Source organism: Ursus americanus, chromosome 5 (assembly GCF_024610735.1).
Source record: "Ursus americanus isolate L20-20 chromosome 5, mUrsAme1.1.p, whole genome shotgun sequence".
NCBI classification, from domain to species: Eukaryota; Metazoa; Chordata; class Mammalia; order Carnivora; family Ursidae; genus Ursus; species Ursus americanus.
This window is the reverse complement of record NC_142131.1, coordinates 82,293,894-82,365,982: the sequence shown is the minus strand read 5'-3', so window position 1 is coordinate 82,365,982 and position 72,089 is coordinate 82,293,894. Positions and strand designations below refer to the sequence as shown.

At 37.2% G+C, this 72,089-nt stretch overlaps 2 protein-coding genes and 1 pseudogene across 2 annotated transcripts; 2 read left to right on the top strand and 1 right to left on the bottom strand.

Moving 5' to 3' along the window:
• Nucleotides 1-12,821: 12,821 nt before the first annotated feature.
• On the top strand, nucleotides 12,822-13,760 carry LOC123780148 (olfactory receptor 2M5-like). The gene has a single exon (XM_045778933.2). It carries the CDS (start codon nucleotides 12,822-12,824, stop codon nucleotides 13,758-13,760), a length of 939 nt encoding a protein of 312 aa, XP_045634889.2.
• Nucleotides 13,761-46,790: 33,030 nt separating this feature from the next.
• Nucleotides 46,791-47,729, top strand: LOC123780167 (olfactory receptor 2M5-like). Its single transcript, XM_045778954.2, has one exon. The coding sequence runs from the start codon at nucleotides 46,791-46,793 to the stop codon at nucleotides 47,727-47,729; it is 939 nt and encodes a 312-aa protein (XP_045634910.2).
• Nucleotides 47,730-54,471: 6,742 nt separating this feature from the next.
• On the bottom strand, nucleotides 54,472-54,712 carry LOC148110170 (cytochrome c oxidase subunit 6C pseudogene; annotated as a pseudogene).
• Nucleotides 54,713-72,089: the final 17,377 nt, after the last annotated feature.

Here is a 72,089-nt window from a genome sequence, read left to right as displayed (position 1 = left end):
GAATGATTTTATAATTAACCAGTTTTGTGCAAAGGATGAGACAAGCCCAGTGTCCTCCTATTTTACCACCACCTTAACTTCCTTAAGCCCACTGATTTTTTTTTTTTTTAATTTCTGGAGTTGAGACCCACTAAATTTTAAAGCTCCTGGAGTTTGTTGATTTTCAAAACCAGACATTATGGGAACTTATCTTCTCTGCACAAGTCCCCATTCCCAGGGGTTTTAGGTGTGGGGTCTTAATCTCGCACATCTCTGTGCTCGTGATGTCTCTTCTATTAGTGGCTAGTTGGGCTTGGGTTTAGGTCACAACCACATCTCTTCTTCTTTTACCCTCTTCAATCTGGCATTCTCTCTATGATTAACTGTGGATGATCTATTCTTCTAGTCTTTAGATTGTGTTCAGAGTTAGTTGCATAGGTGCAGTTGTTGCCTCATTGTGTCCATTGTACTCTGCTAATCTGTCATCTTCCATCCAATCTCTCCTAGGAATTATTAAATTTGAAATAGAAACAGACTTAAAAACATACACTAATGTATAGAAGTTTTAGGCTTACTGGTTAAGGTAAATCTGTAGAAAAATACATACAACAGTATTACTGATAGTGGTGTGTGATTCATTTTTAAATTTAGCACAAAGATGAGTAACAAATATATTAATAACAACAATAATTGAAACCATGTTATAGGATATACAATAAAATATGTAATTTGTGACATCAATAACATAAATTGTGGAAGGGAGAATTAGAGTTTTTGTTTGCAATTAAAGTAAGTTGCTATCAACTTAAAACAGATTGTTATAACTGTTTGAAGTGGAACTTAATTTTCATTGTAACCATAAAGAAAGTATCTTTAGAAGATACACAAAAGAATTAGAAAAAAATTAAAGTGTATCATTACACAAAAACAACAAATTATAAAAGAAGACAATGAGAGAGGAAAAGAAAGACAATATAAAAGGCACATGGAAAATACTTAACAAAATGAAAATAGCAATTTCATAACTATTAATAATTTTATTTGAATTATTTTCAACCAAATTGATTACACTCTCCACTTAAAAGACACTACAATGGCTGAATGTATTTAAAAAATGATATAACTCTATGCTGTCTGCAAGGCACACATAGGCTACATAGGCAAAAGATAATTTGTACAAATGATAACCAAAGTAGAGCAAGAATGTCTATATTTATATTAAACACGATAGACTATTTGAAAAGCTGACACATGAAACAAAGAAGGTCATTATTTAATGATGATTAGTTCATGAGGAAGATATAGAATTATAAATATGTTTGAATCTAAAATAGGAGCATCTAATTGTATACAGTAAATACTGACAGACTTGAAGGAAGAAATAAATAGCAAAAGAAATAATAGGAAAATTAAGTTTCTCATTTTAATAATGTATAGAAAAGGCAACTGAAAAATCAATAAAGAAGTAGCAGATTTTAACACACTACAGAAAAAATAAACCTAGCAGATGTACACAAGGGAGTCTTCCCAACAACAATAAAATACATATTTTTCACAAGTTCTCATGGAACATTCTCAAGGATAGATTACATTTTAAGTCAAAAAACAGTCTTTAAAAATGTGAGAGGATTGAAATCATACCAACTATATTTTCCAGTCACAGTGAAATTGAACTAGATATTAATAACAGATAGGAAACAAGAAAATATATGAATTAAATAACACATTTCTGGGGCACCTGGGTGGCTCAGTCATTAAGTGTCTGACTTCAGCTCAGGGCACGATCCCAGAGTCCTGGGATCGAGGCCCACATCAGGCTCCTCTGCTGGGAGCCTGCATCTTCCTCTTCCACTCCCCCTGCCTGTGTTTCCTCTCTTGTTGGCTGTCTCTCTCTCTGTGTCAAATAAATAAATAAAATCTTAAAAATAAATAAATAAATAAATAAATAAATAAATAAATAAATAACAAATTTCTAATAAGAAGTCAAAAAAGAAATCAAGGGGTGCCTGGGTGGTGCAGTCATTAAGCATCTGCCTTTGGCTCAGGGCGTGATCCCGGCGTTATGGGATCGAGCCCCACATCAGGCTCCTCTGCTATGAGCCTGCTTATTCCTCTCCCACTTCCCCTGCTTGTGTTCCCTCTCGCTGGCTGTCTCTATCTCTGTTAAATAAATAAAATCTTAAAAAAATATAAATCAAAATTGAAGTTAGTAAATATCTGGAGACCAAACAAACAAACAAATGAAAACACAACACACTGAAAATTACATGTTACAATAGCAGTATTAAGATTGAGATTTATAAGTATAAATCCTTGTATTAAAAATAATTTAAATAACCTAACCCTATACCTCAAATGTTTAGAAAAGTAAAACAAAATTAATGCCAAATTTGTAGCAGGAAGGAAATTACAATAAAGATTAAAACAGAAATGAACAAAAATGGAAACTGAAATACAATAGAAAAAATAATGAAACTAAAATTAGGCTTTTTGAATAGATAAACAAAACTGGAAGCCATTAGTTAAACTAGCTACAAAAATAAGACTCAAATTATTAAAATTTTAAGTAAAAGAGGAGACACTAGAACTGATACCACAGTGATACAAAGAATTTTAAGAGACCACTATGAACAATTTCATGCCAACATTTTGGATAATCTAAAAGAAATGGATAAATATCTAGAAACATGAAATCTACCAAGACTGGATCATGAAGAAATAGAAAATCTGCACAGACCAATAGTGAGTAAGAAGATTGACTCAATACTTTAAAATCTCCAAACAATATAAAGCCCAAAACTAGATGGCTTCACTGGTCAATGTTACCACATACTTAACAAGAATTAACGTGAATCCTTCTCAAACTTTTCCAAGAAATAGAAAAAAAAAAGGAACACTTCCAATTTTTTATTAAAATTCCAACCTTACTCACATAACAAAGCCAAACAAAGACACCAGAACAAAATAAAACTACAGACCAATATCCTTGACTAACATAGATACAAAATCCTCAAAAAAATACTAGTAAACTAAATTTAACAGTACATTAAAAGGATTATACACCATGAACAACTCGCTTAGGATATTTACTTCTGGTGTGCAAGAATGGTTCAACATACCCAAATCAATTAATCAGTTCAATCAATTAGTGATCCAAATCAACCAAACACCATATTAACAGAATAAAGAATAAAAAACATGTGATAATCTCAATAGATACAGAAAAAAAATCTGACAAAATTCAACACCCTTTCATGATAAAAACTCTCAACAATCTAGGAATAGAAAGAATTTACCTCACCATAATAAAGGTCATATGTAAAAAGTCCACAGCGAGCTTCATACTCAATAGTGAAAAGCATTCCCTTTAAGATCAGAAACTAGGCAGGGGTACATGGGTGGCTCAGTTGTTTAAGTAGCCAGCTCTTTGTATCAGCTCAGGTCACGGTCTCAGGGTCCTGGGATTGAGCCCCATGTTGGGCTCTGTGCTCAGCAGTGAGTCTGCTTGAGATTCTCTCTGTCCCTCTCCCTCTGTCCCATGCCCCTGCTCATGTTCTTCCTCTAAAACAGATCAATAAATCTTAAGAAAAAAACAAAAACCAAAAAAAGATCAGGAACTGGGCAAAGATGCTCACTTTCACTACTTTTATTCAATGCAAGTTTTAGACCAAACAATTTGGAAAGAAAAGAAATAATAGTCATTCAAATCAGAAAAAAATTCTGTTTGCAGCTGACATGATATTATATGTAGGAAACTTCAAATACAACTAAAATAATGAAAGGTAATAAATTCAGCAAATTTTCAGGATGAAAAATTATAATTTAAAAATCAATTGCATTTCTGTAACTAACAACAAGCTATAGAAAAAGGAAGTTAAGAAACAGTCCCATTTAAAATAACTAGGGTTGGGGGCGCCTGGGTGGCGCAGTCGTTAAGCGTCTGCCTTCAGCTCAGGGCGTGATCCCGGCGTTCTAGGATCGAGCCCCACATCAGGCTCCTTTGCTATGAGCCTGCTTCTTCCTCTCCCACTCCCCCTGCTTGTGTTCCCTCTCTTGCTGGCTGTCTCTGTCAAATAAATAAATAAAATATTTAAAAAAATAAAAATAAAAAAACTAAAATAACTAGGGTTGTACTGTATGGTGACTAACATAATATAATAAAAAATAATTATTATAAAAATAGTATCAAAAATAAAATACATGGAAATAAACTTAACCAAGAAGATGAAAGGCTTATGCACTGAAAACTACACATTAATGAAAAAATTTAGAAGCAGAAACAGATAAATGGGAAATTGTTTGTATTTATGAATTTGAAGAAAAATATTACAGAAATGCTCATACTACCCAAAGCAATACATATATTGAATGCAATCTCTTATCAGAATTTTAACGAATTTTTTTACAAAAGTAGAAAAAATGCTAAAATTCATATGGAATCACCAAAGACCCTGAATAGACAAAGCAATCTTGAGAAGGAAGAATAAGACTAGACTTACACTTTCTGATTTTGCAATATATTACAAAACTAGAGTGAATTAAAATTACAGTATGGTGCTGGGAAAAAAACAAAAAAAAAATAAAACCTAAAAAAACAAACAAAACAATACAAAACAAACAAACAAAAAACTCAAACAGACATATAGACCAATGAAACACAATACAGCCCATAAATACACTCACACATATACAATCATCTCAGCTTTGACTAGAGTACCAAGAGTACACAATGTAGAAATAGAGTGTTTTCAATAAATGGTGTTGGAAAAGCTGGAAAAGAGTGAAATTAGACCTTTATCTCACATCATACACAAAAATCAACTCTAAATGGATTAAAGATTTAATTATAAGACTGAAATCTATCAAATCCTTAGAAGAAAACATAAGGACAATCTTCATAACATTTGTCTTGGAAATTATTTCTTGTGTATGAATAAGCAATAATAATAACAGTAGCAATAATAATAATAATAATAATAATAATAATAATAATAAATAGACAAGTAAGAGCACATCAAATAAGAGCTTCTGTACCAAAAGGAAACAATCAACAGAGTAAAGAGCAAAACAGACTGGGAGAAAATATGTTCAAATGATGTTACTCGGGAGACATTAATACTCAAATATATAAAACAGTCCACATTCAATACAAAAACTTCACAAATAACCCAATTAAAAAATGGCCAAGGGATTGAATAAATATTTCTCCAAGAAGACATAGTAACTATTATATAAAGAGATGTTCAACATCCCTAATCATTAGGCAAATGCAAACCAAAACCACAAGATACCACTCCATCTCTGTTAAGGTGGCCAGTATCCAAAATAACAACAGAAATCAATGTCTTGGTGAGGATTTGAATAAGTTGAAACCCTGTAAACTGTTGGTTGAAATGCAAAACGTTGCATTGTCATGTAATACACTATGGAAATTCCTCAAAAAATTTAAAAAAATAACTCCCATATGATTAACCATCCCATTTCTGGGTATTTATCCAAAAAACTTAACATTAGGGTCTTGTAGAAATATATACACTCTTGTGATCATGAAAGGTGGCATTATTCACAGTAGCTAAGAAGTGGAAAGAACCTAAATGTCTCTCAACTGATGAACAGAAAAAGAAAATGTGGCATATACATACATTAGAATATTATTCAGTTTTAAATACTAAGGAAATTCTTTGATATGTGACCACATGTATGAACCTGGAGGACATATGCTAAGTGAAATAATCCACTAACAGAAGAACAAATATTTTATAATTCCAATTATATGCAGTATCTAAAATTGTCGAATTCATAGAAACAGATAGCAGAGTTGTGGTTGACAACCACAGGGGATAGGGTTGCTTTTCAACAGGTATAAAGTTTCAGTTATGCAAGATGAATTAGATATCTGTTATACAACAGTATGTCTATAGTTAACAACACTGAATTCTGCAGGTAGAAATTTGTTGATAGTGTAGATCTTATGTTATGTGTTCTTACCACAATAAAAAAGACCTTTTTAAGAGGGTGAAAAGGTAAGTTACAGCCTGGGAGGAAATATGTGCAAACTACCTATCTAACCAAGGACTGTACCAAAATATAACAGATGTTTAATTCAATAGTAATAATCTAATTAGAAAATAAACAGAAGACATGAACAGAAATTTTACTGAAGAAGATACATATATGGCAAACACACACATGAAAAGGTGTTCACCATCATTAGCCATTACAGAAATGCAAATTAAAATCACAAGGTATTCCTGCACACCTATCAGAAGAACTAAAAGAAACAATAGTTACAACAAAAGCTGGAGAGGGTGCAGAGAATTCAGATATCTCCTACATGTGTTTTAGGAATATAAAATGATATAGCCATTCTGGAAATATTATCTCACAATTGCATTATTCTGGAAATACCATCCTACAATTTTACTTCTGAGCACATATCTAGAGAATACTTATGTTTACACACACACACATAAACACACACACACACGCACACACGCATGTGCACAAACTATACATACTTATAGTGAATTTAGTCATATGGCCAAAACTAGAGATAAACTAAGTATCCTTCCAGAGATGAATCGTTAAAGTGTGATACAACCATAGCATGAAATACTACTTAGCAATAAAAATAAATGAGTGATTGATATATTGCACAACTTATATACATGTCTTGTATATATTCAGGAGTTATACTGCAAGAAACAAAACAAATATCAAAAGGTCAACATACTATATTATCCGATGTATACAACATTATCAAAATAACAAAACTACAGAGATGGAGAGCAGATTAGTGGGTCAAGGGCTAAGGAAGGGGCATAAAAATGAGATTGCTGTTACTGTAAAAAAATAGTATGAGGGATCCCCGTGATGGAATCGTTCTGTATCTTGCCTGTATTGGTGGTCACACAAATTTACACATGTGAAAAAATTGCATATAAAAAAAGTGTGAAACGTGAATAAAGTCAGTGGATTATATCAATTCCTGATTATAATTGGAGGAAAGCATGTGAAACATAGAAGGGATCATTCTATGCTATTTCTTATAACTGCATGTAAATATTTATCTTAAATTTAAAGTTAAAAAAGGTAGTTGAGAGCTACACATAGCACTTGTGGTGTTTTCAGGAGAGGGAGAGTCAAAAATATGATTGATTTTTCCAAAGTATAAAGTCTGTGACTTCCTACTGACACAAAGGAATGAAAAAGTAAGGAAAGAAGAAAAAAAAAAAGGGAAGGGAGAAAGGGAGGGAGGGGGAAAAAAGTTCCTGCATAGGATAATTCCTAATAATTTATGTAGATATTCCACCCCTCAAGAAGATAAAGATTAACCTGCCTCCTACCTTGAGTGTAAGCTGAGTGACCAAGATTAACATCATCAGTGTTAAGCCATGTAGACATCATGTACCCGTAACAAGACATGACAATAAGGACGCTTTACCTCTGCAATCTTCCTCCCACAAACCTATAACCTTAGTCTAATGAGGAGAAAAACATCAGACAAAAACAGATTGAGGGATATTCTGCAAAATATCTATCAGCACTCCTCAAAATTGTCAAGGTTAGTAGAAGAAAGGGATAAAGAAAGGGGGGTAATCAGAAGGGGGAATGAAGCATGAGAGACTATGGACTCTGAGAAACAAACTGAGGGCTTCAGAAGGGAGAGGGGTGGGGGAAAGGGATAGGCTGGTGATGGGTAGTAAGGAGGGCAGGTATTGCATGGTGCACTGGGTGTTATATGCAACCAATGAATCATTGACATTTACATAAAAAATTTAAAAATTAAAAAAAAAAAGACTGAGTGACTCTCATGGCCCAGAGGGGTCTAAGGAGACATGCTGGCAAAATGAGTGAAATCTGAATAAAGTATAGAATTTAGTTAATATTAATGTACAGATATTGGTTCCTTAGTTTTATGAAAGAACCAATGTACATAATAATGTATGATGTTAGCAATAGCGAAAACTGAATGAAGGATTTAAGGGAATTTTGTACTATTTGTCAACTGCTCTATAAATCTGGAACTGTTCGAAAACCAAATTTATTTTAAAATACTACTAATGTTTTAAAAGTTTTTAGTCTGATGAACCAGTTTGATATTCTTTTGAATGAGGGATCTATTTCCATCCATATGTAAGAGAAAAACTTAATAAAAAGGAGCCTGACAGGATCTGATGGCCAAAAGTACTTGATTGGAACTCAAATGTGGCTATTATTAGCAACAGCAAAGGTGACTGTAGGGTGAAGGAAGAGAGAATGAGTGTGGAAAATAAATGAATTATCTCCAAATACAAAATATCCTCACATTTTCTTTTAATTTTTCAGGGCCCTTGCTGAGTCTTGCTTCAATAATGTGGCCAGTTAAACATGTTGCTCATTCTAATACTGTTTCTTTATTTCACACTGTCTATATTAATTATAGCAACTTCTTCCCTGGGTAAGGGTTGGGGTTACAGTGGTTTACTGCCTATAGCATTCTCCCCTCCCCTGTACTTCTTGTACATTTTGACCTTCCTCTGTCTATGTCCCAACACCATTTCTCATCCATCCCCACAGCTTCTGTATCCAGAAGAAATATGGATGACTAATTTTTCCCATAAAAGCCATGTCAGTCCATTTGCCTTAACATCATATACAGCTATTTATGCTAGTTTCCATCATTCCTTATTTTCATTTATTCCTATTTGTCCTTTAAGACCCAACTCAGATGTTACTAGTCCCATGAAAGCATTCTTTGATCTTCTACAAATCTTTCATCTAGACAAACGAATTCCTTTGTCTGTTTGTTGCTGTAGTAATATCTACCTAGTTTTATTGGAGTACTTATCTCTCATACCATAATCTATTTCTTCATAAATCATTTCCCCCATTTTAAAAAGCTTTAGTGAATTTATTATTTTTTCCATTTTGAATTCCCAGTATATAGTACAATATTTGTTGATCTTAATGAAATTTAATTTAATTAATAGTGATAAGTCAGTGCCTACTAAGAATAAGATAATCTACCAGGAATAGGGGAAGAAAAGGAACACTAAGGTAAACCCTAGGCTTTGCATAGCTTAATATCTTCTTGTTAACTGTTAGAGAGTGTTAAAAGATCAGTAACAGGACAATGGAGATAATAGGCCAAAAGTGAGATGACATAATTAACCAGGAAAAAATATGTTGATATACACAGTAGACCTAAAGGAAGACTTTACTGGGGAGATGAGACTTACATCTAACCTTGAAGAAAAGGGAAAATTTAGCTAAAAAGATAAAGTAAAGGGAATAATTCTGGACAGGGGATATAGGAACAGAGTGTGGATTCTAGGAATACAAAGGAAGGATAAAATAAGATCTTAGAAAGGAAAAATCAATAACTTACTTAGTGGTTGTATGGGATTAATGACTAAAAGTCACAGAAAATTCTAAATTGGACCTCGGGGAAAATGATAGTGGGGTTGACCAAAAAAAAAAAAAAAAAATCAGAGCATGTACTAGTACATAGTTTTGATTTTGAAAAACTGTAATTATATCCTGGGGAGAGGATCCCTCCAGGATGCCACACTTGGGTGTCTTAGCCCTTAATGAGAAACTGGTGGGGCTGTCATGAAGCTGTTACCTTTGGTTTGTCCAAGAATTCCTTACTAAACCCTGTGGCGTTGTGGCATTAGGGAGACCTCAGCCCTGCTCACAACTGGGTAGGCTGAGGAGAGAAAACCTATCAAGATCTACTCAGTTACCTGTTTTTTTCCCACTGAGATAGCTTATGTTTCCTCTTTAACAGTATATTCAGCATTAATTGGCTGCAGGAATTTTGAATGTTTTATACTTTCTAAGAGATTTCAATGGCTGAACACAAATTACAAGGTAAGCATCTTGATAAAAGAAGTAACCCAGTTTTCCTAGATAGTGAAAATCTGTTTATGCTAACTATATAGTTATTTGTCAATAGTATTTGTAAGGCTCAATCTTGGTAAACAGATCATTTACCCAGGAATAGGACCATGTTATTTGACTATGACCTGGTTCTTTCTGTATATCATTTATAAAGTAGACATAATAAAGGTGACTCTCCTTCCTATATTCCAACAAAATAAAATGCTGGAAAGTGCTTTGAAGCCCATAAGGGATCATAAGTCAAAATAAAGTAATAACTTTTGGTAGAAAAATGATTATTTGTGCTAAAATCATCTAGTTTGGTCCAAACACAGAATCCAGTGTTCAAGGCCTGGATTCCAGCCCTAAGCTGATTATGTATGTAACTCATATTTTCACTGAAAGCAACATGCTAGATCTAAAGGGAAAAGATGGAACTTAGCAAAGACAGTATCTTCCATCATAAATCTCATGGTTTAAGGGGTGAGGCATATATGAAAACATACAGCCACACAAATAACTATGAAATTTAGGTTTCAATCCAGGCTGTGATAAATAGAGTTTGGAAGGAAAGTTTACAACATAGCCAGGCCTGGGGATACCCAAAAGCCTCAGGAAACAGCACTTGAACAAGAAATTGGACATTGTGTAACATAGCATTTAAATCACAGAGCCCTGCTTTGCTTTTCTGAAAAGTTAGAGAATTTTCAAAGATCTGGACATTCTGAAATCTCAGTTTCTTGCCATCTGATGATTCCAGTTCAGGCATAGACAACCCACTGACTACACCAAGACTCATTTTAAGGCAGGAGAGAGTAAGATGCATGCTGGTTAATTTTGCCATTATTGTTGTTGTTATTTTATTATTATTATTATTATTATTATTATTATTATTAATTTTATCTTAAACTATCTCCACACCTAAAAGCAGGCTAACTCATCAAGTCAATCAAACACCCAGTGACAAGAGGCAGTTTCTAATTAGTACATGATCTCTTGGTTCTAATGTGATCAACATAGAATGCTGTGATAGAAGCTGGATATGTGTTGTGATATGCACAGGATGTTTCATGTAACTAATGAATCGTGGAACATTACATCAAAAACTAATGATGTATTATACAGTAGCTAACAGAACATAATAAAAAAGTTCTCTCATCAAAAAGTACTTGATCTATGTAAGATATACAATTATAAAAAGATAAAAAATAAATAAAAGCTGGATATGTAAAGACAGATGCCTATTTCTGGCAGTGCCAACCCATAGAAGTCTTCTGGTTCTTCACAAGAAGTTTGAGGCTCTTAGTGTGAGCAAAGGGAGAGCAGATGTGGATATTTTTGTTATCATATTTTCTTTAAAAGTGATCACTCTTTTTGGTGAACAAATCAAAATCAAGTATCTGCATGGAAACCATGAGTTGAAATCAACCTGCACAAATGTTAGTGGATGACCTAGTATTTGAACATGCTGTTTCTAAGGAGAAGGTACTAGGTGGACATAGGCAACAGGTTATTTTAGTCCTTTCTGTAAATAACAAAAGAAAATTGGATCTTACTATTAATGTTGTAACACATACATGTACACAGGTTTCAGAGAGGAGAGTAGCCTATCAATTTAAAATGATATTTTCAAGAATTTCATGAACAAATGATTGTTACGGTTTTTCGAAAACATAATAGAATATGATATTGGAGTATTTTATTTTACTACCATTTTGTTAGGGTGGTTTTTAAAACATGATTTAATAATAAATTTTATCCAGCTTTCATAACTAATGCAAAGGGCATATATATTTTTTTTCTCTAATCTGTTCTAAATGGTGAATAAACTTCAGAAATATTCTGATGTTAGTCTTGCCTTACATTAAATTCAAGGATTTATTTTTCTATACACGATTATGGTCAATTTGCTCCTTTCTTTACAATTTTGCAAACTGTTTTCATGAATACAATTTCCCTTTCTTGACTGCCATTGTCAGTTTTTTAACAAGGTCATATGAATCTCATATAAAGGAATGTGTTCCCTCTTGTAATAAACTCATCAAGAGTTGTGCAGATTTTTAAAACATTTTATAGGTATCAGGAAAGAAGAATAAATATAGCCAAGATAGTCTAAAAAGGAAATATTTAGTAAATCTGAGGGAAAGGAGACCTAAAGTTTTTCCCAGTACCCATCAATGGTCTAATAGCTGTAGTTAGTGGTTAAGAATAGTATGAATTTACAACAGCAAGAGCCCTGCAAGATCACATAGGAAGGAAACTTTCTCTCCCTCTTTGATAATCTGAATTTACTCTAGACCATGTAAATACAATAAGTGTTTTGCCTGAATGGAAAATAAGGCTAATTAGATTAAAAGCTTAATTTATCGTAAATATGCATAACACAATGTTTAGCCACAATCAATTTTCCCTTAAATTAAAATGTCCAGAGCCAAAAGGCTTGAGTAAAGTAGACGTGTTTTAAAATTATAAAAAGAAATCTTCTTATAAAATAAACTAGCAATTTTTTTCATAGTCAAATAAAGTCTATAATATTTGACCTGGAACTAAGTGTAATTTTTTCCTCAAAAATATTACTAAGGAAATCATTAAAAGGATGAGAATGGAAATAGCATAATTTTCTAAAATAATGAAAAAATCGGACAAAGCGCAGTGGGAAATTGGGACTTATCAACTCTTCATCATATTTTAAAATTAAAGAACAACATAAAAACTACAATAATCCAGTTTCTTTTAATATATGAAAATACCTCTAATACATGAAGTTAATGGAATGCATTTAATATGTACACTCTGGTTTCTAAAAGCACATTAAGTCATGGATAAGGAATGTAGAAAAAATAGTAAGAACTGATTCAAGTGATCCTGGGTGAGTATTTTTATATTTGCCATTGTTCTTAAACTTTAGTAAGAAACTGATTCATTTCTATGATATTGTTAATAAATCTCTTCTCTTTCAGTTGTCATTAGATAGAGCCATGAGTACTGGTAACAAGACAGAAACCACAGATTTCATTCTCCTTGGCTTCTTCTCTGAATTTAAACATATCACAGCCATGGTCTCCATCATTCTTCTTATCTACATGGCCTCTTTCTCCGGCAACACTCTTCTGATCCTCCTCATTTGGTTGTATTCCCACCTCCACACCCCCATGTACTTCCTTCTCAGTCAGCTCTCTTTGATGGACTTAACATTGACCTCTAGCATTGTCCCCAAGATGGCGGCCAACTTCTTCTCTGGATGGCGGAGCATATCATTCCTGGCTTGTGGGACTCAAATTTTCTTCTCCCTGACGGTGGCCATTGCAGAATGCATCCTTATAACTTTCATGTGCTTTGATCGTTATGTGGCTATATGTGAACCTCTCCGATACCCAATCATTATCAACCCTAGGGTTTGCTTACAGATGATTGCCATGTCTTGGGCTGGAGGAGCACTTACTTCACTAGGCCACACTGCTTTTACCTTGCATTTTAATATCTGTAGCCCCAGAGAGATTCCCCACTTCTTCTGTGAAGTCATGGCTGTGCTTAGGATCGTCTGTGAAGATATCTCAGCCTATGAGAAGGCAGTGGTCATAACAAGTATCCTTGTTCTGCTGCTGCCCTTATCTCTCATCTTGGCTTCCTATGTTGTCATCTTCCTTGCTGTACTCCGAATGAACTCCCCAGAAGGCAGGAACAAGGCTCTGGCCACCTGTTCCTCTCATCTCTGTGTGGTGGGTCTCTATTTTGGTCCAGGTATGTGCATCTACATGAGACCCGGTTCTGCCCATACTCCAAAGTTGAATCAGGGTCTCTTTCTGTTTGGAACTGTCCTCACTCCACTCCTAAACCCTCTTGCCTACAGTCTTAGAAACAGGGAAGTTCTAAGTGCACTGAAAATGTTAATGGGGAGGTGTCAGTCCTCCATGTAAATGGCAGAAATCCCACTGTCACTCATAGGCAAAACAGGGATGCATCAGCAAGGGACATTTTGTCAGTTAAAAAATAGTAATAATAATAATCTCTTCAGTATACTGGGGAAGTCTACTCACTACTGAATTTATCTGCAGAAAAGAAAAAAAAGTTTATCATTTCCTTTCTCCATCTTAGAATTTATTTCTGATTGTCCTAGATGATGTGCTGATAATGGACAAGGAACTGTGGACATCAATTATCTTCATGATTCATTCTTGATGATAATGTGCACTTTAGCATTTCCAAAAGTTTAATGTTGATTCCATGAAAAAAGGTCAGTGTCTGTATCTCTAGAATGAAAAAAAAAATTACCAAGCACATAGATACCTCAGGATAATTCCCTCTAAAATTAATTAAAAGGTATGATGATAAATCAGGAATCAGATAAATTTAGCAGTGTTGCTTTGTTCTATCTATATAACAGAACTATTAATTCCTCTTACTCCTGTAAAAATAGTCTTCACTCTATGTCAGTGCTTCCAAGAGTGGTTTTCTGATCACTTGCATTAGAATTGTTTGCTGATGTCACAAAATATACCACTGTTGTGCCCATTTCAGATTAGGTGAATTAGAATCTGTTAAAATGGATTCAAGAATCTGACCGGCAGGCCATTTAGTGATTGTCATGTTTACCAAGGGTTGTAAGCCACTGATATTGACCTAATTTTCTAGATCTGCCTTGCAAAATAATTTCCCAGTCTTAAAGTTACCTGATCTCTTTCTAATGAATATAATAGAACAGGTCAAGGTGGCTAGCAAAATCTAATGATCTTTTTTAAGATAGTAGAATATAAATTTTGTGTTTGGAATCATTCATAATTTAAAAAATTTGAGCACTGAGTAAAGGGAAAGTAAAAATAAAGAAAAAAGACTCAGATTTGTGATATAAAATATGAATGGTTGAAAATATTTATAACACAATAAAATTTAAAGCAGGAGGCATTATATGTATTTCCAAAGTATTGACATATTTCAAAAAAAATTGAAAATATACTATATAACTAGAACACTAGGAACTTACTACACGTTTCCTTTTTTTAAAATGACTGAAATCGGGGTGCCTGGGTGGCCCACTCAGATAAACGTCTCCCATCAGCTCAGGTCATGATCCCAGGTTCCTGGGATTGAGCTCCACATCGTGCTCCCTGCTCAGCAGGAGCTCACTGGTCCCCTGCTTATGTGCTCGCTCTCTCTCTCTCAAATAAATAAATCAAATCTTTAAAAAAAGTAACTGAAGTAACATAAAAACAGTTTTCCAGTGAATAGGACACACTCAGAAGGAGCCCTAACAACTTAACAACTCACCCCTTAAATATCTCAGAAGCCATCAATTAACATTGTATTACTGAGAAATAAAGCTGAGTTCTGGAAAACGTACAATCTTTATGTCAAATTTCAAATGTGTCAACAATATTAAACATGGCCCCTTCAGAATTCCTAGAGGAATGCCTTGAAACCGAGTCAAAATACCATTTCACTGAAGAATAAAAAATTATCTCTAAGCCTTTTCAAATAAAAGGAGTGTCATTTAATGGATACTAGCATGAGCTGTTACCACCATTTGGTGGTGCCACAGCACTCTGGTACTCCAAAAGGAGTCTACGGATAAGACTGTGTTTAGAAGATGACAGTAGGAAAGAAAGGAGAAATACTCAATGAGGGGGATAGTCCTAGTTGAAGAGTTTCTGTTAACTAATATGTGTTCATAAATCATGTTACTTATGTTTGACGGTTTTAATAAAGAGTTCTATTTTTATGTATCTCATGGAAGTGAACATTTTAACCCCGTGAAATTCACAGCAGATAGTTTTCCAGATAGATCGGGAAAGCACTCATCTTGGACTTTCGACTATGTGTTTGTGACCACTCTTGTTGGAGGACCACCATTACATAATATGACTTAATCTTTTAAGGGAAATCATTAAAATAATTAAGTACATGATCATTCAGAAGAATTGTGATTCAATCCTAATTAAATTGTGATTCTTTCATCTATTTCCATTCTCTATTCATAATTTTAAATGTCCATCTTCTACTTTAACAGCTCTCCAACATGCATATATTTTGTTGTAGAACAACAGAAGTGGCTTCTATAAATAATAAATATTTTATTTGTTTGTTTACTTATTTATTTTTATTAAATCTAATTCATTAGTCAAGTTATAGTTCATCATTCATTTTTGATATAATGTTCAATAATTCATCAGTTAAATACAATACCCAGCATATTTTAAAAAATCATCGATATTGGGGTGCCTGGATGGCTTAGTTGGTTAAGTGTCTGCCTCCAGCTCAGGTCATGATCCCAGGGTCCTGGACCAAGCCCTATGATTTGCTTCCTTCTAAGCATGGAGTCGGCTTCTCCCTCTCCCTCTGTCCTTTCGCCACTCATGTTCATGCTCTCTTTCACTCTTTCTGTTTCTCTAATAAATAAATAAAATCTTTAAAGAAGTCAACCACATTAATAAATACAGTATGAAAATAAAATTTTGTAACTGAATAAATTACTTTAAGATGAAAACTAGTATTCTATGAGGATAGGATGTAGGAAAATGAAGCTTTTATGAAAAAGACAAGATAACCACCATTTCAGGTGCCCAGAGACTCAGAGATCCTACAAATGGAAAATGGACATGAAATTGGTGAAGACAGGGCACAAGAGGTATTTGAAGAGAAACACTTTTTCAGATGGTTCTCTGACTTGAGTCAGCTGGATATAAAAATAACTAAAGTAGTCATCTTACCAAAAGAAATTAGCTAGAATTTTTTTTTTTACAATTTAGAGCATTAGACTGTAATCACCAACTCAACAACTTACACATAAAAAAGTCAAAGACATACAAATTTTCATATGAAATATATTGAAAACTAAAACCCGTATAGCACATGAGCAATTGGTCAAGGTCTTGCTTTTTCCAACAGTTTTTGAGCATGCCTCACTAACCTGTAAGTTTGAGTAGAGAAAATCATGGTAGAAGACAGTGGTTTTGTGGTGACAATTCAGTGATTTTTTGTTGAGGTATGAAAAAGCATCAGAGTTTCTTCATGTATGTTCAGGTGGATATGACATTAGAGACCATGACTGTTCATTTGTTCAAGGATTTTTTTTTTTTGAGAATCTACTTTATGTCAGGTAATATTTTAGATGCTGGATTAAAGCAGTGGAAAAAAAGAAATCAGTACATTCATGGAGCTTATATTCTAGTTGGGGAACATGAGAAATAATAAATACTCAATATGTAACATGTTGATAAGTGATATGAAGAAAAATGAAGCAGGGAGGAAAGATAGAGATGGATGTCTTTTTATATAGTATGGTCTGGGAAGACATCTCTGTCATGGGGGCATTTGAGTAGAGACCTTAGTGAGTAAAGGAGGAACAGTAAAAAGGAAGGCACACTATTTCTGTTTCACAGCTCCTTGACGGATCTCCTGCAGTGGCCTCGGGAGAAAGAGCACCTGGATGCGGTGGGTCACTGCCATGGGTTCTGTGCTAGTTAGTCTATGTTTGACCTTACACTCTCCTGAACTGTGTGGACCACTATCCAGTCTGCATCACCCCATTTCCCTTGTATTCTGGCTTCCTGTTATATTTGAATTGTGAGAGGAACCTGCAGATCAGAGGAAAGAGGGAAGAGTTCAGAGTATTTATGGTCCTACTCCAACCAGGCTGGGTTTGGGGAGTGGCTGCATTCCTTCACCAAGGTCATAACCCCTTTGGGCAGCTCTGTTGGTTCTGTACATACCACTCCCTCCCCTCCAGATAAAGAGAGGTAGTGTTACCACTGCTAGCACCTGGCTGCTTTACTTTCCGTTGTTTCCCACACCCTGCCCTACTTCTGAACATTATATTTTCATCTTTGCTCTCTTCCTTGTGTTTTCATGGCTTTCTTTAGTGTTATGCTTGGATTCCTTCCTCTTTATTCTTTCTGTGTTTATTATAGGGTGTTTCATTTTGTATATTTGTTTTGTTATTTTATGTTTTTTTTCTTGTTTGTTTTGTGGTTGCATTTGGCTTCATACATAACATCTTATGTGTATAAGAGTCCATATTAAGTTGGTTGCTTAAGTTCAAAGATATTCTAAAAGAACAAAATTTTTACTGCCAACTCCAGGTTTTATACATATGATGTCACTGTTTACCTCATTTTATTTTCTAAATGCCTTGATTAATTTTTCTATATTTATTGATTTTATTGCATTTGTGTTTTAACCTATATCCTAGCTTTATAAATGTTAATCTCCTACCTTTACACTATGCTCTTTCTGTGATTTTCTTTTCTTTTTGTTTTTTTATAATAATATTTGTTTATTATATTATGTTAATCATCATACAGTACATCCCTGGTTTTTGATGTAAAGGTCGATGATACATTAGTTGCGTATAAAACCCAGTGCACCATGCAATATGTGCCCTCCTGACTACCCATCACCAGCCTATCCCATTCCCCCACCACCCTCCCCTCTGAAGCCCTGAGTCTGTTTCCCAGATTCCATAGTATCTCATGCTTCATTCCCCCTTCTGATTACCCCCCTTTCCTTATCCCTTTCCTCTCCTACTGATCTTCTTAGTTCTTATGTTCCATAGATGAGAGAAATCATATGATAATTGTCTTTCTCTGCTTGACTTATTTCACTTAGCATTATCTCCTCCAGTGCCATCCATGATGCAGCAAATGTTGAGAAATCGTTCTTTTTGATGGCTGAGTAATATTCCATTGTATATATGGACCACAACTTCTTAATCCAGTCATCTGTTGAAGGGCATCTCGGGTCCTTCCATGATTTAGCTATTGTGGACAATGCTGCTATGAACATTGGGGTGCATATGGCCCTTCTCTTCACTACGTCTGTATCTTTGGGGTATATACCCAATAGTGCAATTGCTGGATCATAGGGTAGATCAATTTTTAAGTTTTTAAGGGACCTCCACACTGTTTTCCAGAGTGGCTGTACCAACTTGCATTCCCACCAACAATGTAGGAGGGATCCCCTTTCTCCACATCCTCTCCAACAATTGTTTTTTCTTGCCTTGTCCATTTTTGCCATTTTAACTGGTGTAATGTGGTATCTTAGTGTAGTTTTGATTTGAATTTCCCTGATGGCTAATGATTGTGAACATTTTTTCATGTGTCTGTTAGCCATTTGTATGTCTTCATCGAAAAAGTGTCTGTTCATATCTTCTGCCCATTTTATGATTTGTTTATTTGTTTCTTGTGTATTGAGTTTGAGAAGTTCTTTGTAGATCTTGGATACTAGTCTTTTATCTGTAGTGTCATTTGCAAATATATTCTCCCATTCTGTGGGCTGCCTCTTAGTTTTGTTCACTGTTTCCTTGGCTGTGCAGAAGCATTTTATCTTGGTGAAGTCTCACAAGTTCACTTTATCTTTTGTTTCTCTTGCCTTTGGAGATGTGTCATGAAAAAGGTTGCTTTGGCTGATGTTGTAGAGCTTGCTGCCTATGTTCTCCTCTAGGATTTTGATGGATTCCTGTCTCACATCAAGGTCTTTCATCCATTTGGAGTTTATCTTTGTGTATGGTGTGAGAGAGTGGTCAAGATTCGTTCTTTTGCATGTAGCTGTCCAATTTTCCCAGCACCATTTATTGAAGAGACTGTCTTTTTTCCACTGGATATTTTTTCCTGCTTTATGAAAGATTAGTTGCCCAAATCCGAGGGTCAATTTCTGGGTTCTCTATTCTGTTCCATTCATCTATGTGTCTGTTTTTGTGCCAGTACCATGCTGTCTTTGTGATCACAGCTTTGTAGTACAACTTGAACTCTGGCATTGTGATGCCCCTAGCTTTGTTTTTCCTTTTCAACAATTCCTTGATGATTTGGGGCCTTCTCTTGTTCCACACAAATTTAAGGGCTGTTTGTTGAGTTCTTGAAAAATGTCATTGGTATTTTCATCAGGAAGGCATTGAAAGTGTAGATTGCTCTGGGTAGCATGCACATTTTAACTATGTCAATTCTTCCAATCCATGAGCATGGAATATTTTTCCATTTTTGTGTCTTCTTCAATATCTTTCAAGAGTTATTTGTAGTTTCTAGAATATAGATCCTTTACGTCTCTGGTTAATTCCAAGATAACATTTGATTTTTGGTGCTATTGTAAATGGAATGGATTCCCTAATTTCTCTTTCTTCAGTCTCATTTCGTGTATAGAAATGCAACTGATTTCTGAGCATTGATTTTGTATCCTGCCACATTACTGAATTGCAGTCCTAAGAGGAAAATACATAGCCTTCTAAGCCTCACTCAAAAGAATAGAAAAATCTAAAATGCAGTTTTCATATCCTCACCTCATGAAGCTGGAACAACAACAGAAGAGCAGGCCTAATCTACACATGAGAAAGCAGTTGATGAAGATTAGAGCAGAAATCTATGAATTAGAAACCAGGAGCACAGTAGAGCAGATCAACAGAACTAGAAGCTGGTTTTTTGAAAGAATAAATAAATAGATAAGCCACTGGCCAGACTTATCCAAAAGAATAGAGAAAGGACCCAAATTAATAGAACTCTGAATGAAAAGGGAGAGGTCACAACCAACACCAATGAAATTGGAAGGATTATTAGAAGCATTTATCAACAGCTTTATGCCAATAAATTAAGCAACCTGGAAGAGATGGAGGCCTTCCTGGAAACTTATAAACTACCAAGACTGAAACAGGAAGAAATTGATTTTTTAAACAGACTGATTAAGTATGACGAGATTGAAACAGTGATTAAAAACCTCCCGAAAAACAAAACTCCAGGGCCTGATGGATTCCCTGGGGAATTCTACCAAACATTCAAAGAAGAAATAATACCTATTCTCCTAAGCTATTTCAAAAAATAGAAACATAAGGAAAACTACCAAACTCATTCTATGAGGCCAATATTACCTTATATTGTGCTGGCATTTAAGGGGTGTGGACCCTGCTTCCTTTTGCCCTCTGGCACTCTTGGAGTTAAGCACACAGAACTTTAAAGCTCCCAGAGTTAAGCTCACTGAGTTTTAAAGCTCCAGAATTTAGCTCTGCTGGTTTTCAAAGCCGAGTGTTATAGGGATTCATCTTCCCAGCACGGATCCTCAGTCCCATGGGTTCCTGCTGTGAGGTCTGATGCTCTGGCTTCTTCATGTCTATGATGTCCTTCCGAAGAATAGTTAGTCATGCTGGGTGTCTGGCTCCCAACCATGTCTCCACCCGCCCTACTATTTTTGATGGGGCTTTCATCTACGACTAGTTGAGAAAGATCTGATCTGTCAATCTTCAAGTCATTTTCAGAATCAGGCATGGGGATGCAGTTATTGCATTAGTGTGTCTGTGGGGAGAGGGGATCTCAGGATCCTTCGACTCTGCTGTCTTCAAACTCCCCAAGCTGGCATTAATTTTATGGAAGAGTTTAAAGAAGACATTAAGATAAATATACGTAGAAGTTTCAAAGAGAAAAATAAAAGCATGATACAAAATAATAGTACAGTACATTATCAGAGAATGACATCAAAAAGATGGAGGGATAAGGTGTCTCAGCCCTCATCCCCTCATGGAATCACTAATTTGATAGCCATGCATGAACAAAAAACTCTTCAGGGAAGTTTCAGAATCCAGATGGGAGATTCCAATAGCAAGGTGGACCACAGAAAAGAGAAAATACACAGTGATAGTGATAGGAAAAAACAATTTTGCTGTACCCACATTACCCCACCTTAAATCACCTGCAGCACAGTGCTGAGAAAGAAAAGGAAAGGAGAAAGAAAGAAAAAAAAGGAGGAAAAAGAATGAATTAAGTTTCCAACTTTACTGCAGAGCCCAAAATCAGGCCCACCTCAGTAATCCTCAATGCCAGCTAGCCCCTTGGAACACAGTCTCTTGAAACCCCAGCCTCCAGCCTTTCTCACAAACCCGGAATCCAGTCTGTCACCAAGACATGGTTCTAGGCCCAACCTAGTACATTGAGATGCCATGCTGGTTCCACAGAATTATTCCACAAGGATGCCCTTAAAATCTCAGGCTACAACCCCCCATCAGGAAATGCCCATGACAGGCTGTCCTCAAGGGACTTGGGCTCCAGATCTGCCCCAGTGTCAGGTCAGCTCTTATGAAACAAAATCTCAGGCTGGTCCCCGTAGACCTGTGCTACATGTTTTCCCCCATTAATTGCGATAAAAGGCTGATTCCAGTGGACCTGAGTACTGATCAGCCTCATCAGATTGAGGCTCCACACCAGCCCCTCCATGGACCCAGAAGCCACACACACCTAACTAAGTCTTGCTGGCAGGAATTTGCCTAAAGTTCCAGAATTCAGGCTTTCTGTCTTGGATCAGGTTCAAAACACATTCCAGTGAACCTTAGTGCCAGGTTGTCCCCAATGGACTCTGGCACCAACCTGGCCCACACAGTCCCAGGCCCTAAGCCAGCACTCCCTGAAAACTCAGTGTCAAGGACGGCCCCAATGTTCCCAAGCACCCAGGCAAATTCCGATGGACCCAGGTTCCAGATAGACCCCCATGAACCCAGGCTCTAAATCTCAAGTGGTACCCAATACCAAATAGGACCATACAGACCAAGGCTCCAGGACCTCCCCTGAGGCACCAAGCAAGCCTCAGGCTCATTTCATAATCAGGCATACCATGGTGGGCCCAGAATCTAGGCCAGTCCCATGGACCCAGGCTCCAGATATTGCGCCATGGACACAAGCACCAGACCCGCCTGCAATAAACCTTCTCAAAATCAGTGGCCAGACTTTGCTGAAAAGTAAGATCAATTCTGCTAAATGTCCCTTCTGCCATTGAAAAGAAGGTGTATGTTATTTTTTTAATAATTTTTTTTTATTTTGTTATGTTAGTCACCATACAGTATATCCTTAGTTTATGATGTAGTGTTCCATGATTCATTATTTGAGTATAACACCCAGTGCACCATGCTACATGTGCCCTCCTTAATACCCATCACTGGCCTATCCCAGTCTCCCACCCCTCTCCCCTCTGAAGCTCTCAGTTTGTTTCCAGGGCCCACAGTCTTTCATGGCTCATTCCCCCTTCTGTTTACCCCCCCTTCATTCTTCCCTCCTTCTCCTACCGATGTTTGTTTTTTTGTTTGCTTGTTTATTTGTTTGTTTGTTTGTTTTTTTGAGGGGAGAGGTAGAGTGTTCTGTATATGTATGCCATATTTAGTAATTTTGTTGTATTTTTTATGTCTCTCTCTCTGTCTTTTTTTCTTTGCTGTGCTTTGCTTTCCTTCCCCCCACTTATATTGTAACTGATCAGTCTATCCAATATTTAGAGTGGGATATAGAACGGGCCTTTTTGGATTTCAGAGAGAACATATTCCCCATTTGGGTGTATTACTCAAGCCTTAATAGAACTCTTTAAGTGAATCACACTGAAGGTTTTTAGGATTTGGAAGCAATTTTCTGCCTTCACCTATAGGAAAGTACTCCCTTTTTGAAAAACAGCTATTGGCATGTTACTAGGCTTCAATGCAAACTGAACACTTGACCATGAGCTAACAAGTTACTGTGTAACCTGAGCTGCCCATAATGAGCTGGATGTTTCTAACCCATCAAGTCATAGTGTTGGTCATGTACACCAACATTTCATTATCAAGTAGAAGTGGTATATATGTGCTTGACTCAGACAAGCTCTGAGGTTAAAAGGAAGTTTACAGGTAGAAGTGGCCCAAATGACCATGAACCCCATTCCTGCTATACTGCCATCCCTCTGTCATTCTCATAAGCATTTCTTCCAATCAATTGACAGAAGAAAAAAAGATTCAGGCCTGGTTTATATATAGCACTCCACTATATTCAAGTGTCACCCAAAAGTGGACTGGCAGAAAAAATCGGCCACAGGTAATTGTAGAGTGAAGGTGAAAAAAAAAGGTAGGAGGGAAGAAGAAGACTGCAGAAGAGTAGGGGACCCTCATTTCGTCTAGTCACTTGAATTCAGCTAGATATCTATCAAATCATTCTGAACACCCGTGAATTCAATCTGAGATCTAAGAAAAGAATTGCGACAATTTTACAAATAGAAAAGCTATGACTTGTGGTGCCTGGGTGGCTCAGTCAGCTAAGCAGCTGCCTTTGGTTCAGGTTATAATCTCGGGGTCCTGGGATGAGCCCTGTGTAGGGCTTCCTGCTTGGCATGGAGTCTCCTCCTCCCTCTTTCTCTGCAATTCTATCCTGCTTTTTCTCTCTCTCTCTCTCTTTCTGTCTTTCTCTCAAATAAATAAATAAATAAAATCTTTTTTTTAAAATAAAAGGAAAAAAAAAGGAAAAGTGATGACATTTTTCAAGATAGGAGCTGAGGAAAAGAGAACCCGAAAGCATAAATCAGAAGATAAACCATGGCGGGGGGGACTCTCCATGAGCTGGCTACCATAAATTGATACAGTAATGGAGCCCAAGATCAGAACTTTTAGAAGTCTGCTTCTCTGCAGGACATCCCTGCCTGAAAGGTGCTCAGGCGCCCAAGAGGGTCAGAATCCTAGGTGGGACATTATGGCCTCAGGATCCCCAGGGTCACAGAAAGAATGGAGGTGAATGAGTGTGGCAGAGATCCCAAAATTGGAGCAGGGAAGTGAGCAATAACCAATAAGCTGTGATTGGTATCTCAGCTTGCTGTTGCCATAAAAAATGAAATGTGGTGCAGTGCGACTATCTCTTTCAGCAGGAGGCCAGAAAGCGGCAGAATCACAGTGAGGCACCCATCTAGCCCCTGGGAAGATTGGCACAGATGTGCACTGCAATACTCCACAGAGTTTGGTGCACACAAAATTATTGACTGCTTTTCACTGAAGAGTTGAGGCTGTGATTTATCACACTTTTAATTTTCATTTCTTTTAATCCTCTAAAGCTGTGTGGAAAGCATTCAGGGCACAAGAACCACATAGAGCAAATAAAAGCTTCTTGCATTGAACCTGGCGCCCTGAGAAGGGGCAGTACAGCTCTGCCTAAGCAAAGACACCTGAGAATCAATGCAATAGGCCTCTTCCCCAGAAGACCAGCAGGAATATCAGGCTAATACCAAGTTTATGGATTACACAAAACTGAAATCTGCTTAGGGGAAAATTATACAAAGAATTTAAGTTTTTTTTTTCTCATGAGAATTTAGATTTGTACTTTAAAATTTTCTCTTTCTCTTTCTTTTTCTTTTCCTTTTCAACTTGTTTCTTATTTTATCAACTCTTTTTTTAAAGTCCTTTAATTTTCATTTTACATTTATATTTTATACATGTATTCTTCATTTTTGGCTTCTTTCACTACATTCAATTGTATTTTGTATATATATGTTTTTCTTTCTTTATAATTTTTGAATCTAGTGTCTTCTAATGGATAAAAATACACCAAGGACTAAAGCAGTACACTAGTTTGTTCACCTGTAAGATTATATTCTCTCCTTTTTGAACCTTATTATTTTTGTTTCTTTTTGGGTTTCTGATCTCTTCAGATTTTTCTAGTGTATTTTTAACTGGGGTCGAGGTTGATATTTTTGATTTGGTTCTCTCAGTCATGTAGTCTCTTTACAAAATGACAAGAAGGAGATATTCACAACAAAAGAAAGAACAAGAGGCAATACTCTCTGCTACAAACTTAATCAATATGGATATAAGTAAGATGATGGACCTATAATTCAGTATGACGATTGTAAGTATATTATCTGGGCTTGAAAGAAGCATAAAAGACCCTAGAGAATCCATTAGTACAGAAATAAAAGAACTAAAATCTAATCAGGCAGAAATTAAATATACTTTAACTGATATGCAACCGGAAATGGAATCTCTAATGGCTAGGGTAAATGAGGCAGAAGAAAGAGTCAGTGACATAGAGGAAAAAATGTAAGGAAGGTGAAGGAAAGGGAGAAACAACACAACTACTGGATCACGAGGTGAGGCTTCAAAAAATCAATAATACCATAAAGTGAAATAATATTAGAATGATTAGGGGCCTGGAGAAATGGAAAGGGGGGAGGGGACATATATTTGAGCAAATCATAGCTGAGAATTTCCCTAATCTGTGGAAGGAAATGGGTATTCAAATCCAGGAGGCACATAGAACCCTCCTCAAACTTAATAAAAATATATCAAACCCTGACATATAATACCAAAGCTTGCAAATTTCAGAGATAAGGACAAAATCCTGAAAGCAGCTTGAGACAAGAGGTCCTTAATGTACAAGGGTAGAAATATTAGAGTGGCAGAAAACCTACCCACGGAGACCTGGCAGGTCAGAAAGAACTGGCATAAAATATTCAGGGTATTAAATGAGAAAAAATGATGTAGCCAAGAATACTTTATGCATACTTTATTTGGAATGGAAAGGGAGATACAAAGCTCCCAGGACAAACAGAAACTAAAAGAATTTGTGATCATTAAACCAGTCCTGCAAGAAATATTAAAAGAGACCCTGGAAGCAACAAGACCCAAAAGTAACATAGATCAGAAAGAAACAGAGATAGTATAAAACAACAGTGACTTTACATGTAATAAAATGACAATAAATTCATATATTTCAATAGTTACTCTGAATGTAAATGGATAAATGCACCAATCAAAAGACACAGGGTATCAGATTGGATAAAAAAGAAAGCCCTGTCCATATGTTGTCTACCAGAGACTCATTTTAGACTGAAAGACACCTCCAGATTGAAAGTGAGAGGGTGCAGAACCATTTATCATGCCAATGGACCTCAAAGGAGGCTGGTGTAGCAATCCTTCTATCAGACAAATTAGATTTTATACTAAAGCCTGCAGTAAGGGATCAAGACAGAGACCATATCATACTTAAAGTGTCTATTCAACAAGATCTATCAATTATACATATTTATGCCCACAGCCAATTTGATAAACTGATTAATAAAAATTAAAAAAAAACACATTGATGATAATCAATAATATTAGGGGACTTTAATACCCCGTTCACAACAATGGACAGATCATCTAAGGAGATCAAAAGGGAAATAAGGGCTTTGAATGACACATTGGACCAGATGGACTTCACAGATATATACAGAGATTATCATTCTAAAGAAAAAATGAATGAATAAAATAACAACTAACTAACTAACTAACTAAATAAATACACATTCTCTCTAAAGCACAGGGAACTTTCTCCAGAATAGATCAAATACTGGATCACAAATCAGATCTCAACCAGAACCAAAAGATTGGGATTATTCCCTGCATATTTTCAGATAACAATGCTTTGAAAATTGAACTCATTCACAGAGGAAATTGGTAAGGAACATAAATACTTGGAGGTTAAAAACATCCTACTAGAGAATTAATATGTCAACCAAGAACTTAAAGAAGAATCTTAAAAATTTATGGAAACAAAGGAAAATGAAAACACAATTGTTCAAAAACTTTGGGATGGAGCAAAGTCGTTTCTAAGAGAGAATTACATAGCGGTACAAGCCTTCCTCAAGAAATAAGAAAAGTCTGAACTACACAGACTAACCATATGCCTAAAGGAGCTGGAGAGGGAAGAGCCAATAAAGCCTAAACCAAGCAGGAGACTAGGAGTAATAAAAATCAGAGTAAACATGAATGAAAAGAACAGTAGGAGAGATCAACAAAATTAGGAGCTTGTTCTTTGAAAGAATTAATAAGATCGATAAATCCTGGACAGACATATCAAAATGAAAAAATAAATGATCCAAATTAATAAAATCATGAATGAAAGAGGAGACATCACACCAAAGAAATAAAATTATAAGAACATATTTGAACAAATATATGCCAAAAAATTAAGCAATCTGGCAGATATGGATGCATTCCTAGAAGCATATAAAATACCAAAACTGAAACAGGAAGAAATAGAAAACATGAACAGACTCATAACCAGCAAGGAAATTGAAACAGTAATCCAAAATCCCCCAACAAACAAGACTCTAGGCTAGATGGCTTCCCAGGCAAATTCTACCAAACATTTAAATAATTAATACCTATCCCTCTGAACATGTTTCAAGGAATAGAAATAGAAGGAAATCTTCCAAACTTGTTGTATGATGCCAGCATTTCCTTGATCCCAAAACCAAAGACACCACCAAAAAGGAGAATTACAGAGTAATATTCCTGATGAACATGGATGCCAAAACTATCACCAAAACACTACCCAATAGGATCCAACAGTACACTAAAAGGATTACTCACCAAGACCAAGTAGGATTTATACCTGGCCTGCAAGGTGGTTCAACATCCATAAATCAGTTAATGTGACACCACTACACTACTAAAAGAAAGCACAAGAACTTATGATCCTCTTAAGTGATACAAACAAACAAAAAAAAAGACAAAGTACAACATCCTTTCTTAATTAAACTCTACATGGTGTAGGGATATAGGGAACATATCTCAATATTATAAAAACCATCTACAGAAAGTGCACAGAAAATATCATTCCCAATAGGGAAAAACAGAGTTTTTCTGCTAAGGTCAATAAGATGGCAGGGATGTCTACTCTCACCACTGTTTTTCAACATAGTACTGGAAGTCCTAGCCTCAGAAATCAGAGACCAAAAAGAAATAAAAGGCATTCAAATTGACAAAGAAATCAATCTCCCATTCTTCACGGATGACATGATATTTGCAAATGATATATCTAATGAGAGCTTCAGATCCAAAATATATAAAGAACTTCTACAATGCAACAACAAAAATGAATGAATGAATGAATGAATGAATGAATAAAAATAAATAAAAATTTGCCAAAAGGAGGGGTTGGAGAATGACAGCACAGTAAGAGTCCACCTGCCTTATTTCATGAATACAATTCGATAATTATTAAATCATTCTGAATATCCCAGTACTTGGCCTGAAGACTGGCAGAACAATCTCTACAACTAAAGGTAGAGAAGAGACCTCATCATAGAAGGTAGGAAATGTGGAGACATGGCTTAGATCCTAGCTTTGTTGGTGGGAGGAAGCCATGGTTACAGAGGTTAATACACAGGGGAGAGTATGGGGAAAATGAATCTCCATAGAAACTGGCTTGGAAAGTGAGACAGGCTAAATTTCATAACTTATGACAACCAGTGGGGCTTAAATCCTATTTTAAAGGTCAATAGGCTTGATTGGGGTAGAGCCCAGAAGGCACTGCATTGTTCTTGTACTGCAAACAGTCAAACAATCCCTGGATATACAGCATGGAGATAGCAGTCTGGAGAGTTCCTGGGGCACACAGTGGGGAGTATATCTGCTAATTTTGTACCATGTCCCAGAGAGTCAATATTCAAGGAGAAACCCATATAGGAACAAAGAAACTGGCTGGCACCATTCCCCACCCCCTCAACATAAGCACAGTGCCACTGGTGGGAACCAAAGCAGTGCCAACACTTGCTGTCTAACTCATTTACACAAAGCCCTGCAGACACCAACATTCAGGTAGAACTGTCCCTGTCACTCTTGCTTCAGTCCCAGTGAGGTGGGCACGCTTCCCCAAGAGACAGGCCCTGCTCATACTGTGTCTCCCAACTTGGGGGATTTGCAGAGCATCAGTTCCAGCAGGAGTGGCACTAGGTCTCATTTCACACACAGACCATAGCACACCTAGTTAAAATGCACCACATTCAGGACAGAGACAAAACACCGCTTATGAGAGACAAAGAGAGGCTGCAAATTGACTGGCCAGAAGGATAAAGTGATGAGGATAAAACATAAGAATACACACAGCACACATTGGGGGACATCCCAGAAACAACAGTTCCTCAGAGAACAGGGGACACTACACAGCAGGGCACTCTAGAACCTCTTCCTCATAAGGCCATTACCTTTAAGCACAGAAGTAGTTAAGTTTCCTAACACAGAGAAACAGGCATACAGACTTAGACAAAGTGAGAATACAGAAAAGAAATTATCCCAAATGAAAAAACTGAAGAAACCCATGGCCAGAGAACTAAGCAAAACATATATGCCATATGCTTGATGAGTGTTTAAGGCAATAATGACCAGGATACTCGCTGGACTTGATAAAATAACAGAATACATGAGTGAGACACTTAACACAAGAGATAAGGGATAATATAGCAAAGATAAAGCACTCGAACAATGAAATAAAATGTGCTTGGTAGATTAGTCGGTGGGCAGGAAGAATTAGATGAACAGATTAATGACCTAGAAGACAGAATAATGGAAAGTAATCAAACCAAACAAAAGGGGGGGATAATTTTGCAAATAGTATTAGACTTAGGAACTCAGTGATTCCAACAAACATAATAAGATTAATATTAAGGGGGCTCAGAAGAAGAGAGGAAAAGGGCAGATACTTTATTTGAATAAATAACAGCTGAAAACTTCCCTATTCTGGGAAAGGAAACAGACATCCAGATCCAGTAAGCACAGAGAAAAAAAGAAAAAAAAAGAACAACAACAACATCAAAAAGATGCACACCTCAAAATATTGACACTGAATTGGGAAAATAGAGGAATAAAGAAAAAAGTTAAAAGCAGCAGGACAAAGACTATGGTAACATACAAAGGAAACCCCATTAAACCAGCAGGGGATTATTCAGCCAAAAATTTATAAACCAGAAAGGATATATTCAACATGCTGAATGAGAAAAATCTGCAGCCAAGAATACTTTATCCATCAAGGCTGTCATTCAGTATGGAAAGAAAGATAAAGAATTTCCCAGAAAACTAAGCCAGTCCTGTGAGAAATTCTAAGGGGAAGCTTTGAATAAAAGGAGAAATCAAAAGTGACAGGAAAAAAAAAAAACAAAAAACAAAAGTGACAGGATGAAGAGAGGAAACACAAAAGCAATAACAATGAATATTTCTGTAAAAACAAAACAAAACAAGAACAGTCATGGACTGACGAAATAAAAACATGTAAAATATAATAGCATATACCTAAAAATTAAATGACCTTTAATTTGATATAGACTACTTCATGTAGAAGAGGTACTATACAAACATAATGATGACTGCATATCAAAAACTACTGATAAATAAAGTCATTTCCTGCATCTTCTGTGATCACAATATTATGAAACTACAATTGAACAAGAAAAAATCTGAAAAGAGCACACATATATGGACCTTAAATAACATGCTACTAAACAATAAAAGAAGAAATTAAAAAAATGAATGTATTGAAATAAAAATGAGGGATGCCTGAGTGGCTCAATCAGTTAAGCATCTACCTTCAGCTCAGGTCATGATCCCAGGGTCCCGGGATCAAGTCCTGCATCAGGCTCCTTGCTCAGTGCGGGGGATCCTGCTACTCCTTTTGCCTGCCACTTCCTCTGCTTGTGCTTTCTCTCTCTTTCTGACAAATAAATAGTAAATAAAATACTTTAAAAAAGAAAAGAAAATGAAAACACAACAGTCTCAAACCTTTGGCATCCTGTCAAAATGGTTCTAAGAGGGACATTTATAGCAATACAGGCTGACCATAAGAAGCAAGAAAAAATTCAAATAACCAACTTAATATTACACCCAACAGAGCCAGAAAAAGACAACCAAATGAATCTAAAACCAGGATAAGGAAAGAAATAATGAGGATTAGACCATAAATAAATGATATAGAAACTAATAAGTCAACACAACAGATCAGTGAAACCAGGAGCTGGGTTTTTTGACAAAATTTTTTAAAAATGATAAATCTCTGGGCAGACTTATCAAAGAGGAAAAAATGGAAAAAAGAAAGGCCCAAAAAAATAAAATCACAAATGAGAGAGGAGAAATAACATCAGATATATACAAACAATTATAAGAGAATATAATGAAAGACTTTACACTAACAAACCAGGCAACTTGGAAGAAATGGGTAAATTCCTAGAAACAAAAACTACCCAAACGGAAACAGAAAGAAATAGAAAACCTGAACAGACCAATACTCAGCAAAGAAATTGAATCGGTAATCAAAAACCTCCCAAAAAACAAAAGCCGAGGGTTAGATGACTTCACAGTGGAATTCTACCAAACATTAAAAGAGAGTTAGTACATCTTCTCAAACTATTCAAAAAACAAAAAAAGGAAGAAATAAAGAAAGAAAGAGAAGAAAAGAAATGAAAAAAAGAAAAGAGAAAAAAAAATGAAAACAAAAGAAAAGGAAGGAAACTTCCAAATTCATTCCATGAAGCCAGCATTACCCTGACATCAAAATCAGGTAGAGACACTATAAAAGGGGAGCTACAGGCCAATATCTCTGATGAATATACATACAAACTCCTCAGCAAAGTGCTAGGAAACTGAATCAAACAATGTATTAAATATATATATATTCATCACAATCAAGGGGGATTTATTCCTGGGTAGTGAGGGTGGTTCAATATTCACAAATCCATCAACATGATACACCACATTAATAGAAGAAAGGATAAGAACTACATGATCATTTCAATAGATGCAGAAAACATTTGACAAAATACATCCACTCATTAATAAAACTCTCACCAAAGTAGGTTTAGAGGGAGTAAAACTCAACATAATAAAAAGTATATATAAAATATCCCACATCCTATATCATCCTCAATGGAGAAAAATTGAGAGCTTTTCCCCTAAGGTCAGGAAAAAGATAGGGATGTCCACTCTCACCACATTTATTCAACATAGTACTGGAAGGCCTAGGTAGAACAATCAAAAACAAATAAACCAACAAAAATACATAAAGGACATCCAAATCAGTAAGGATGAAAAAAATTTGCACTATTAGCACATGACATTATACTACAAATAGAAAATCAAGACTCCACCAAAAAACTGCTAGAACTGATCAACAAATTCAGTAAAGTTGCACTATACAAAATTAATCTACAGAAAACTGTTGAGTTTCTACACACCACTAATGAAGCATCACAAAGAGAAATTAAGAAAACAATCTTATTTACAAATGCATCAAAAATAAGATACCTAGGGATAAACTTAACCAAAAAAGTGAAAGACCTATGCTCTGAAACTATAAACACTCATGAAAGAAATTGAAGACAACACAAAAAATGGAAAGACATTCCATTCTCATGAATTAGAAGAACAAATACTGTTAAAATGTCTATACCACCCATAGCAATCTACCCATTTCATACAATCCCTATCAAAATACCAACAGGATTTTTCACAAAGCTAGAGCAAAAAATCCTAAAATTTGTATAGAACCACTAAAGACCCCAAATGGCCAAAATAAACTTAAAAAAGAAGAGCAAAGCTAGAGGCAGCACAATTCTGGATTTCAAGTTGTATCACCAAGTGGTAGTGAACAAAAGAGCCCGGTGCTGGCACAGTAGCCAACTGTGAATAGAGCCCAAATGTCCATTGACAGATGAATGGATAAAGGTGTGTGTGTGTGTGTGTGTGTGTGTGTGTGTGTGTGTGTGTGTGATATAGGAATATTACCCAGCCATCAAAAAGGGTGAAATCTTACTATTTACATCCACATGGATGGAATTTGAGAGTATTATGCTGAGTGAAAAAAAACTCAATCATAGAAAGATAATTATCATATGGTTTCACTTCTACATGGAATTTAAGAAATAGCACAGAGGATCATAGGGAAGGAAAGGAGAGACCTGGGAAGAAATCAAAGAGGGAGACAAACCATGACAGACTCTTAACTATAGGAAACAAACTGAGGGTTGCTGGAGAGGAGTTGGGTGGGCCAGGGGAATGTGGTAGCTGGGTGACGGGCATCAAGGAGGGCACATGATGTGATGAGCCCTGGATGTTGTATGCAACTGATGAGTTACTAAACTCTACATCAGAAACTAATGATGTGCTACATGTTGACTATTTGAATTTAAATTAAAACAAAAAGGACAAAATAGAAAATTCAGAAATGAACCCTCAACTATAAGGTCAATTAAATTTCAACAAAGCAGGAAGACAATCTAATGGCAAAAAGATAGTGTTTTCCACAAATGGTTTTGGGAAAATTGGAAATCAGCATGTGAAAGAAAGAAATGACCATTTTCTTACACTGTGAACAAAAATAAATTCAAAACAGTTTAAAGTATTAAATATAAGATCTGAAAATCTTAGAAGTTAAGACCGACAGCACATTGGACATTGACCATAGCAATATTTTTCTAGATATGTCTCCTGAGGAATAGGAAACAAAAGTAAAAATAAAGTATTGGGGCTACATTAAAATAAAAAGCTTCTGCACAGCAAAGGAATAAATCAACAAAACTATAAGGAAACGTACAAAATAAGAGAAGGTATTTGAAAAAGGCATGTTTGTTAAATGGTTAGTATTCAAAATATATAAGGAATTAATACCATTCAACACCCCAGAATTGATAATTGAATTAAAAATGGGCAGAAGACGTGAACAGACACTTCTTCAAAGAGGGTATACCAATGGTTAACTCCTGGGTGGGGTGGGGGGGATATTCAACACCACTAGCCATCAGGGGAATACAAATCAAAACCACAATGAGATACAACCTTACACCAGTTAGAATGGCCAAAATTAACAAGATAGGAAACAATAAGTTTTGGCAAGGATGTGGGGAAAGGGGAATCCTCTGACACTGTTGGTGGAAATTCAAGCTGGTACAGCCACTCTAGAAAACAGTTTGGATGTTCTTTAAGACCTTAGAAACAGCTACCCTACGACCCAGGAATTGCACTACTTGGTATTTACCAAAAAGACACAGATGTAGTGAAGTGAATGGGCAAATGCATTCATAGCAGGATAGTCCACAAGAGCCAAACTGTGGAAGATGCGGAGATGTCCTTCAAAGATGAATGGATATAGAATATGTGGTTCATATATGCAATGGAATATTACTCAGCCATCAGAAAGGATGAATACTTACCATTTGCATCAAAATGGATGGAACTGGAGGGGATTATGCTAAGTGAAATAAGTCAAGCAGAGAAAGACAATTATTATACAGTTTCACTCATATGTGGATCATAAGGAGTAGCACAGAAGACCACAGGGGAAGGGAGGGAAAACTGAATGGAAAGAAATCAGAGATGGAGACAAACCTTGAGAGACTCTGGACTCCAGGAAACAAACTGAGGGTTACAGAAGGGAGGGGGTGGGGAGATGAGGTAACCAGGTGATGCATATTAAGGGGAGCACATGTTGTAATGAACACTGGATGTTAAAGCAACTAATGAATCATTGAACGTTACATAAAGAACTGATGTACATATGTTGGCTAACGGAACATAATAATAATAATAATAATAATAATAATAATAATAATAATAATAAATTTAATTTAAAAATTAAAAAATGGGCAGAAGAAATGAACAACCACTTCCCCAGAGTAGACATACAGATGGTCAACAGAGACATGTAAAGATGGTCAACATCACTCTTCACTCAGGAAATGCAAATCAAAACTACAAATGAAACAGAGGATCATAAGGGAAGGGAGGGCATGAGATCTAATATAAGACAAAATTAGAGAGGAGACAATCCATAAGAGACCCGTTACTCTAGGAATCAAACTGAGGGTTGCAGAAAGGGAAGTGGGTGAGGGGATGGGGTAATTGGGTGATGGGCAATAAGGAGGGCATGTGATGTGATGAGCACTGGGTGTTACAGGCAACTGATGAATTACTGAACTCTGATTAGTCTGAAAGTAATGACACACTATTTGTTAACTAACTTCATTTAAGTACAATTAAATAAATAAAAAGAGAAAATTAAAAAAATAACCATTCAAGCCTCTATCCCTGTACAACAGGATTTGGGTCATCTCTAGTGAACTTGTATGTTTCCATGTGGTGTATTCATTAAGTACTTGAACTGTTTTAGATATATAGTTTTTCACTGAAAGAATATTACATTTGCATACCCGGTAAGATTTAGTACATTGAGATATTTTTAAAATATGTATAAAATGTTTCTGATATGCAAAAGCATTTGGCAATACTATTAGAACATTTGATTTTATAGTATTAAAATTTCATACAGTATTAAAAAAAACTGCAATGAGATATCACCTCACATGAGTCAGAGCAGCTAAAATCAACAACAAAAGATACAACAGATTTTGGTGATGATATGAATGAAAGGGTGCACTTGTGCACTTTTCATAGAAACGCCAATTAGTGCGGACACTGTGGAAAACAGTATGACGGTTCCAGAAAAAATAAAAAATGGAGCTATCCCATGATGCAGTAATTCACACTACTGGGTATTTCCCAAAAGACTACAAAAGCACTAATTCAAATGGATGAATGATCCCACATGTTTGTAACAGCATTATTCTCAATAGATAAATTATGGAAGAAACCCATGTCCATTGGTTGATGAATGGATAAAGGAAAAGTTGTAAATGCATGCAATGGAATATTATGCAGCCATAAAACTAATGAAATTTTGTCATTTGGAATGGCATGGATGGAACTAGAGAGTATAATGCTTAGCAAAAATAGAGAAAGACAAATACCATTAGATTTCACTCACTGGTGGAATTTAAAGAAACAAAACAAAAGAACAAAAGGATAAAAGAGAAAAAAATCAATAATCAGACTTATAGAGAAAAAACTGATGGTTAGCAGAGAGGAGGGGATTAGGTGATGGGTAAAATAGGTGATGGCAATTAACGAGTACACTTGTTATGAGCAGTGTGTAATGTGTGCAATTGTTGAATCACTCACTATATTGTACACGTGAAACTAATAAAACCCTGTATGTTAAAAAAATTATATTTGTTGAGGACCTGAATAGGCATATTTTTTCCAAAGAAGACATCCAGATGGCCAAGAGACCCATGAAAAGATGCTCAACATCTCTAATTCACAGAGCTACAAATCAAAACCAAAATGAGATATTATCTCACACAAGTCACAATATCTAGTATCAAAAAAGAAATTACCAGTGTTGGCAAAGACATGGAAAAAAGGGAAAACTTGTGCACTCTTAATGGGAATGTTAATTGGTGAAATCACTGTGGAAAACAGTGGGGGTTTCCTCAAAAAAATAGAAATATCATCTGATACGAGTCTCTCTACTGGATATTTACCCCCCCCCAACAAAGAAATGAAAACACTAATTTGAAAAGATATGTGCAGAGGTGCCTGGGTGGCTCAGTCAGTTAAGTGTCTGCCTTCAGCTCAGGTCATGATCCCAGGGTCCTGGGATGAAGCCCCACATAGGGCTTCCTGCTCTGTGATGTTCCTGCTTCTCCCTCTCCAGACCCACTGCTCATGCTCTCTCTCTCTCTCTCTCTTTCTCAAATAAATACATAAATACATAAAATCTTTTTAAAAAGATATGTGCATCCTCTCCCTTTCTCTTTCTCTCTTCCTCTTCATACATATACCTATAAATGTATGTATCTATGTGTATTTATACACATAGATACATATGCATATGTGTGTATACACACTCATGTCCTATTGATTCTGTTTATCAGGGCAACACTAATTCACCAATAAGTTAGAAAATATTTAAAAGGTTAAATCAATAAATTTGAAACACTCACTAAAATTGATATATTTATTAAAAAAGAGGCAAACAATAGTTTATGTGTAAAGAATTTAATTTCATAGAAGCAGTATGTACAAGTGTAGAAGGCATTCTGAAAAAAAAAAGCAGCAGACACAAGGTGTAAGAGAATTCTACTAAATATTTAAAAATTATATTATTCTGGGGTGCCTGTGTGGCTCAATCAGTTAAGCGTCTGCCTTCAGCTCAGGTCATGATCCCAGGGTCCTGGGATTGAGTCCTGCGTCAGGCTCCCTGCTAAACGGGAAACCTGCTTCTCCCTCTGCATCTCCTACTCCCCCTGCTTGTGCTCTCTCTCTCTCTCTCTCTTTCCCTTTCTCTGTCAAATAAATCAATAAACTCTTTAAAAAATAAAAATTAAATTATCCTAATAATTTTTATTACTTCAAGGCATTGAGAGGGAAGAAAAATGTAATTAAATGCATACAATATTGGTATTGAAACTTGACAGACAGCACACAGTATACCGTTAACCAAATTCACACAATGCAATCTATGTTACCTGTTATAAGATAAAAAATACAAGTTTGGTCACATTGAAATAAAAACGTTATGTAGGAAAAAAATCCTTAAGAATGGCAAATGAAAATGAAAAATTGCAAAAAAAGTGTTTAACTTATATCAGACAAGAAATTATGCTTTAATATTTAAAAACTCCTTAAAAATGGGAATTAAAAACCAACTCTATAGAAAAAGGGTAAAGTATTTGAAATGACGGTTCAGGGATATGAAATACACATGACTTTTAAACACTATAAAATAACTAACTAGCTCATAATAGAAAGTAAAATAATACTATAGTAAAATCACAATGTCTTACAAAATTGAAAAAAAAAGCAAAATTTTAACAATGTAGGTTATTGGTGAGGCTGTGGGACAACAGATACCTTCATACATTGCTAGTAGGAATGCAATATTATAAAATTTTTATGTAGAGCAATTTGGGAATAATAAGCAGAATTATATACTTACCATTCAGCTCAACATTTCCACTTCTGGAACCCTATGTGGAAGTTATACTTGCAAAAATTCAGGACTATTTGTAGTAGCAGTATTTTTTATAACAGCAACAACAACAGAAATCCCAAATATACCTGCCCAATTCCTTTTATTCATGCTCGTATCAGGAATGCAATGTTAACACCCTGATCCTAATGCTTTTTCAACTTTTTCCATGATCTTACCAGAATATACTAATATAAATGCACATTTATGGGGGTTCTGGTCCAAGATGGCAACATAGGATTCCCTAGAGCCATGTCCTCCATGGAACACACAAACTCACACCTACTGATAGAGCAATTTCTCCTGAAGAAGACCTGAGGCCTGATTGAAAATCTTTTGCACAAGAAAAGAAAGAATGCCAACATAGAATGGCTAGAGAGATGGAGACATGGTGATAAAGGAATCCATACTACCAATCCTGCAATTTGCATGGGGAGGGATAGTACTAAGGGAACAATCAAGAGCAGGTTTGTCTGTCCTTGGACACAGAAAAACAAAAATGGCATGGATTGAAAGATAAACTAGTTCATAAATGATCCCGTCCTTGAAATCTGCCAAATGGTAGAAGAGCTGCTAGAACTCTTTCCAGATCAGAGGGGATGGTAAGCAACAAGATTAACACTTCTCTCCACCTTGAAAGTGTAGACCAGTGCATACTCTACATACCTTAGTTGTCCTGCTGCCTCAGTAAACCCTGCAAGACCAGTCCACATCAGCCCTAGCTGTCCCACCAAGGTAACCACAAGGGTGGTGGAAACTGGGCTGCTACTAGTTAGCACTTCAGATTTGCACCGAGGTGACACAAGCACAAAGTACCCCAGAACACTCCATGCCACAACACTTTACCATCAGACAGCTTGGTAGGGCATCCTCAGAGGGCTCTGGGATATTCTGGCTGATGCCTGCTTTGGATCTAGTTGCCCCCCACCCCCAGAAAGTATCCCCTGTGCCAAGTGCCCTAGAAATCCAAGGCCTGTGACAACATCAGTTTTAGCCACTATGTTGGGGCACTCTGTGTGGAACACCCTGGAACACCAACCACAGTTCCTCTCACTGTACCAGGGCACCCACCATGCTAAACACCTTACAACACCCGAGCTTGCACTCAATTTTGCTTCAAGTGTCAACCAGGTCACTCTCAGTGTGCAGAGCTCCAGGCTAACCTGGCTTGCAACCACATTGTCCTGCAAGGGCACAGTTGTCATGGAGAGTGCGGGGACCATACTGTTCCATGACCATTTTAGGTTTAGCTGTCCTGCCAGGATGATCACTGTACAGAGTGTTCCAAGACCTCCTAAACTATACCAGCCACCCCTCCAGGGCACCTTCTGTCCACAATGTCTGGAATATGAGAGTTTAAATATATTTCAGTTTCAGCTATACTGCCAAGGGTGCCTTTGAGTGTAGAGCCTTGAATCTGCAGCTTGCAGCTACTTTAGTTGCAGCTATCTTGCCAGTGTACCTTTCATAAACAGAGAGATCAAAGACCTCCCAGCCTTCATACCACATCAGCTCTAGGTATTCCACCAATGTGCCTCTTGCACAGAGAACTTGGGGCATCCTGACTTGCACCCATTTCAGAGTCAGCTTTCCTGCTAGTGTGATTTCAAAACATAAAACTCTGGATCAGGAGGGGACCCTGGGTGGCTCCATCATTAAGCATCTGCGTTTGGCTCAGGGCATGATCCTGGGGTCCTGGGATCGAGCCCCACATCAGGCTTCTCTGTGGAAACCTGCTTCTTCCTCTCCCACTCCCCCTGCTTGTGTTCCCTCTCTTGCTGGCTGTCTCTCTCTGTGTGAAAAAAAAAAAAAACTCTGGGACATGAGTACTTGCAGCCACTCAGATCATCAACAGGGCACCTGCTAAAAGGAAAACCTGAGTACTCCCAGTCCACACTGTCACAACTCCAGTCAGCCACCAAAAGTAACCAAAGCACACAAAGTGTATGTAGGGGATGACCATGCACAAGACCATCACTTCAAGTTTAGGAGAAGTAGCTGTTCAGCCTAATCTATAGAAACAAACACAGAAACTAAAGCAAAATAGAAAGAGAGAGGAACATGCTCCGGAAGGAAAAATAAACAAAGAAACAAACAACAACAACAACAACAACAACAACAACAACAACAAAAACAAGAAAGAAACCTCAGGAAAATTACTAAGTGAAATGGAGATAAGCAATATGCCTGATAAAGAATTTAAAGTAATGGTTGTGAAGTGGCTCACTGTGCTGGAGACAAGAGTGGACAAACTCAATGAGACCTAGTAGACCTTAATATATATATTAAAAAGAATCAACATCACTCATCATCAGGGAAATGCAGATCAAAGCTACAATGAGATACCACCTCACAGCTGTCAGAATGGCAAAAATCAAAAACTCAATAAACAACAGGAGTTGGCAAAGATGTGGAGAATGGGGTACTTTCTTTCACTGTGGGTGGGAATGCAAGCTGGTGCAGCCGCTCTGGAAAATAGTATGGAGATTCCTCAAAAAGTTAAAAAGAGAAACCCTGTGATCCACCAATTACACTACGGAGTATTTACCCAAAGAACACAAAAACACAAATTCAAAGGGATATATGCACCCCTATGTTTATAACAGCATTTTTTATGATAGAAAAGAAATATATGGAAGCAGCCCAAGTATTCATTGGTTGATGAATCGATAAAGAATATGTGGAATGTAGGGGCACCTGGGGGGCTCAGAGGTTTACGCATCTGCCTTTGGCTCAGGTCATGATGCCAGGCTCATGGTATCAAGCCCCACGTGGGGAATCCCTGCTCAGCGGGGAGCTTGCATCTCCCTCTACCTCTGCCTATCTCTTCTCCTGCTTGTACTCCCTCTCTCTCTCTGTGTTAAGAAAATAAAATATTTTTTAAAAAAGAACATGTGGAATATATATAATAATAAAATATTATTCAGCCATAAAAAACTATGAGTTTGTGCATTTGCAATGACGTGGATAGAGCTAGAGAATACCATGCTATGTGAAATAAGTCAGTCAGAGAAAGACAAATAGCATATGCTTTCACTCATATGTGGAATTTAAAAAACAAAACAAATGATCACAAGGGAAAAAAGAGAGAGTGAAGCAAACCAAGAAACAGACTCTTAAACTACAGAGAACAAACATGATTACCAGTGGAGAGGTGGGTGCAGGGTTGGGTTAAATAGGTGATGGGTATTAAGGAGTGTACTTGTTATGATGAGCACTGGGTGTTGATGTAAGTGTTGTATCACTATATTGTACACCTGAAAGTAATATTATACTACATGTTAACTAACTGAAATTTAAATAAGAAGTTAAAAAATTTCACAGTGAGATATAACCTTCTACCTCTCTGAATGGCTAAAATCACAAGGTTCAAACAAACAAAAAACAAGACCCATTTATGCTGCTTATAAGGGACGCGCCCCAGATCTAAAGACACACACAGACTGTAAGTGAAGGGATGGAAAAACAGTGTGCAAATGAAAGTTAAAAAATAAAGCTGCCTAGGAACACTTACATCAGACAAAATAGACATTAAAACAAAGACTGTAACATGAGACAACAAGGGCATTACATAATGATAGAGGCATCAATTTAGCAAGAGGATAAAATAATTATAACTACTTATGCACCCACCATCAGAACACCTAAATACATAAAGCAAATATCAACGCACACTACCCTCTCACCAACAATTTATGAGAATGTACAGTTCCCTGAACCTTGATGAGAACTTGATGAGATCATGAAATAGGGCATAATTGGTAAAGCTTTCATATGCACAGTGAAGTGAATTGGCTTAAATAGAGTTTAACCTTGGACCTTGGTATCATCAACTCAATCATTAACGTAGTAACTACTCAGGTAACTGTCCATTCAGATATGTGTAGCACAGACTGCAGAATACAGGTTCACATGATGATAGGACCTAGGAATACCTTGCTGAGTTGTAACTTTTCCTCATAATTTCCATTACCCCATCTCCATTTTCTGGTTTACAAAGTATGCATTTTCTCAGGTTTGTTTGCTTTATTTTTTAATAGATCTCATTTATCTGACAGAGAGAGAGCAAGCACAAGCAGGGGATCAGCAGAGGGAGACAGAGAAGCAGGGTCCCCGCTGACCAGGGTGCCCAATGTGAAGCTGGATCCTAGGACACTGGGACCATAACCTGAGCTGAAGGAAGATGCTTAACCAACTAAACCACCCAGGTGCCCGTTTCTATTTTTGTTTTGTTTTTATTTTTGTTAAATACACTGTAAATTCAGCTTTCAGAAAAGATCCTTGTCTCAGCCTCTCTCTATCCTTTGCTACAATGATGAGTCCAGGGATGGTGTAGAAGAGAGGCAGAGGTAGGTAAAAATGTTGAATAGATTAGTGGTGGCCTGACTAGTTATCTTGTGAATGGTGGCTATTTTTCTTCAGAGAATAATTACAAAGTCTCAGACCTGATGATACAAATTCATGCTAATTAAAGTCTGGGGACAGAATGTTTCTAGCATATTTCCTCTTGAGGTCATCAATTAGCAAAGGATCTGGATATTGTAATATATGTCCTGTCTCTGACCAGAACCTTAACTTATAGTCACTTCTCATACTAACTGTATGATTTGAGCCAGTCTGATCTGAGAAGATAAATTGAGCCTCTATCTACCCACACCCTCAATCAATTCTTAGTCTTAGCTCAGACATGGGAAAAGAGAACCAACAGCTTCTCACCCAGAGTGCAGCGCCAAAGAAACCCATGAGTCCAGGCGGCAATCACAAAAGGGAATGACAGAAATTGTGAGGTAGCCATCTTTAACATTTATTCTGGTGCCTGAAGTTTTCCTATATTTTAAAAAAATCATATAATGACTGTAAAATTTGATTTGCATTAATGATGGTAATTATGGGCTATTAAAATAATTTTGTATCATTTCTGTATATTAACTCTGATGGACAAGGCAGGTAGGATAGTCAAATTATATTGAGAATGTAGATAAGAAAGCTCGTGACTTATTTTCTCTAGTCAAAAAATATGTATTGACACAGAGTGATCTGTAAGACATCCTTGTACGTTTATCCTGTTGTCTATTTGGCCGGTTTAGCACATTGATGTGAAAACATTAAAAAGAGAATTAATTAAAAATTATAGTCAATAAAGCTACATTAATATTAAGACAGAAATTAAAATAGATGATTATCCTATGATCCAACATACTTTTTTGAAGTTGATTTGTATATGTGTAGTTACATAAGCATCACCATATCAGGCAGTCTCTTAGAATTTATACTGTCTACTCTAACTGTTCTTTTTTTTTTTTTTTACAGTAAACATGTAGAAGGCCATGCTAAATCCAAAGCCATCATGGATGGGGTCATGATTTGATCTGATTTATTTTCTCTTTCTCTCTCAACAGGGGTGAGGAGAAGTGACAGACAAGTATTCCACCCCCCCACACACACACACAATTAGTGAGCTGTTTTGGCATCAGAGGGAGGGATGGAGTTGTTCTCATGGATGACACCTCTGATTCAGGGTTATCAGGACTACTCTGAAGCTTAACACAGGCAACGCTGATCTCTAAAGAGGTAAGAACTGGACAGCCAGACAGCCACCCAGGGTATGGAGTGTCCAATCCCTCTCTATTCTGCTGGGTCCGTGGGAGAGAGGCTACAATCACTGGAGATATCTCATGAAGATTGCTGGACACCATAACAACTACCTCCTCATTGCCAGGTGGGCTAGAAGTTGCCAAGCCATATTGATTGTTTATTCCAAGAGAGATGGTACAACACAGATGTGCTTAACTCTACCTGTTTTTTGGATCTAAACCTCTCAAGGAAAGGGACAAGCACCCAGAAGAAACCACAGGTACAAAGGAAAGGCTCAATGCATGGATTGTGGTAATTGAAGATATAAATATATTTTCTGAGAATATATCTGTGTTACACGCTATCGAAGCATTTTGGTTTCCTGAAGAATTTCTACTCTTCTGCTTTTTAAGACTTGACTGAAGCTTCTCTTATAATATTCCAGGCCCCATTCCAGTATGGTGTGGTTCAGGAATTTGTATTTATGTTTTGGTTTTTTTTTTTTTTTTAAGAATTGCACCTTCTTTCTTTCTTTCTTTCTTTCTTTCTTTCTTTCTTTCTTTCTTTCTTTCTTTCTTCCTTCCTTCCTTCCTTCCTTCCTTCCTTCCTTCCTTCCTTCCTTCCTTCCTTCCTTCCTTCCCTCTGAGAGACAGACAGAGAGAGAGAGAGAGAGAGAGAGAGAGAGAGAGGGAGCACACAAGCAAAGGGGAGGGGCAGAGGGAGTGGGCAAAGTAGACTCTCCATTGAACAGGGAACCTGACTCTGGGCTTCATCCCAGAACTAAGAGATCATGACCAGAGCTGAAGGCAGACACTTAACCAACTGAGCCACCCAGGCGCCCCAGCAATCTGTATTTTTATAGTAGTCTTCTTTGATTCTGATGAGCAGATAACTTTGAGAAACAGTCTTTGGTACATCAGGGGCAGGCCCTAGAATCAGATTGCCAGGGTTACCTCGTGGTTCTTCTGCAATTGGGAAATTACCCAATGTCTCTCAGCTCCACAGCTCTTATTGGTTAAATAGGGGTACAATTATTTGTATTAATTTATTCTTATTTTGTTTGTTTTTTTAAGTTTTTATTTAAAGCCCAGTTAATTAACACACATTATTAGTTTCAGGTGTACAATATAGTGATTCAACTCTTACGTACAAACACTCAGTGCTCAGCATAACAAGTGTACCCTTTAATCCCCATCACCATTTAACTCATCACCCCTGGTAACTATAAATTTGTTCCCTATAGTTGAGTCTGTTTATTGGTTTGCCTCTCTCTCTCTCTCTTTTATTTTTCCTTGATTCATTTGTTTTGTTTCTTAAAATCCACATATGAGTGAAGTCATATGACATTTGCCTTTCTCTGACTGATTTATTCCACTTAGCATAGTACTCTCTAGATCCATCCACGTCCTTGGAAAGGGCGATAATTCATTATGTTTTATGGCTGAGTAATATTCCAGTGTGTGTGTGTGTGTGTGTGTGTGTGTGTGTGTGTGTGTGTGTATTACATCTTTATCCATTCATTAGTCAATGGGCCCTTGGGCTATTTCAAAAGTCTGGCTAATGTAGTTAATGCTACTATAAGCATTGGGGTGCACATATCCTTTTGAATTAGTATTTTTATATTCTTTGCGTAATTACCTGGAACACCAATTGCTGGATTATATTCCTTGGGTAATTACCTAGAACTCCAATTGCTGGATTTATGGTAGTTCTATTTTTAACTTTTGAGGAACCCCCATACTCTTTTCCACAGTGGCTGCAACAGTTTCCATTCTCACCAACAGTGTAAGAGGGTTGCCTTTTCTCCACATTCTTGCCAAAGCCGGCTATTTCTTGTATTATTGATTTTTGCCATTCTGATAGGTGTAATGTGATATTTCATTGCAAATTTAATTTCTATTTCCTCAATGATCCCTGATGATATTAAACATCTTTTCATGTATCTGTTGGCCATCTTTGGGATGTCTTCTTTGGAAAAACTTCTCTTCAAGTCATTTGCCCATTTTTAAATTGTATCATTCAGTTTTGGGGTGTTGACTTTTATAAGTTCTTTATATATAGTCACCATAGAGGACATCATTAGTTTTTGATGTAGTGTTCCATGATTCACTGTTTTCCTATAACACCCAGTGCTCCATGCAGTATGTGTCCTCCTTAATACCCATCACTGGGCTAGCCCATCCTCCCAACCCCCTCCCCTCTAAAACCCTCAGTTTGTTTCCCAGAGTCCATAGTCTCTTGTGGTACATTTTCCCCTCTGTATACCCTACCCCATTCATTTTTCCCTTCTTCTCTTACTGATCTTCCTGCTATTCCTTATGTTCCAAAAAATGAATGAAACCATATGATAATTTTCTTTTCTATGTAGCTTATTTCACTTAGCACAATGTCCTCCAGTACCGTCCATGTTGCTGCAAATGTTGGGTAATCATTTTTTTCTGATGGCTGAGTAATATTCCATTATATATATGCACCACAACTTCTTTATCCATTCATCTGTTGAAGGGCATCTCAGCCCCTTCCACAGTTTGGCTACTGTGGACAATGCTGCTATGAACACTGGGGTGAAGATGGCCATTCTCTTCACTATGTCTGTATCATTTACCCCAGTACTGAAAATACTGGGTCATAGGATAGCTCTATTTTTAACTTTTTGAGCAACCCCCACACTGTTTTCCAAAGGAGCTGTACCAACTTGCATTCCCATCAACAGTGTAAGAGGGTTACTCTTTCTCCACATTCTCTCCAATATTTGTTGGTTCTTGCCTTTATATGAAAATACCTCTAATACATAAAGTTATTGGAATGCATTTAACATGTACACTCTGGTATCTAAAAGCCCATTAAATCACAGATAGGGAATATAGAAAAAAAATAGTAAGAACTGATTCAAGTGATCCTGGGTGAGTATTTTTATATTTGCCATTGTTCTTAAACATTAACAAGAAACTGCTTCACTTCTATGATAATTTTAATAAATCTCTTCTCTTTCTGTTATCATTAGACAGAGCCATGAGTACTGGTAACAAGACAGAAAGCAAAGATTTCATTCTCCTTGGTATCGACCCTGAATTTAAACACATCACAGCCATGGTCTCAATCATTCTCCTGATCTACATGGCTTCTTTCATTGGCAACACTCTTCTGATCTTCCTCATTTGGTTATATTCCCATCTCCACACCCCCATGTACTTCCTTCTCAGTCAGCTTTCTTTGATGGACATAACTTTGACCTCTAGCATTGTCCCCAAGATGGCGGCCAACGTCTTCTCTGGATGGCGGAGCATATCATTCCTGGCTTGTGGGACTCAAATTTTCTTCTCCCTGACTGTGGCCATTGCAGAATGCATCCTTATAACTCTCATGTGCTTTGATCGTTATGTGGCTATATGTGAACCTCTCCGATACCCAATCATTATCAATCCTAGGGTTTGCTTACACATGATTGCCATGTCTTGGGCGGGAGGGGCACTTACTTCACTAGGCCACACTGCTTTTACCTTGCATTTTAATATCTGTAGCCCCAGAGAGATTCCCCACTTCTTCTGTGAAGTCATGGCTGTGCTTAGGATCGTCTGTGAGGATATCTCAGTCTATGAGAAGGCAGTGGTCATAACAAGCATCCTTGTTCTGCTGCTGCCCTTATCTCTCATCTTGGCTTCCTATGTTGTCATCTTCCTTGCTGTACTCCGAATGAACTCCCCAGAAGGCAGGAACAAGGCTCTGGCCACCTGTTCCTCTCATCTCTGTGTGGTGGGTCTCTATTTTGGTCCAGGTATGTGCATCTACATGAGACCCGGTTCTGCCCATACTCCAAAGTTGAATCAGGGTCTTTTTCTGTTTGGACCTATCTTCACTCCACTCTTAAACCCTCTTGCCTACAGTCTTAGGAATAAGGAAGTTCTAAGTGCACTGAAAATGTTAATGGGGAGGTGTCAGTCCTCCAGGTAAATGGCAGAAATCCCACTGTCACTCATAGGCAAAACAGAGATGCACCAGCAAAGGGACATTTTTCAGTTAAAAAAATAGTAATAATAATAATCCCTTCAAGATCCTGGAAAGTCCACTCACTTCACTGGGTTTATCTGCTGGAAAAAAAAAAAAGTTTATCCTTTCTTTCTCCATCTTAGAATTTATTTCTGATGGTTCTAGATGATGTGCTGATAAAGGTCAACGATCTTCATGATTCATACTTGATGGTAATGTGCACTTTAGCATTTCCAACACATTCCTGTTGATTCCATGAAAAAAGTCAGTGTCTGCATCCCAAGAATGAAAAAAAAAATCACCAAGCACATAGAAACCTCAGGATAATTTCGTGTAAAATTAATTAATGGGCATGATGATAAATCATCATGAATCAATGAAATTTAGCAGTGTTGTTTGTTCTGTCTATCTAACAGGACTATTAATTCCTCTTACTACTGTGAAAATAGTCTTCATTCTATGTCAGTGCTTCCAAAGAGTGGTTGTCTGATCACTTGCATTAGAATCATTTACTGATGTCACAAAATATACCATTGCTGTGCCCATATCAGATTAGCAGGATTAGAATCTGTTAAAATGGGCTCAAGAATCTGACTGGCAGGACATTTAGTGATTGTCATGTTTACCAAGGGTTGTAAGCCACTGATTTAATTACTGACCTACTTTTCTAGACCTGCCTTGCAAAATAATTTCCCAGTCTTAAACTTACCTGATCTCTTTCTAATGTATATAATAGAACAGGTCAAGGTGGCTAGCAAAAACTAATGCTCTTTTTTTAAGATAGTAGAAAATAAACTTTATGTTTGCAATAGTTCATAATTTAAAAAAAATTGAGCACACAGAGAAAAGAGAAGGTAATAATAAAAAAGACTCTGATTTGTGATATAAAATATGAATGGTTGAAAATATTTATAACACAATAAAATTTAAAGCAGGAGTCATTATAGGTGTTTCCAAAGTGTTGATATATTTTAAAAAATTTTTGAAAGTATACTATATAACTAGAACACTAGGAACTTGTTACACATTTCCTTTTTTTTTAAATGACTGAAATAGGGGCTCCTGGGTGGCTCACTTGGATAAGTGTCTCCCATCAGCTCAGGTCATGATCCCAGAGTCCTGGGCTCCACATTTTGCTCCCTGCTCAGCGGGGAGCCTGCTGCCCCCCTGCTTGTGTTGTCTCTCTCTCTGTCAAATAAATAAATAAATAAATAAATAAATAAATAAATAAATAAATAAATAAAGTAACATGAAAACAGTTTTCCAGTGAATAGGACACCCTCAGAAGGAGCCCTAATGACTTAACAACTCACCCCTTGAATATCTCAGAAGTCATCAATTGACATTGTATTACAGAGGTACAAAGCTGAGTTCTGGAAAACTTACAATCTTTATGTCAAATTTCAACTGTGTCAACAATATTAAACATGGCCCCTTCAGAATTACTTGAGGAATGGCTGAAGGAATCCTTGAAACTGAGTAAAAATACCACTTCACTGAAGAATAAAAAATTATCTCTAAACCATCTCAAATAAGAGGAGTGTCATTTAATGCATACTAGCATGGGCTGTTACCACCATTTAGTGGTGCCACAGCACTCCGGTACTCCAAAAATACTCCACACATAAGACTGGGTTTAGAAGATGACACTAGGAAAGAAGGGAGGAATACTCAATGAGGGCAGATAGTCCTAGTTGAAGAGTTTCTGTTAACTAATATGTGTTCACAAAGCATGTTACTTATGTTTAACGGTTTTAATAAAGAGTTCTATTTTTATATGTAACTCATGGAAGTGAACACTTTAACCCTGTGAAATTCACAGCAGATAATTTTCCAGATAGATCGGGAAAGCACTCATCTTGGACTTTCGACTATGTGTGTGTGACCACTCTTGTTGGAGGAGCACCATTACATAATATCACTTAATCTTTTAAGGGAAATCATTAAATAAAATAATTAAGTACATGATCATTCAGAAGAATTGTGATTCAATCCTAATTGTGGTTCTTTCCCTTATTTCCATTCTCATATTCATAATTTTAAATGTCCATTTTCTCCTTTAATGGCTCTCCAACATGCATATATTGTGTTGCAGAACAACCTAAATGTCTTCTATAAATAAATATTTTATTTCTTTGTTTATTTATTTTTAATTTAAATTCCATTAGGCAAGTTAATTTCATCATTCATTTTTGATATAATGTTCAGTGATTCATCAGTTAAATACAACACCCAGCATCTTTAAAATAATCATCCATATTGGGGTGCCTGGATGGCTCATTTGGTTAAGTGTCTGCCTTAAGCTCAGGTCATGATCCCAGGGTCCTGGATCAAGCCCCATGTCTGGCTCCCTGCTCAGCATGGAGTCTGCTTCTCCCTCTCCCTCTGTTCTTTAGCCACTCCTGCTTGTGCTCTCTCTCTCTCTCTCTAATAAGTAAATAAAATATTTGAAGATGTCAAACACATTAATAAATACAGTATGAAAATAAAATTTTGTGACTGAATAAATTACTTTAAGATGAAAATTAGAACTCCATGGGGATAGGATGTAGGAAAATGAAGCTTTTATGAAAGAGACAAGATAACCACCATTTCAGGTGCCCAGAGACTCTGAGATGGTACAAATGGAGAATGGACATGAAATTGGAGAAGATAGGGCACAAGAGGTATTTGAAGAGAAATGCTTTTCAGATGGTTCTCTGACAGCTGGATATAAAAATAACTAAGGCAGTCATCTCACCACAAGAAAGTAGCTAGACATTTTTTTTTTTTACAATTTAGAGCATTTAGACTGCAATCACCAACTCTACAACTTGCACATAAAGAAGTCAAAGGTATACATATTTTCATATGAAATATCTTGAAAACTAAAATCCCTATAGCACATGAGAAATTGGTCAAAGTCTTGCTTTTTCCAACAGTTTTTGAGCATGCCTCACTAGCCTCTAGGTTTGAGGAGGGAAAATCATGGTAGAAGACAGTGTTGTTGTGGTGCTAATTCAATGATTTTTTGTTGAGGTATGAAAAAGCATCAGAGTTTCTTCATGCATATTCAGGTGGATGTGATATTAGAGACCATGATTGCTCATTTCTTCAAGATTTTTTTTTTTTTTTTAGAATCTACTATATGGCAGGTACTGTTTTAGGCACTGGAGCTAAAACAGTGGAAAAAAAAAGAAATCAGTGCATTCATGGAGCTTATATTCTAGTTGGGGAACATGAGAAATAATAAATACTCAATATGTAACATGTTGATAAGTGATATGAAGAAAAATGAAGCAGGGAGGAAAGATAGAGATGGATGACTTTTTATATAGTATGGTCTGGGAAGACATCTCTGTCAAGGGGGCATTTGAGTAGAGACCTTAATGAGTAAAGAACAGTACATTCAGAGAAATTTTGTTCAAATAAAGAAGAGTTAAAGGAAAGAATTTGAGGGGAGAAGTGGGCACAGCATGTTCAAGTGACGCTGATGAGGCTGGCGTGGTTGAAGTAGTGGTACAAGACACATTCAGAGAGCATCATGGGCAAGTAATCTATGGACAATTAGGAAAATATTGCAATATTCCAAGTCAGAAATGGTGGAAATTTGAACTGAGGTGTAATAATATCTGGTAAGGAGATATGGTCTAATTCTGACATACATCAAAGGTAAGCCAGCATGAATTTGTTGAAGAATTGGTTGTGAAAGGAGATGGAGAAGTCAAGGGCAACTCCAAAAGATTTGCATGGAAACTGGAGGAACAGCAGTCTTAATTCTCTGGACCCACAAGGAAGACACATTACTTCTGTTTCACAGCTTCTTGACAGATCTCCTGCCGTGGGCTGGGGAGAAGGAACACTTGGATGCTGTGGGCCCCTGCCATGGGTTCTGTGCTGGTTAGTCTGACCCTACACTCTCCTTACCTGTGTAGACCATTATCCAGGCTGCATCACCCCATTTCCCTTGTATTCTGGCTCCCTGTTATATTTGAATTGTGAGAGGAACCTGCAGATCAGAGGAAAGAGGGAAGAGTTCAGAGTATGTCCCTATTCCAACCAGGCTGGGTTTGAGGAGTGACTGCATTCCTTCACCAAGGTCATAACCCTCTTGGGCAGCTCTATTGGTTCTGTACATACCACTCCCTCCCCTCCAGATAAAGGGAGGTAGTGTTACCACTGCTAGCACCTGGCTGCTTTACTCTCTGTTGTTTCTCACACCCTGCCCTACCTCAGAACATACATATATATTATATTTTCATCCTTGCTCTCTTCCTTGTGGTTTCATTGCTTTCTTTAGTGTTATGCTTGGATTCCTTCCTCTTTATTCTTTCTGTACCTATTATAGGGTGTTTTCTTTGTTTGTTTGTTTGTTTTTGGTTTTTGTGTTTGCTTTCTTTCTGTTCTGTTTGTTTTGTGGTTGCATTTGGGTTCATACATAACATTTTGGGGATAACAGTCTACATTAAATTGGTTGCTTAAGCTCAAAGACATTCTAAAAGCACAAAATTTTTACTGCCAACTCCACATTTTATACATATGATGTCATAGTTTACCGCATATTATTTTCTGTATGCCTTGATTAATTTTTTCTATATTTAATTGATTTTATTGCATTTGTGTTTTAACCTCTATCCCAGCTTTATAAATGTCAATCTCCTACCTTTACACTATGCTTTTCCTGTGATTTTTTTTTCTTATCATAATTTCCTTACTTCTACTTAAAGTCTTTCCTTTCTACTAAAAAGTTTCAATTTAACATTTCTTACAATATTGGCTTAGTAATGATAAACTCCATTAATTTTTGTTTGACTAGGAAACTATTTATCCCACTTTCTATTCTGAATGATAACCTTGCCAGGTAGAGTATTCTTGGCTGTAGAGTTTTTCTTTCAGCACTTTAAATGTATTATGCCAATCCCTTCAGGACTGTAAAGTTTCTTTTGAAATAAGGGTCAGCCGATAGCCTCATACACTTCCGTCGTATGTAACTGTTTTCTTTCCTCTTGTTACTTTTAAGATTCTCTCTCTATTATTACTTTTAACATTTTAATTATAATGTGTCTTGGTGTGGACATTTTTGGATACATCTTAGGGATTTCTGCTCTTTCTGGGCCTGGGTTCTCTCTTATTCCCCATATTAGGGATGTTTGCATCCATTATTTCATATTTTAAAATAATTTTATTTAAATTCAGTTAATTAACATATAGTGCATTATTTGTTTCATGGGTAGAATTCAATGACTCATCAGTTGCATATAACACCCAGTGCTCATTACATAATATGTTTTCATTAATGCTTATCACCCAGTTACCCTATACCCTCACCCACCTCCCCTCCAGCAAACCTGTTTGTTTCCTAGAGTTAAGAGTCTCATAGTTTGTTTCCCCCTCTGATTTTGTCTTATTTTATTTCTACCTCCCTTCCCCTATGATTCTCTGTTTTGTTTCTTAAATTCCACATATGAGTGAAAACATACAATAATTGTCTTTCTCTGATTGACATATCTTGCTTATCATAATACCTCTTGTTCCAAGAATGTTGTTGCAAATAGTAAGATATATTACTCAGCCAGCTATTATTTCAAATAAGGTGTTTGTCTCCTCTCTCTTCTCCTTCCGAGATCCGTATAGTGTAAGTGTTATTACATTGACTTCCCTTAACAAATTCGGATTTTTTATTATTCTTTATTTTTTTCTTTTTGATGTTCACCTGATTTGCTTTCCATTACTTCATTACTTCAAGGTTGCTGCCCTTCAACAGGTGACTGGATTAAGAAGATGTGGTCCATATATACAATGGAATATTAGTTAGCCATCAAAAAGAACAATTTCTCAACATTTGCTGCAACATGGACGGCACTGGAGGAGATAATGCTGAGTGAAATAAGTCAAGCAGAGAAAGACAATTATCATATGGTTTCCCTCATCTATGGAACATAAGAACTAGGAAGATCAGTAGGAGAAGAAAGGGATAAGGAAAGGGGGGTAATCAGAAGGGGGAATGAAGCATGAGAGACTGTGGACTCTGAGAAACAAACTGATGGCTTCAGAAGGGAGGGGGTGGGGGGATGGGATAGGCTGGTGATGGGTAGTAAGGAGGGCACATATTGCATGATCCACTGGGTCTTATATTCAACTAATGAATCATGGAACTTTACATCTAAAACCAGGGATGTACTGTATGGTGACTAACATAATATAGTAAAAAAATATTATTAAAAAAAAACAGTTCCAAAAAAAGAAGATTGCTGATTTGTTCATATGCATCCTCTAATCAGGTTTTAATCCCTCTGGTGCATTTTTTCTATTTCTGTCATTGAATTTTTCAGCTCTGACTGATCTTTTTTTTCTATCTCTTGTTGAAGTTCTCACTGAGTTTATCCACTTATTCTTTAAGTTGGTGAGTATCTTGATGACCATTTTTTAAAAATTATTTGATACTTATTTATCAAGAATATCTATTCCAGGGCAACTGGGTGGCTCAATTGGTTAAGCATCTCTCATCGGCTCAGGTCAAAGTCCTATGTCAGGCTCCCTACTCAGCGGGGACCTTGCTTCTCCCTCTCCTCCTCGCTGGTTCTCTCTCTCTCTCTCTCTCTCTCTCTCTCTCTCTCTCATAAATAAATAAAAACTTAAAAAGAAAACTATGCCAAAACCCAACACTTATGTTTCATAGTTCAAGAACACAGGTCAGTGACAATCCTCCATGGAACTCAACCCAAAGTCATTCTTTACATTGCAAAATCACTTCACTCTGAAAGATACCAGCTTTCTTTATCTCCTCACCATCTTCCATGGAGTCAAAATTTTGGTAGAAATCTGCATTTGCCCTGTTTCTTGGTTTTCAGCCACAGCAATCTACAGAAAGCTGCAACCCATAGGAATACAGTGACTGCTCTAACACTATGAAATCACAGATGCCTGGCGAGAAGGCCTCACATCTGAAGTCTCATCAACACACTGAAAGTCACAGTAGTTTTTCTTCTCAACACCAACCTCAAACTCAACATCCTAACTGATACTGAAATGGATGTATGACCATTACTTTCAATTCTGCAGCACACATCGTGTTTATCTCCATTTTATTTAGCTCTTTTACTGTGATTTGGTCTTGCTCTTTCATTTGGGACATACTCATCTATCTCCTCATTTTATGTAACTTTGTGTGTTTCTTTCTATGCATTAGACAGGTCAGCTACATCCCCTGGTCTTAAAATCGGTGACCGTGTGTAGAAGAGTTCCTGTGATGCCCTATAGCACAATCTCCCCAGTCACCAAAACCAGGTGCTCCAGGGGTGTCTTCTGTGTGGGTTGTGTGCAATTCTCCTACTATAGCTGAGCAATGATTGCCTTCAGCCCAGCCACTGCAAAGATCCACATTGCCTGCTGTGGGTGCACTGGGTAGTTTGGTTCTTCTGCTACAGAGATGTCTTTCTGAGGTTGCTGCAGGCTTCTTGGAAGGTGGGGCAAAAGTTTAGCTCAACTGTCTGCAATTAGCCTCTCTGCCACACCTGTAGACACAGCAAAAGAGAAAGCATGCTCCCTGCACAGCCATCTAAGTGATCACACTGCTGGAACTGCTGATGAATGTGTTTATTTATCCCCCCTCCCCAGGGAAGGAGTCACTTCAGAGTGGCACAGATCTGGTTGGGGCTATCTGTATGGTGTGGTGAAGAAGCGGCTGCCTTGATAGAATTCCTGTATTGGTTCGATGGGATGGGGAATGGAAGGATGGTGCACATGGCATTAGCAACATAGATAGAGAGTGTTAGTGAGACTCCCTCAAGTGTTGTTATCTAGGCTGAAGGAGTGGAAGAGAAATGGTACCCACCAGTGCTTTTGTTTCTGGATAAATTTCCTATATATCTCTGATCTCCTGCCACATGCTCTGAGATTAGTCAATAAGTCTTCATGTCTACTTCATGTGCTTTTCAAGCTGCTGCTTTTGTGCTATGTCTCAACTCAGTTATTTATTGTGCTGGCTCTTAAGGGGTGTGAACTCTGTTTCCTTTTGCCCTCTGGCTCTCTTGGAGTTAAGCATGCAGACCTTAAAACCTCCCGGAGTTAAGCCTCACTGAATTTTACTACTCTGTGAATTTAGCTCTGCTGGTTTTCAATGCCAGATGTTATAGGGACTCATCTTCCCAACACAGATCCCCAGTGCCATGGGTTCCTGGTGTGAGGTCTGATGTTCTGGCCTCTTCATGTAAATGGTCTCCTTCCCAATCATAGTTAGTCATGCTGGGTATCTGGTTCCCAAACATGTCTCCACACCTCCTACCATTTTTGATGTGGCTTTCATCTATGACTAGCTATGAAAGATCTGTTCTTTCTTTAGGTCATTATCAGAATCAGTCATAGAGATATAGTTATTGCCTTAGTGTGTCTGCAGGAGAGGTGATCTCAGGATCCTTCGACTCTGCTATCCTCAAACTCCCCAATGCTGGCATTAATTTTAAGGGAGAGTCTAAAGAAAAAAATAAGATAAATATACTTAGAAGATTCAAAGGAAAACTGAAAGCATGATACAAAATAATAATACAGTAAATTATTAGAGAATGACATCAACAACATGGAGGAATAAGATGTCTCAGCCCTCATCCCCTCATGGAAACACTAATTTGATAGTCACGCATGCACAAAAATCTCTTCAGGAGAGTTTTAGAATCCAGGTGGGAGATTCCAACAGCAAAGTGGAGCACAGAAAAGAGAAAATACACAGTGATAAGGATAGGAAAAACAGTTTTGCTGTACCCACATTACCCCACCTTAAAGCACCTGTAGCACAGTGCTGAGAAAGAAGAGAAAAAGAAGAAAGAAAGAAAGAAAAAAAGAAAGAAAGAAAGAAAGAAAGAGAGGAAAAAAGAGTGAATTAAACTCCCAACTTCACTGCAGACCCCAGCATCAGGCCCACCTCAGTAAACCTCAGTGCCAGACTAGCCCCTTAGAACACAGTCTCTTGAAACCCCAGACTCCAGCATTTCTCCCAAAACCAGGTTCCAGTCTGTCACCAACACCTGGTTCTAGGCCCAATCCAGTACATTCAGATGCCATGCTGGTTCCACAGAATTATTCCACGAGGATGCCCTTAAGATCTCAGGCTACAACCCCCCATGATGGAATGCCCATGACAGGCTGTCCTCAAGGGACTTGGGCTCCAGATCTGCCCCAGTGTCAGGTTACCTCTTATGAAACAAAATTTCAGGCTGGTCCCCATAGACCTGTGCTCCAAGTTTTCCCCCATGAATTGAGATAAATGGCTGATTCCAATGGACCTGAGTACTGATCAGCCCCAGCAGATTCAGGCTCCAGCCCCTCCATGGACCCAGAAGCCACACCCACCTAACTAGGTATTGTTGGGTGGGTTCCCCTAAATCCAGGCTTTCTGTCTTGGACCAGTTTGAAACCACATTCCAGTGGACCTTAGGGTCAGGTTGGCCGCAATGGACTCTGGCACCAACCTGGCCCACACAGTTCCAGGCCCCAAGCCACTCCCTGAAAACTCAGTCTCCAGGAGGGCCCCAGTGGTCCCAGAAACCCATGAAAATTCCTGTGGACCCAGGTTCCAGATAGACCCCCATGAACACAGGCTCTAGACCTCAAGTGGTGCCCAATACCAAATACAGCCATACTGATCAAGACTCTAGGACCTCCTCTGAGGACCCAAGCAAGACTCAGGCTCACTTCATGATCAGGCATACCATGGTGGGCCCAGACTTTAGGCCAGTCCCATGGACCCAGGCTCCAGATATGCCCCCATGGACTCAAGCACCGGATGCACCTGCAATAGACCTTTTCAAAATCAGTGGCCAAACTCTGGTGAAAGGTAATATAAGATGTATTCTGCAAAATGTCCCTTGTGCCATTGAGAAGAAGGTGTATGGTGTTTGTTTGTTGGTTGGTTGGTTGGTTGGTTTTGTTTTGTTTTGTTTTGTTTGTTTGTTTTGTTTTGCTGGGAGGGGTAGAGTGTTCTGTATATGTATGCCAGATTTAGTTATTTTATTGTATTGATTATGTCTCTCTCTCTCTCTTTCTTTTTTTCTTTTCTTTTCTTTCCTTTCCTTTTTTTTCCCCCTTATATTTTAACTGGTTTTTTATTCCAATATTTAGAGTGGGATATTGAATGGGCCTCTTTGGATTTTGACAGAACACTTCCCCCATTTGGGTATGTTACTCAAGCCCACTTATCATTTGAATGAGGTCCAAAACAAAAGGGTTTGTATCACACCCAGGCTTCTGTAAAAGGTGATCTACCATGTGGGACATTGGATCCAGCAGACCCAATGGCTCTTGAAGTGTTGGTGAAAGACAGTAATGACATTTGGAGCCTTTAAGAGCCTTCTTTATGTGAATCACAGTGCAGGTTTTTAGGATTTTGAAGCAATTTTCTGCCCTCACCTATAGGTACTTACTCCCTTTTTGAGAAACAGCTATTGGCATGTTACTAGGCTTCAATACAAACTGAACAAGTGACCATGAGCTACCAAGTTACTGTGCAACCTTACCTGCCCATGATGAACTGGATGCTTTCTAACCCATCAAGCCATAAAGTTGGGCATGTACACCAACACTTCATTATCAAGTAGAAGTGGTATATATGTGATTGACTCAGACAAGCTCTGAAGTCACAAAGAAGTTTACATGTAGAAGTGGCCCAAATGAACATGATCCCCATTCCTGCTATACTGTCAACCCTCTATCAGTCTCATAAGCATTTCTCCCAAACAATTGACAGAAGAAAAGGTTCAGGCCTGGTTTACAGATGGCTCTCCACTATATGCAAGTGTCAGCCTAAAGTGGATAGCTAAAGGACTATAGTCCCCTTTATGGACATCCCTGAAAAACAATAGTAAAGGAAAAATAAAACAGTGGAACAGCCTTTTGAAGACTTAATTATAGTCAACTATGTGACAATAATTGGAAGGACTGGGGAAGGTTCTCCAGAAGATTGTATATGCTCTGAATCAGTGTCAAATATGTATGTGCTGTATCACTGATAACCAGGATTCATTGGTCCAGGAATCAAGGAGGGCAAATAGAAGTGAAACAGCTCAGTATTATCCCTAGTTACTTAACCAGCAACATTTTTACTTCCTGTTTCCATGTCTTTACGTTCTGCTGACCTAGAGGTCAAAGTTTCAAATAAATGCTTCCAACAAGAGACACAACAGTGATTCCAATAACCTGGAAGTTAAAACTACCTCCTGGTTACTTTGGGATCCTGTGCCACTGAATCAACAGACAAGGAAATGAGTTACTGTGCTGGCTCATATGACTGATTCTGGCTGTATTTTAATTTCCCTAACATGAGGGAAATTTAATACTTTAATAGACTTCTTCACAGCAATATGTCATAAGAGAACAGAAAAGTGTATTCAATTAAAGGGGAAAAATGACCCACAGGTATTATATCCAGCAGACTAATCTTTGAACTACCAAAGACATAGAAAACCCATTTCTTATAAACAAGAGTTAAGGCATTTTGCTGTTATGAGAACATCCTCAGACTATGAGCCTACTCGATATGAACTTCAGACAATGAAGAAATCATGTGAGAAACTGGAGTAAAGTCTTGCGGTGAAACTTGAATAACTCTACAAAAAATACAACATGACGGGGAAAAACATAAGGAAATATTCCCAGAGATAAAGCAGATATTTCACAGTGTTTAAAGGGCTAATTCATGAAACAGTGTAACAATCCTGAATGTGTATTTACTTAATTACAGACTTCAAAAGGCACAAATCAAAAACTGGACAACTGAAAGGAGAGAAAGAAATTCACATGCGTTTCTCGGTAATTCTTAGAATGAGTATTCAGAAGATCAATAGGGCTATAGAGTCCTTGAAAAACAACCATCACCTTTACCTAATTGACATGTAGACAATACTACTCCCTGAAATTTAATAATACACATTAAAAAATGTGCAAGGAACAAATCCTAAGATATAACATGTGCTGGGTAAACAGGTTGCAATAACCATTTAAAATTCTAAATCTATAGGACATTGAATTAGAAATCATAACAAAAGCTTAAAGACAATCCCAAATTATATGAAAATTAATAGTTTTATAACTGATGAATCAAAACGAAAATCACAAGTAAAATTAGAAAACATTATTACCTGAAGGCTAATGAAAACATCTGATCAAAATGTATGTGCTGTAACAAGAGTATTGCATAAAGAGAAAAATAGAGTCTTTGAAATAGGAAGTTAAGAGTCAATTAAAAACAAAGTAGAAAAAAAATGAACTAAAAATATTAAAAAAACAATGAAACAGAGAAAAAAAGAAAGAAGAATGAGACCAAAAGTTATTTATTTTAGAGGAGCATTAGTTTGACTGAAGATCAATGGAGTAGGAGAATCCTTAGCTCACCTCATCGTAAGAACACACTGACATAACAACTAAATGTATAAAAGAATTCTGAAAATGACCTAAAGCCTGGCAAAACAAACCTGCCACAGTTTATTGTAAAGAGAAGGTGGGAAAAAAAAGTGTAGGAGGCAAGGGGAAGACCACAGAAGAGTAGGGGACCCTCATTTCATCTGTTCCCTTGAATTCAGTTAGATATCTATCGAATCATTCTGAACACCCATGAATTCAACCTGAGATCTAAGAAAAGATTTGCTACAATTCTACAAATAGAAAAGCTATGACTTGAGGTGCCTGGGTGGCTCAGTCAGTTAAGGAGCTGCCTTTGGTTCAGGTTATGGTTTCAGGGTCCTGGGATGAGCCCTGTGTAGGGCTTCCTGCTTGGCAGGGGGTCTGCTTCTCCTTCCTCCTTTGCACCTCTACCCTACTTGTTCTCTCTCTGTTTTTTTTTTCTCTCAAATAAATGAATAGAAAAAAAAAGAAAGAAAAGCATGACTTTTTGCAAGATAGGAGGTGAGGAAAAGTGCATCTGAAGGCATATATCAGAAGATAAACCATGGGGGGGGGGAGTCTCCATGAGCTGACTATCAGAAATTGATATAGTAATGGAGCACAAGATCAGAACTTTTAGAAGTCTGCTTCTCTGAGGGACATCCCTGCCTGAAAGGTGGTCAGGTGGCCAAGAGGGGCAGAATCCTAGGTGGGTTACTATGTCCTCAGCATCCCCAGTGTCACAGAAAGAATGGAGGTGCCTGAGTCTGGCAGAATTCCCAAGCATTAGAGGATGGTAGTGGGCTATAATCAATGAGCCGGGATTAGGATCTCAGCTTGCTGTTGCCATAAACCATGAAATGTAGTGCAGTGGGGCTACCACTCTCTGAGAAAGAGCCCAGAAACTGACAGAATCACAGTGAGACACCCCTCAATCCCCTGGAAGATTGGTGCAGGTGTGCACTGCAGGACTTCACAGAGTTTGGCGCGCACAAAATTATTGACTGCTTTTTAGTGAAGGTGCACTGAAGAGTTGGGTTCATGATTTATCAGCTCTGGGGATGAAGATCAGGGGGCCACAATTTTTATTTTTATTTCTTTTAATCCTCTAAGGCTGTGTGGAAAGCTGTCAGGGAACAAAAGCCACCTTGAGCAACCCAAAGCTTCTTGCCCCGAGCCTGGTGCCCTGACAAAGGGCAGTGCAGCTCTGACCAAGCAAAGACACCTGAGAATCGATGCACTAAGCCTCTACCCCAGAAGACCAGCAGGTACAGTCTAATACCAAGTTTACGGATTACACAAGACTGAAAATCTGCTCTAGGTGGAAAATCATACACAGAATTTAAGGCTTTTTTTTTTTCATGAGTCTTTAGCCTTCTATTTTAAAGTTTTCTTTTTCTTTTTCTTTTCCTTTTCAACTAGTTTCTTATTTTATCAACTCTTTTTTTAAAGCCTTTTTGCTATTTTCATTTTTACACTTACATTGTATAGCTATATTCACAATTTTTGGCTTCCTTTCACTATATTCAAATGTATCTTTGTATACATATGTTTTCACTTTATAATTTTTGAATCTAGTGTCTCCTAACAATCAGACAAAATACACCAAGGACTAAATGTATTACACTATTTCATTCACCTGTTAGATTATATAATTTCTCTTTTTAACCTTACTTTTTTTTCATTTTTGTTTTCTTATCTCTTCAGATTTGTCTAGTGTCTATTTTACTGGGGTTGAGGTTAATATTTTTAAATATGGTCTCTCATTCATCTAGTCTCTGGACAAAATGAATAGAAGGAGAAATTCACAACAAAAGAAAGAACAAGAGGTAATACTCTGGTATAAATTTAACTGATATGGATATAAGTAAGATGTTGGACCTATAATTCATATAATGATTGAAAGGATATTAGCTGGACTTGAAAAAAGCATAAAAGATGCTAGAGAATTCCTTAATGCAGAAATAAAACAATGAAAATCTAATCAGGCAGAAATCAAATATACTTTAACTGAGATGCACTCTAAAATGGAATATCTAATGGCTAGGGTAAATGAGGAAGAAGAGAGAGTCAGTGACATAGAAGAAAAATGATGGAAAGTAAGGAAGCTAAGGAAAAGAGAGAAAAAGAACTACTGGATCATGAGGTGAGGCTTCAAAAATTCAGCAATACCATAAAGCAAAACAATATTAGAATAATTAGGGTTCCTGAGAAAAGGAGGGGGGGCAGAAGGTATATTTGAACAAATGATACCTGAGAACTTCACTAATCTGGGGAAGGAAACAGGTGTTCAAATCCAGGAGGCACAGAGAACCCTCCTCAAACTCAATAAAAATAGATCCAACACTGACATATAATACTGAAGCTTGCAAATTTCAGAGATAAGGACAAAATCCTGAAAGCAGCTTGAGACAAGACGTCCTTAACCTACAAGGGTAGAAATATTAGACTGGCAGAGAACCTACCCACAGAGACCTGACAGGTCAGAAACAAGGGCATGATGTATTGAGGGTATGCAATTAGCAAAGGCATGCAGCCAAGAATACTTTACCCATACTTTATTCAGAATGGAAGGGGAGATAAAAAGCTCCCAAGACAAACTGAAACTAAAAGAATTTGTGATCACTAAATCAACCCTGCAAGAAATATTAAAAGGGAACCTGGAAGCAAAGAAAGCCCAAAAGGTACATAGGTCAGAAAGGAACAAAGACAATATACAACCACAGCGACTTTACATGTAATACAATGACAACAAATTCATATCTTTCAATAGTTGCTCTGAATGTAAATGTGTAAATGAACCAATCAAAAGTCACAGGGTATCAGATTGGATAAAAAAGAAAGTCCCATCCCTATACTGTCTACAAGAGACTCATTTTAGACTGAAAGAAACCTCCAGATTGAAAGTGAGGGGGTGCAGAACCACTTGACATGCCAATGGACCTCAAAGGAGGCTGGTGTAGCAATCTTTCTATCAGATAAATTAGATTTTATACCAAAGCCTGCAGTAAGGGATGAAGAGGGAAACTGTATCATAATTAAAGTGTCTATTCAACAAGAAAATCTAACAATTATAAATATTTATGCCCACAGCCAATTTGATAAACTGATTAATAAAAATTAAAGAAACACATTGATGATAATAATGTAATATTGGGGACTTTAACACCCCACTCACAGCAATGGACAGATCATCTAAGCAGATCAAAAAGGAAATAAGGGCTTTGAATGACACACTGGACGAGACGGACTTCACAGATATATACAGATATTTCCATCCTAAAGAAAAAATGAATGAATAAAATAACAACTAACTAACTAACTAACTAACTAACTAACTAAATAAATAAATACACATTCTCCGTAGTGCACAGGGAACTTTCCCCAGAATAGCTCAAATACTGGATCACAAATCAGATCTCAACCAGTACCAAATGACTGGGATTATTCCCTGCATATTTTCAGACCACAATGCTTTGAGAGTTGAACTCATTATCAAGAGGAAATTTGTAAGGAACACAAATACATGGAGGTTAAAAACATCCTACTAAAAAATTAGTAAGTCAACCAGGAAATTAAAGAAGGATTCTAAAAATTTATGGAAACAAAGGAAAATGAAAACACAACTGCTCAAAACATTTGGGATGCAGCAAAGTCATTTCTAAGAGAGAATTACATAGAGGTACAAGCCTTCCTCAAGAAACAAGAAAAGTCTGAACTACACAGACTAACCATATGCCTAAAGGAGCTGGAGAGAGAAGAGGCAATAAAGCCTAAACCAAGCAGCAGACTAGGAGTAATAAAAATCAGAGTAAACATGAACAAAAAGTACAGTAGAACAGATCAACAAAATTAGCAGCTGGTTCTTTGAAAGAATTAATAAGATCAATAAATCCTGGACAGACATATCAAAATGAAAAAAGAAAGGATCCAAATTAATAAAATCATGAATGAAAGAGGAGACATCACAACCAACACCAAAGAAATACAATTATAAGAACATATTATGGACAAATATATGTGAGTGATTTAAGGAATCTGGAAGTTATGGAGGCAATCCTAGAAGCATATAAACTACAAAAATTGAAACAGGAAGAAACAGAACACCTGAACAGACCCATAACCACCAAAGAAATTGAAGCAGTAATCAAAAATCTTCCAAGAAACAAGAGTCCAGGGCCAGATGGCTTCTCAAGTGAATTCTACCAAGCATTTAGAGAATTAATACCTATTCCTCTGAATCTGTTTCAAAGAATAGAAATGAAAGGAAATCTTCCAAACTTGTTCTATGATGCCAGCATTTCCTTGATCCCAAAACCAAAGACACTACCAAAAAGGAGAATTACAGACTAATATACCTGATAAACATGGATGCCCAAATTCTCACCAAGATACTAGCCTATAGGTTCCAACAGTACATTAAAAGGATTATTCACCATGACCAAGTAGGATTTATTCCTGGGCTGCAAAATGGTTCAACATCCATAAATCAATGTGACACCACTACATTACTAAAAGAAAGGACAAGAACTTATGACCCTCTTAACTGATACAGAAAAAAAAAGACAAAGTACAACATCCTTTCTTGATTACACTCTACATGATTACACTCATACATATTTCTATTTTATAAAAGCCATCTACACAAACCCACAGAAAATTTCATTCTCAATGGGGAAAAACTGAAAGTATCTCCCCTAAGATTAGTAACACAGCAGGGATGTCCACTCTTACCACTGTTTTTCCACATAATACTAGAAGTATGGAAAACTTGTGCACTCTTAATGGGAATGTTAATTGGTGAAATCACTGTGGAAAACAGTGGGTGTTTCCTCAAAAAAAATTAAAAAATAGAAATATCATGTAATACAAGAGTCTCTGTACCGGATATTTCCCCCCAAAAAAATGAAAACACTAATTTAAAAAGATACATGTATCCCCAGTCAGTTAAGTGTCTGCCTTCAGCTCAGGTCATGATCCCAGGGTCCTGGGATGGAGCCACACATAGGGCTCTCTGCTCTGTGGGGATCCTGCTTCTCGCTCTCCCCACCCACTGCTCATGCTCTTTCTCTCTCAAATAAATACATAAATACAAAAAATCTTTTAAAAAACATATGGTTTCACTCATTTATGGAACATAAGATGTAGGAAGATCAGTTGGAGAAGAAAGGGAAGAAGGAAGGGGGGTTAAACAGAAGGGGGAATGAACCATGAGAGACTATGGACTCTGGGAAACAAACTGAGGGCTTCAGAGGGGAGGGGGGTGGGGGAATGGGATAGGCCGTTGATGGGTAGTAAGGAGGGCACATATTGCATGGTGCACTGGGTGTTATATGCAAGTAATGAATCATGGAACTTTACATAAAAAACTAGGGATGTGCTGTATGGTGACTAACATAACATAATAAAAAAATTATAAAAAAATAAAAAATAAAAAACAATATGTGCATCCCTCTCCCTCTCTCTCTCTTTCTCTCCTCTTCTTCATACATATACCTATATATGTATGTGTCTATATGTATTTATACACATAGATACATATATACCTATGTGTATACACATACATGTCCTATTGATTCTGATTATCAGGAGAACACTGATATACCAAGAAGATAGAAAAATATTTATTTTTTAAACGGTTATTTATTTATTTATTTATTTATTTATTTATTTATTTATTTGACAGAGACAGAGACAGTCAGTGAGAGACGGAACACAAGCAGGGGAAGGGGGAGAGGAATAAGTAGGCCTCCAATGGAGGAGCCTGATGTGGGGCCCCATCCCAGAACACTGGGATCATGCCCTGAGCCAAAGGCAGACACTTGACGACTGAGCCACCCAGGCGTCCCTAGAAAAATATTTAAAGATTAAATAAATAAATTTGAAACACTAACTTACATTAATATATTTATAAAAAGAAGTCAAGCAATAGAGAATGTGTAAAGAATTAAATTTCATAGAAGCAGTATGTACAAGTGTAGAAAGCATTCTGAAAAAAAAATCAGCAGACACAAGGTGTAAGAGAATTCTACTAAATATTTAAAAATTAGATTATCCTGGGGCGCCTGGGTGGCTCAGTCAGTTAAGCATCTGCCTTCGGCTCAGGTCATGATCCCAGGGTCCTGGAATAGAGTCTCACATCAGGCTCCCTGCTCAAGGGGAAGACTGCTTCTCCCTCTGCGTATGCTACTCCCCCTGCTTGTGCTCTCCTCTCTCTGTCAAATAAATCAATAAAATCTTGAAAAAATAAAAATTATATTATCCTAATACTATTTTAATCATTTCAGTCCATTGAAAGAGAATAAAAAATTAAGTAAATGCATAGAATATTGGTATTGAAACTTGACAGACAGCACACAAAATACTATTAACCAAATTCACACTATGTCACCTGTTATAAGGTAAAAAAACAGAAGTTTGGTCACATTGAAATAAAAACCTTATTTAGGAAAAAAATCCTTAAGAAAAGTTACATGACAAATGAAAAATTGAGAAAAATGGTTAACTTAGACAAGAAAGTATGTTTTTAGTATTTAAAAGCTCCTTAAAAATGGAAATTGAAAAACAACTCTATAAAAAATGGTAAAGTATTTGAACAGACAATTCAGGGATATGAAATACAAATGACTTTTAGACACTAAAAAATAATTAACTGGCTCATAATAGAAAGAAAAATAATACTATACTAATATCACAGTGTCTTACCTACAAAATTGACAAAACAGCAAAAGTTTAACAATATATCTTATTGATGAGTTTGTGGGACAATAGATACCTTCATACATTGCTAGTGGGAATGCAATATTATAAAATCCCAATGTAGAGGAATTTGGGAATGATAAGCAGAATTGCATAGTTACCATTCAGTTCAACATGACCCCTTCTGGAACTCTATGTGGAAGTTATGCTTGCAAAAATTCAGGACTATTTATAGTAGCAGTATTTGTTATAACATCATCAAAAACAGAATCCCAAATATACCTACCCAATTCCCTTTATTCATGCTCATTTCAGGAATGCAATGTTAACTCCCTGATCCTAATGTTTTTTCAAATTTTTCCATGATCCTACCAGAATATACTAACAAATACACATTTATGGGGGTTCTGGTCCAAGATGGCAACATAGGATTCCCTAGAGCCATGTCCTCCATGGAACACACAAACTCACACCTATTAATAGAGCAATTCCTCCTGAAGAAGAACTGAGGTCTGACTGAAAATCTTTTGCACAAGAAAAGAAAGAATGCCAAAATAGAATGGAAAGAGAGATGGAGACATGGTGATAAAGGAACCCCTACCAACAATGCTGCAAATTGCATGGGAGGGATAGTACTAAGGGAACAATCAGGAGCGGATTTGTCCATCCTTGGACACAGAAAAACAAAATGACATGGGTTGAAAGATAAACTAGTTCATAAATCATCCAGTCCTTGAACTCTGCCAAATGGTATAGGAGCTGCTAGTACTCTTTCCAGGTCAGAGGGGATGGTCAGCAACAAGGATTACAACCCCCTCCACCTTGAAAGTGTAGACCAGTGCATACTCTATATACCTTAGCTGGCCTGCTGGCTCAGTCATCCTGAATCCCCAGTCCACATCAGCCCCAGCTGTCCCACCCTAGGTGACCACAAGGGTGGTGGAAACTGGGCTACTACAGGTTAGCACTGCAGACTTTGCACCAAGGTGACACAAGCACAAAGTACCCCAGAACACTCCAGGCCACACCACTTTACCATCAGACACTCTTGCTAGGGCATCCCCAGACGGCTCTGGGATCTCCTGGCTGATGCCTGCTTTGGATCTCGTTGCCCCCCACCCCCAGAAAGTATCCCCTGTGCCAAGTGCCCTAGAAATCCAAGGCCTGTGACAACATCCATTGTAGCCACTCTGCCAGGGCACTCTCTGTGTGGAACACCCTGGAACACCACCCTCAGTTCCTCTCACTGTACCAGGGCACCCACTGTGCTAAACACCTTACAACACCCGAGCTTGCACTCGATTTTGCTCCAAGTGTCAGTCAGGTCACTCTCAGTATGGAGAGCTCCAGGATAACCTGGCTTGCAACCACGTTGTCCTACAAGGGCACAGTTTTCATGGAGAGTGCAGGGACACACTGTCCCATGACCATTTTAGGATTAGCTGTCCTGACAGGGTGATCACTGTACAGTGTGTTCCAAGACCTCCTAAACTATACCATGCTTTGGCTCCAGCCACCCCTCCAGGGCACCTTCTGTCCAGAATGTTCTGGAACATGCCAGTTTAAATGTATTTCAGTTTCAGCTATACTGCCAAGGTTGCCTTTGAGTGTAGAGCCTTGAGTCCACAACTTGCACCTACTTTAGTTGCAGCTATCTGGCCAGTGTACCTTTCATAAACAGAGAGATCAAACACCGCCCAGCCTGCATACACATAAGCTCTAGGTATTCCACCAATGTGCCCCTTGCACAGAGCACTTGGGGCATCCTGACTTGCACCCATTTCAGAGTCAGCTTTCCTGCTAGTGTGACTTCAAAACATAAAACTCTGGGACATGAGTACTTGCAGCCACTTCAGCTCATCAACAGGGTACCTGCTACAAGGAAAACCTGAGTACTCCCAGTCCACACTGTCACAGCTCCATTCAGCCACCAAAAGTAACCAAAGCACACAAAGTGTATGTAGGGGATGACCATGCACAAGACCATCCCTTCAAGTTTAGGAGAAGTAGCTGTTCAGCCTAATCTATAGAAACAAACACAGAAACTAAAGCAAAATGGAAAAAGAGAGGAACATGGTCCAGAAGGAAAAATAAACAAACAGAGGAACAACAACAACAACAAAAACAAGAAAGTAACCTCCGGGAAAGTTACTAAGTGAAATGGAGATAAGGAATATGCCTGATAAAGAGTTTAAAGTAGTGGTTGTGAAGTGGCTCACTGGGCTGGAGACAAGAGTGGACAAACTCAATGAGATCTACCAAGACCTTATTATATATGAATCAACATCACTCATCAACAGGGAAATGCAGATCAAAACTACAATGAGATATCACTTCATACCTGTCAGAATGGCAAAAATCAATAACACAAGAAACAACAGGACTTTGCAAAGATATGGGGAACAGGGAAAGCTCTTGCACTCTTGTTGGGAATGCAAGCTGGTGCAGGCGCTCTGGAAAAGAGTATGGGGATTCCTCAAAAAGGTAAAAATAGAACCCCTGTGATCCAGCAATTACACTATGGAGTATTTACCCAAGGAACACAAAAACACAAATTCAAAAGGATACATGCACCCCTATGTTTATAACAGCATTATTTTTGATAGGAAAAAAAATATGGAAGCAGCCCAAGTATTAACTGTTTGATTAATGGATAAAGAATATGTGGAATATATATAATAAAATATTATTCAGCCATAAAAATAATGAATTTGTGCCATTTGCAATAACATTGGTGGAGTTAGAGAGTACTATGCTATGTGAAATAAGTCAGAGAAAGACAAATAACATATGATTTCACTCATATGTAGAATTTAAGAAACAAAACAAATGATCACAGGGGAAAAAAGAGAGAGTGAGGCAAACCAAGAAACAGACTCTTAAGTACAGAGAACAAACTGATGGTTACCAGAGGAGAGGTGGGTGCAGGGTTGGGTTAAATAGGTGATGGGTATTAAGGAGTGTACTTGTTATGATGAGCACTGGGTGTTGATGTAAGTGTTTTTTCACATATTGTACACCTGAAACTAATATTATACTACACGTTAACTAACTGGAATTTAAATAAGAAGTTAAAAAAAATTCACAGTGAGATATAACCTTCTACCTATCTGAATGGCTAAAATACAAGGTTCAAACAAACAAAAAACAAGACCTATTCATGCTGCCTATAAGATACTTGCCCCAGACCTAAAGACACATACATACTGTAAGTGAAGCAATGGAAAAACAATGTGCAAATGAAAATTTAAAAAATAAAGCTGGGTAGCAACACTTATATCAGACAAAATAGACATTAAAACAAAGACTGTAACACGAGACCAAAAGGGCATTACATAATGATAAAGGGATCAATATAGCAAGAGGATAAAATAATTTATAAATATTTATGCACCCACTATTGGAACACTTAAATACATAAAGCAAATACCAGCACAAACTACCCTCCCACCAACAATTTATGAGATTGTACAGTTCCTTGAAACTTGATTAGAACTTGACGAGATCATGATATAAGGGGAAAGCTTTCATATGCACAGTAAAGTGAATTGGCTTAAATAGAGGTTAACCTTGGACCTTGGTATCATCAATTCAATCATTAACATAGTAACTACTCAGGCAACCATCCATTCAAATATGTGTAGCCCAGACTACAGAATACGGGTTCACATGATGATAGGACCTAGGAATGCCTTGCTGAGTTCTATCTTTTCCTCATAATTTCCATTAGCCCTTCTCCATTTTCTCATTTAGTAAGTATGCATTTTCTCAGGTTTGTTTGTTTGTTTGTTTTTATTTTTGTTTTGGTTTTATTTTTGTTAAATAAGTTGTAAATTCAGCTTTCAGAAAAGACCCTTGTCCCAGTCTCTCTCTATCCTTTGCTACAGTGATGAGTCCAGGGATGGTGTAGAAGAGAGGCAGGGCTAGGCAAAAATGTTGAATAGTTTTGTGGTGGCCTGACTAATTATCTTGTGAATGGTGGCTATTTTTCTTCAGAGAATAATTGTAAATATTCAGCCTTCATGATACAAAGTCATGCTAATTAGAGTCTGGGGACAGAATGTTTCTAGAACATTTCCTCTTGAGGTCTTTAATTAGGAAAGGATCTGGATTATGTAATATATGTGCTGTCTCTGATCAGAACCTTAACTTATAGCCCATTCTCATTTTAACTGTATGATTTGAGCCAGTCTGATCTGTGAAGATACAATGAGCCTCTATCTACCCACACCCTCGATCAATTCTTAGTCTTAGCTCAGACATGAGAACAGAGGACCAACAGCTTCTCACCCAGAGTGCAGCACCAAAGAAACCCGGGAGTCCAGGTGGCAATCACAAAAGGGAATGACAGAAATTGTGAGGTAGCCATCTTTAACATTTACTCTAGTGCCTGAAATTTTTCTGTATTTCAAAAAACAAATCATATTATTACTGTAAGAGTATATTTCAATTAATAATGATAATTACAGGCTATTAAAATAATTTTGTACAATTTGTGTATATTAACTCTGATGGACAAGGCAGGTAAGATAGTCAAATTATATTGAGAATGTAAATAAGAGCATAGCTCTATGTGAGTTTAATAAATAATGTCCATCCTCAATCATGTTCCCTACAAGTTTTTATTTAATGTTCAGATGTTATTTTATTTTATTTTTTTATTTTAATGTTTTTTTTTTATATTATGTTAGTCACCATACAGTACATCCCTGGTTTCTGATGTAAAGTTCGATGATTCATTAGTTACGTATAACACCCAGTGCACCATGCAATATGTGCCCTCCTTACTACCCATCACCAGCCTATCCCATTCCCCCAACCCCTCCCCTCTGAAGCCCTCAGTTTGTTTCTCATAGTCCATAGTTTCTCATGCTTCATTCCCCCTTCTGATTAACCCCCCCTTTCTTTATCCTTTTCTTCCCCTACCGAACTTTCTAGTTCTTATGTTCCATAGATGAGAGAAATCATATGATAATTGTCTTTCTCTGTTTGACTTATTTCACTTGGCATTATCTCCTCCAGTCCCATCCATGTTGCAGCAAATGTTGAGAAATTGTTCTTTTTGATAGCTGAGTAATATTCCATTGTATATATGGATCACATCTTCTTAATCCAGTCATCTGTTGAAGGGAATATCAGTTCCTTCCATGATTTAGCTATTGTGGACAATGCTGCTATGAGCATTGAGGTGCATAAGGCCCTTCTCTTCACTACGTCTTTTTCTTTGGGGTAAATACCCAGTAGTGCAATGGCTGGATCATAGGGTAGCTCAATTTT

Excerpts from the sequence above, each read along its gene's own strand:
- LOC123780148 (XM_045778933.2), top strand. The coding sequence starts at position 12,822 with ATGAGTACTGGTAACAAGACAGAAACCACAGATTTCATTCTCCTTGGC.
- LOC123780167 (XM_045778954.2), top strand. The coding sequence starts at position 46,791 with ATGAGTACTGGTAACAAGACAGAAAGCAAAGATTTCATTCTCCTTGGT.